Source organism: Saccopteryx leptura, chromosome 4, assembly GCF_036850995.1.
Source record: "Saccopteryx leptura isolate mSacLep1 chromosome 4, mSacLep1_pri_phased_curated, whole genome shotgun sequence".
NCBI classification, from domain to species: domain Eukaryota; kingdom Metazoa; phylum Chordata; class Mammalia; order Chiroptera; family Emballonuridae; genus Saccopteryx; species Saccopteryx leptura.
The window spans coordinates 187,285,261-187,357,349 of record NC_089506.1 but is presented as its reverse complement, the minus strand read 5'-3'; the positions used below and the strand labels follow the sequence as shown (position 1 = coordinate 187,357,349).

At 42.6% G+C, this 72,089-nt stretch overlaps 2 protein-coding genes and 2 long non-coding RNA genes across 8 annotated transcripts in view; 2 read left to right on the top strand and 2 right to left on the bottom strand.

The window, feature by feature from the left end:
• LOC136403459 (uncharacterized) overlaps positions 1 to 1,916 on the top strand; it is a 16,389-nt gene extending 14,473 nt beyond the window's left edge. The window contains exon 3 of the long non-coding RNA XR_010751140.1: positions 571 to 1,916. This is a non-coding gene — a long non-coding RNA (uncharacterized lncRNA). The remainder of the gene's footprint in view (positions 1 to 570) is intronic.
• The window catches only part of TMEM225B (transmembrane protein 225B), a 14,968-nt gene extending 13,023 nt beyond the window's left edge, over positions 1 to 1,945 (bottom strand). Inside the window, 1 exon segment of the mRNA XM_066382199.1 lies at positions 1,886 to 1,945. Coding sequence (XP_066238296.1) covers positions 1,886 to 1,897 — 12 coding nt within the window. The 5' untranslated portion in view covers positions 1,898 to 1,945.
• A 23,831-nt stretch (positions 1,946 to 25,776) lies between these two features.
• Positions 25,777 to 44,710, bottom strand: ZNF655 (zinc finger protein 655). Of its 5 annotated transcripts, none has more exons than XM_066382166.1 (6): positions 44,601 to 44,710; positions 43,554 to 43,716; positions 42,404 to 42,489; positions 41,888 to 42,014; positions 31,220 to 31,324; positions 25,777 to 30,720 (listed from the first exon to the last, which is right to left on the bottom strand). In XM_066382166.1, the coding sequence occupies exons 2-6, from the start codon at positions 43,687 to 43,689 to the stop codon at positions 29,327 to 29,329; spliced, it is 1,848 nt and encodes a 615-aa protein (XP_066238263.1). In that variant the 5' UTR covers positions 43,690 to 43,716; positions 44,601 to 44,710; the 3' UTR covers positions 25,777 to 29,326. The 5 variants fall into 5 exon arrangements, with proteins under 5 accessions (XP_066238263.1, XP_066238264.1, XP_066238265.1 ...); XM_066382167.1 differs by lacking the exon at positions 44,601 to 44,710 and adding an exon at positions 44,498 to 44,600; XM_066382169.1 differs by lacking the exons at positions 25,777 to 30,720; positions 31,220 to 31,324 and adding an exon at positions 39,870 to 40,705.
• Positions 44,711 to 49,412: 4,702 nt separating this feature from the next.
• LOC136403460 (uncharacterized) lies at positions 49,413 to 54,502 on the top strand. The gene is made up of 3 exons (XR_010751141.1): positions 49,413 to 49,542; positions 52,666 to 53,049; positions 54,092 to 54,502. It is a non-coding gene; the product is annotated as an uncharacterized lncRNA (long non-coding RNA).
• The last annotated feature ends 17,587 nt before the right edge of the window (positions 54,503 to 72,089 follow it).

Genomic DNA, 72,089 nt, shown 5'->3' with positions numbered 1-72,089 from the left:
TTAGATGGGGAGGGTCCACCTGGCCAAGAAGAACCGTCTACTGAAAACATAGGCACAGAGGAAGTGTCACCAATAGTTTTAGAGTTTCATAGACCTTCCTGCAGCCCTAGGTACCCTCTAGGGCTGGAGGTCAAGGCCCTCATTTCAGGATCCCTCGTATCTTCCCCTTCACCACCATCTGTCATTAAAGACGCCTTCTTTCAACTAAGCACCTGAGACGTAAAACAGAACTGGCTGGACTTGGCTTTAGCAGCCCTCAGCTGTTATCTCAGTTTCATTATTTACAAGCTGTAACCATGGGAAGCTGGCTCAGGAGTTTGGGTCCCCGTTTGGAAAAGGGAAGCTATAACACTTGCCCAGTGAGGTCTTCGGGAGGGCTGAGTAAAATACTGCACACTGAAGGGTCAAGCACAGTGCTGAGACTCTCTTGGTTCAAGTTGGTGGGGGTGAGGAAATGAACTTCTAAAATTCAAATATTCCTGTGGAAAAAGGGGCCAGCAGCCATTTACAACCTAAGGGCAAATGTATTCACTGGTCTGTTTTCCTCTCTGCCTTTGCCAACCCCGGCAGCCCTGAGAATGAGGTTCCCAAGGTGGAGAGGAACAAGAGGAAGAAGGAGAGGAGCTGAGTGGGAGCCTGGGGTGCTGCAGGGAGGGCAGGCCGGGTCGGAGCCCATTCCGATGGCACCGCAATGACCCTGGCCACCTGGCGGAGCAGAAGGGAGGCATCAGGAGGTGAGACACGTGACAAGGGAGGTGAGAGGCACCCGAAGACAACAGCCCTCTTTCCGAGTCACACCCAAAGCCAGGCCTGGAGACTCCTGCACAAGCAGGGTTGTGCTTGGCAGCACCAAGGATTCAAGCTGTGCACGGTGACTGCGGAGGACAGGGTCCTTGGAGTGAAGGCGCTACTCCTACCTCTCTGGACCCTGTGCAGACACCCTTGCTCATGCCCAGGCATGAGGGCCTCTCCACTGTTCCAGATCCAGACCCCCTCACTGCAGCTGGGGACAGGAAGTGTCTTTGAGGCCTCGAGAGCTGTTGATCACTATAGCAGAACAGCCCAAAGGCAGGACAGAGGTGTGGGTACCCTTCCAGCCCCCCACCCAACTATGCTGTTTATAAATGGTTAAACCACTGCCCCTCTTTGAATGCTGTCAGTACTTTGAAAATGTTCTAATGTGCTTTTTCCTCCTTTCTGTCACTCACCAGTTTTTCTTCTGTGCACCTGAAAAATGGAATCTTTTCCTCTCTCCAAAGCTCCCTTTCGGTCTCCCCTCCACCCTCCAGGCCTATTGACGGGTCAACTGAACTTCAGGGCCTCAGTTTCCCTCACTCAAAAGTGATGAGGTCAGTGAGCCCAGGGAGTGTTGAGTCCCAGCTCTAAACCTCTCCAGGCAGGAGTCCAGGCTACATGGTGACCCCATGCTCTGGAGGGAGTACCCTTGACATTTTCATATGATGGTCCGTACCCCTTCTTGTCTACCCCCTGCTACCTCAACTTGTCTAAAACTGACCCGAGTGTCACTCCTAGTTCAGGCATTCTCTCTCTCACCCGCACTCCAGCCAGTTCATGCTGGCTTCTCCCTTTCTCCCACACTTCCAGCTCATCAGCCTTCCTCATCGTCTCAGTTTTCACGAAGTTTCCCAACCACACCTGCGCCCACACCCACCGTGTCTCCTCCAGTCCTGGAACACAACTTACAACCCCAGCACCAGCAACTTGCATGCCTGGGGTCCTTCCCTGGGGGTGCCCTCTCTGCTCCTCCAGACCTTTTAAATCCCACCTTTCCTGCAAAGCTCAGCTTGGTCCTGTCCACTCCATGTAGATCTCCCAGCCACCAACCATTATCCATTCCCTCCACAAAAATTAACTGTTCACTTACTGGATGCCCCATGCCCAGTTTAGACCAAGAGGGGCAATTCAGGGACAAAAAAGGACAGGAATTTGCAGGCTCTTGGTAACTACTGCAGAGAGAGAAGAACAAATAAACACATCACACGACACAGTGTTTTCCCTTCCCTAGCCTGAGGTTACCACGGGATATCCAGTGTACTGCCTCCTTTCTGCGCCCACCCTCCACTCCCAACCCTACTCTCCAGAGTGGTGGACCTTGTTGGCCTTTCTTTGAGGATAGGCCAGGGTCCTGCTTGGAACAGCCCTTAGTGCTGGGACTAGACTAATACACAATTTTGAGAATGCATTGATGCAGGCCAGATTCAAAGGACCACTTACATTTTAACATAAATGGGGATTTGTAGGTCCCTTTGTACTAATGAAGAAACAGAGGGTAGGAGAGAAGGCTCCCCTGGTTCAGGATGCCACCCTCAGTCAGAGGGGACCAGGACCGGTAGGCACCTGTGTGCCCCTCCCATCTCACCAGGTGCTACTGGCCAGCAGTTCAGTTTGGTGGTTTCCAAATGTGAAATTTAGTGCAACCCACGAATTTTTTCTAATAGGCATGTTCATGTGCAGGGTGAGAAAGAGAGAGAGAAAGGAGGCAGGTAGGATTGCCGACATTTTATTTTGCTAAGGGCATTCAAAACAAACCAAAAACCTGTCATCTACTATCATTGACTGTTATTATTTAAAAAAGACCTCAGTCACTAGAAAGTGGAAGAGTTGTATACTCCTCCATGGGGCCCGGATCAGCAGCTGAGACAGCACCGGCTTGTGTGGAGGGTCCTCTATCCAGGTTCTCAATGAGCCACCGTGCGACAGCCTGAGTGCAGCCCTGTCACATCTCAGGCCCTGTACAGCCCCGGGGACACTTGGAAACTGTGCTGGGGGATAAAGAGGTGGGCGACATGAAGTACGCCTGGGTTAGAAAGGGAAGAGAACAGGAGGGAACCTTCCCACTGGCAACCTTCCTCTGCCCAAACCTTCCATGGCCCCAAAGTCACAATGACATTTTCCAGACCCAAAGATGGACCCCAACCTCGCCATCCGCCCCCAGACACCACCCTGTGGGTTACAACAGCTCAACTGGTTATGTTAGCCCAGGGTGGGAGGAGTCTCCTCCAGGCCCTCCCCCTCCAGACCGTTGAAGCCACCTATACACACCCTCCACTGTTCTCCCCTCCCTCTTACAGAGGACCATCGGGTCTTCGGGTCTCCAGGGCAGGGCTTCCCTCCAGCGGGCCCCTTCGCAGTGGGGTGAGCCCCCAGCCCACCCCCCACGTCTGCCCCTTTGGCCCACGGTCCAGGCTTCCGTTGGCCCCAGAGACCCGATTCTGGTATGCTTGGTCTCCGGGAAGAGTCCCCGAGCCCTGGTGCCCAGCGGAGGAAGGCAGGGGTTCACCTCTGGGGATGGCGGTCCCACCGCTCACCTGGCCCTCAGCTAAGGGAACCTGGCCTCAGGGCTGTTTACAGTACCGACATTGCTGCCAATGCGCGCAGAACGGGGTGGGGGTTGGAGTAAGCTGGAGTGCGTAGGATTTGAATTCGAATTCCAATTCTGCCATTACCAGCAGGGTGACCTTGGGTAAGTTACTTCTCCTTCCTGGGTATCAGTTTTCTCATCTGTGAAAGGGGATTAATAATACACAGTAACTCCTCCTGTAGGATGGCAAAAAGGATCCAATGAAAAGTGGTTGGAAAAGACGTCACGACTGACGCCCTATACAGAAATAGCACTACACAAGTAGTAGCCTCTACCAGACATCTGGAAGAAGCCCTGAGTTTCCTGATTCCCAGGACCCTGAAAATTCACTCCCTTCCCCCAAGACCCTTGTTCCCAGGCCTTGGTCCTGCACATGCACTCTGATCTACCTACCTCCTTAGGAGGGTTAAGGCCTCCCTAACCCTTAAGTTCAATGCTCTTCTCTGCCCTCCCAGAATAAGGTTGTCTACACCTCTCATCACCCTGGTTGGTTTTAAACTTTCCAAAGAGAGAACACTCAGTGGAGACAGGTTGGCTTCCAGCCCTAGGGATGGGAGGGGCGGGGGTGGACGTGGCTGGTTCTGGTGGCAAAAGCAGCCATGCTTGGAGCAGGATAAATCACCAGATCCCCCCTAGCTCAGAGTCTGTGCTCACCAAGAAAATGCATTTACAATATATAAGATTTTAAAAATCAAGGACCAGGACCATGTCTAGCACCCCTTCACACCTCTCCACTAGCCAGTACTTATTCAGAGACAACAGGAAGGGAGGAAGGGGCATGGACCACACTAATTTGAGCGATCTATCATGTGAGGGACACATGACAGACCTTGTACTATTCAGATTCCGTCATAAGGTTTAGAACCCAAATTGTAAGTGTTCAGGCAAGAGGCTTTTATTGGCTTAGCTAGGTCAGAGCAGAGGTACAGCTGGCAAGGACTGGACCCAGGCCAGGGACACCCTTGGACAACTCTCTGCCCTGGCCTCAGAAAGGCAGCTTTGATCTCCACCTGATAGGCTTTCATTCTCCAGGCAGCAGGGGCAATAGTCAACTTCCAGACTCACATCCTCATTTTAGCCACCCTAGGGAAAAAGAATGTTTTCCTCATCCTATTCCAACCCTTTCTTGGTTCAAAATTTCCCAAGAAAGCATTCAGAGTGGCTTGGCATGGGTCACATGCTCATTCCCCTCCGGCCAAAGATGAATCAGCTGTGCCCCACAGTGTTCAGGCCCATACGTCATCTAAGAAGACAGCAATTTGACCACATTCAAAGCAGAGTAGGAAGAACTTTCTCTTTTTTTTTTTTTTCAAAAATTTTTTTTATTTAGAAAATTAAATTTAATGAGGTGAAGGGACAACTTTCTTAAAGGAAAGGGGACAGTGTTGTCAGAGAAAGGGAGAAATGATGGCAGACCATGACAGCATTTTCATATGCACTTTTATACATTACTTTTAAATGCCATTACACATCAAATCCAAAAATGACAGGCATTATTATCCCCATATTGCAGATAAGAAACTGAGTTTAAGGTTAGAACTTGTCCAAATGATCACAGATGGTTGCTAAAAGGTCATGGATGATTGCTAAAAACATTAGGCTGCAGAGGAATAGATTTTTGGCAAGGTGCTGGGGTTTATCATCCTCACAAATTACTTACTAATGGCAAAAAGCAAACATACCTTTATGTATGCTAGATCTTAAACAAATGAACAAACAGCACTACTTAGGGTAGAATAATCTGATATCATGTGCCTCTGGATGTGATACAAAATGAAGAGCTATTCTTGCCAAAAATGTTTAATCAATTCTCTAAAATTTGTTCCAGTTTAGAGCAAATATGGGAGGTTAAGGAGTTAAACACCACCACAGAAAAACAAATAATTTTGTGAAAAATTCTAAACACCTGTTCTTAATTCCTCCAAAAGTCAATCATTTAAAAAAAAAAGTGGAGGAATTGTTCTAGATGAAAAGAAATTAAAGAGACACAAAACCAAATGTAATATGTTATCTTTGATTTTATTCTGATTTGAAGTAAAATAGCTTTAAAAACATTCTTGGGGAAGCTGGGAAAAATCTGAATGTAGACTACACTTTAGATGGTACTGTGGAATTATATTCTTCTTCTTAGGTATGCTAATATATAGTATTGTGATTATTAGAATAACCATATTCTTAGGAGAAGCATGCCGCAGCATCTAAGGGTGAAGGCAATATCCAAACTTACTTTCAAATGACTCCGAAAAAATAGCATATAGATAGATAAAAAGAAAATATGGAAGAATGTTAATAGTTGTTCATCTACGTGGAGGATATATAGGGTGTCTATTATACTATTCTTTCAACTTTTCTGTATATTGAAATCTTTCATATAAAATGTTGGAAAAAATAAAAAGAGAACTTGTCTAAGAACACACACACAGCTGGAACCTAAACTCAGGTTTATCATTCAGTCACTCAGTATAAGTACTTTCTCTAATGACAGATACAATGTTAGGTACATACAGTCCCTGCCCTCATGGAAGACAGGCAACTGAATAAGTCATTTTTTCAAAAGTGTGATCAATGCACAAAGGAAGTGTTGCATGTTACAGGAATTGCAGAGCAACTGTTCAGTCCAAGAACTTCCAAGAAGGCACCATTTAGACAGACTCTTACTCCAAAAGGGATTCTATTGTGCAGAAGTTTTCACTTGCTCTGCAAGAAATACTGTGCATCGCGTGCATGTGCGCCCACACACAGGACAAAAATCTCCCTTTCCTCTGCTATGTGCAATGCACATGGATGTTTCGTATTCCGTTCTACGCCTCCTTTTTTTTTCTTTTACCCTGAGTGCTAGTTACAACTCACTATAATAAATTAATTTTATAACCCACTATTGGCTTTTGACCTACAGTTGAAAAATAGTTTTCAAGGATCCAACGAATTTCAAAATGTCTAAGAATGGCCACAAGAAGGCTGGAGAAGTCAGTGGACAGAACTGGATGTGACCAAACATCATGGTTTGTACAGGATTGAACATTCTCAGGATGTGGGACTTTCAGTGACTGAGAAAGTTCTGGCAAATGGAATGAGTTGGCTGCCTTCTTGTTCACCTGACTGAGTTCTAAGACCTGGGTGGGCTAGTCTGTTCTCTAATGATATTTGTGCCCGAAGAACTGAGGCTCTCTGCTAGACAAAATCTCTCCTCCCTTTTGCTGGCCTCCACTGGCACCTCTGCCCTTGGAACCTGATACGTGACCTTGCACATTGACCTTGTCCTAGGTGTCATTCCCTGCTATCCTGCTCTGCCCATTAGAATCACACCCAACTCTTTATGCCCTGTCCCATCTCTGAGGCTTCTCAGACCCCACAGAAGGAAAGGTCTCTTTCTGTGGCATAAGGGGGCAGGGAGGGACTTAAGCCAAGTGAAGTATGTGGACACAGTAGCATAGAGCTCAGATCTGGCCTCACAGAGGCCATACTCAGGACATCCAGATAGCAAGGGGGTCCTTAGTCAGGTGACCCTTATTTAATGTCAATAATCAACTAAAGGAATGGCAAAGGAGCAAAGGCGGAGTGTAGAGAAGAGAGTTGAGGCAAACAAGAAGACCTTGGTTTCCAGCAAATGTATTCATTTCCCAGCCATCTGCTGAACACCTACTGGGTGCACAGCACCAGATCAGGCATGGATGCTACAGGAGTCAACTTTCCATTTCAAGAGTCCATGGTGTAGCCTGACCTGTGGTGGCGCAGTGGATAAAGCTTTGACCTGGAAATGCTGAGGTCGCCAGTTCGAAACCCTGGGCTTGCCTGGTCAAGGCACATATGAGAGTTGATGCTTCCAGCTCCTTCCCCCCTTCTCTCTCTCTCTCTCTCTCTCTCTCTCTCTCTCTCTCTCTCTCTCTCCCTCTCCTCTCTAAAATGAATAAAAATAAATAAAATAAAAAAAGAGTCCATGGTGTAACTATTAATTTCCACTGATTTTTTTTTTTTTTTTTAGATAACCACTAATCCAGACTGACTGGAGGAAAAGTAATCTAATGATTTTTAATTAAAAATAAGCATTTAAAACAAAACAGTTCTTTCTTTCAGATACCTAAAATAAATCTAACATTGTACTACCTAAGTAGAGATACTTTAATGATTAAAATGCTCCTGGTAAACAGGCAATCAAAAGTGTGTTTTTTTTTTATTTTATCAGTATATTAGGTATCACAGTATTCAACTGCTTTGTAAACTTTTTTTTTAACAATTATGTGACAGTGAAGCTTCACCTCAGATTATAATAGAAATTTTGTTATAAAGGAGTTTGAACGGTAGCTTTTTCTGATAGCGTATCTTGAAAATTATAATTCTTTTTAAACAACAGCCAGAAGTTCACTATTTTTTTCCACCTAAATACGAAGTATGTATTTCTCATAAGGATAGTAAGCATGTGTGTCACTGGGATCTGATTGAAGAAGCAGAGCCAGGAGGAGACACACACACACACACAACCCTGATCCAGCTGCTGCTTCAGGCCAATGAGGTGAATCAGCAGACCAGTAACAAATGTGAGCTACGAAATAACTGTGCTTTTCTCCTGCCTTCTAAATCTCCCAACAATCTCCGATAGCCCACACGAACTGAAATGTACAAGAAAAGGAAGTCTGGCAAATGCAGTTCAGGCTACGCAAACGAACACATAAAGCCATGGCATGTCATACTGAAAAGTTATTAGGCTTAGCAGAGCTGCACATTTATTTATTAAGTGCACTTAAGTCACATTAAACAAAGAGATTCAGTAGCTGCAGGATACTGAGGAATGAAATACTGTACCAAGAAGACCCAAAAGCCATTTCTAGCTACAGTTACAACAAACAGGACAGAGAAGGTTGAAGAAAAGCTATGTGTTCAAAGATCACCTGTCAATTTCCCGATCTGAGTCGAAAATTCCCTGATTCTTTCTTCCCTGGAAAACACTAACTCATTCCATTTTCAGACGATGATTATGGATATTTGAAAAGCAAACCATAGACCAGGGGTCCCCAAACTATGGCCCGTGGGCCACATGTGGCCTCCTGAAGCCATTTATCTGGCCCCCCGCCGCACTTCCAGAAGGGGCACCTCTTTCATTGATGGTCAGTGAGAGGAGCACATTGACCATCTCATTAGCCAAAAGCAGGCCCATAGTTCCCATTGAAATACTGGTCAGTTTGTTGATTTAAATTTACTTGTTCTTTATTTTAAATATTGTATTTGTTCCCGTTTTGTTTTTTAACTTTAAAATAAGATATGTGCAGTGTGCATAAGGATTTGTTCATAGTTTTTTTTATAGTCCGGCCCTCCAACGGTCTGAGAGACAGTGAACTGGCCCCCTGTGTAAGAAGTTTGGGGACCCCTGCCATAGACTCTCCCTCTGATGGAGATGCTCAATATCAAATGAAAGTGGTACTAAGGTTCCACATTAGTCATCAGCTCTGGAGTGCTGCATTATGCCCCTTTCGTGCCCTTCTCTGATACACAGACAGCTAGGTTCTCCCTATATCCATCACGCCTCCAAAGTGAACCTGCTGATGCTGAATAAGGCTGAAAGAACTTGACCAAAAGGTCTTCAAACACTGAGCACATCTATGAGGTCTGTCCACTATGTGGATTTTGAGCTGAACTAGGACTGAAGGCCATTCACACTCACCACGCCCAAAGCATTTCTCCCCGGTTTGAGTTCTCTGATGTTCATTAGCTGAACTCCAACCAAAGGTAGTACCACCTTCATACAGTTTCTCCCTTGTATGAATTCCCAGATGATCAATAAGGTATGACTTATACTTGAAGGTTTTCCCACATTCTTTACATGTAGAGGGTTTGACTCCACTGTGAGTTTTCTGATGCTGAATTTACTACATTGATAGGGTCTCTCTCTAGTGTGAATTCTGTGATATTTAATAAGGAGTGAACTCCTACTAAAAGATTTCCCACACTCATTACAATAAGGAGCCCCCCATGTATGGAATCTCTGATGTTCAATAAGATGTGAGTTACGACTGTAAGTTTTCCCACAGTTATTGCATTCATATAGTCTCTCTTTGGTGTGAACTCACTGATGTTCTATTAGATTTGAGCTCTGACTAAAGGCCTTCCCACATTCAGTACATTCATAGGGTTTCTACCTAGTGTGGATTCTCTAATGTCTAATAAGACTTGAACTCCAACCAAAAGCTTTTTCACATTCATTACACATGTAAGGCATCTCTCCTGTATGAATTATCTGGTGCTGGATAAGGTGTGAGCTGCACCAGAAGGTTTTCCCACACTCGCTACATTCATAGGCTTTCTCTTCAGTATGTATTCTTTGATGCTGAATAAAGTTTGAACTATGGCCAAAGGCTTTTCCACATTCCTGACACTCATAAGGTTTCTCTTGTGTGTCAGCTTTTGCACGCAGTATAAAGTATGAGCTCCGCCTGAATAACTTTCCACATATATTACTGTAAGGTATTTTTCCCTGCCGAGAAGGAAGGAAGAGGCCAGAGCCACAAACTGTGGAATAGCAAACGGCTTTATTGGATACAGAGCACGCATTCCGAAGTTTTGTCTATATTCAAAGGCTCCCTCATGAATGTTTTGTTCACATTAATCTCCTTCATGTAGTTGTATCTCTACTGCAAGAGTTTTCTACTTTATAAGTAATTCATCCTCAGTCCAGGTCTCACCATCTGACAGAAAATATTTTTTAAAAAAGGTAAATGTAACAAGAAAAACTCCTGCTGGGAAACAGGATGATCAAAGTATCCCAGAAGATGAGATATCACTTCACACCAGTCAGAATGGCACTCATCAACAAAACAACACAGAATAAGTGCTGGCAAGGATGTGGAGAAGATTCCTACTGCTGGTAGGAATGCAGACTGGTGCAGCCACTGTGGAAAATAGTATAGAGATTCCTCAAAAAATTAAAAATCGAACTGCCCTTTGACCCAGCTATCCCACTTTTAGGAATATACCCCAAGAACACCATAGCACTGTTTGAAAAGAAGAAATGCACCCCCATGTTTATGGCAGCATCGTTCACAATAGTGGAGATCTGGAAACAGCCCAAGTGTCCGTCAGTGGACGAGTGGATTAAAAAGCTTTGGTACATATATACTATGGAATACTACTCAGCCATAAGAAATGATGACATTGGATCATTTACAACAACATGGGTGGACCTTGATAACATTATACTGAGCGAAATAAGTAAATCAGAAAAAACTAAGGACTATATGATTCCATACATAGGTGGGACATAAAAATAAGATTCAGAGACATAGACAAGAGTGTGGGGGTTATGGGGTGGGGGGGAAGGTGACGGAAGACAATTGGACTTTGGGTGATGGGAATGCAGCATAATCAAATGTCAAAATAACCTAGAGATGTTTTCTCTGAACATATGTACCCTGATTTATCAATGTCACCCCATTAAAATTAATTTTAAAAAAAAGAACTTGGAAAAAAAAAAGTATCCCAGAAGTATCTAACTTTAAAAAGTAGGAAAAATGGCCTTGCAATATAAGGAAAAGATTGATACAAGCTGAGCAGACTTGTAGAAAATGGTGGGGAAACTATTATATGAAGTAGCTGACCAGACAGATACACTGGAATTAACAGAAGAGAAAAGCAGAGTTTGAGGGAACTGTGATAGGTCAGATCATAGGAAGGGTGATGTTGGGGAATATGTGTGAGGAGAGGCAGGGACCGAACAGATAAAGAAAAGAGGAGAGCCTCACCTCAGAGGTTCTGTCTGCATGGTACCCAGCCACCCAGACTGTCTCTGCTATAACAGAGAAGACTCCCTTCAGATAATCAGACAGCAACAGCTTCCTCACTCCTGCTGAGAGTCCTTCCTCTCCACACAGACACTCATGTGCTCACTCGTGAACACAGACCACCTCAGACCTTCCGCGTACCTTTTAGAAACAGTGCAGATTGGGAGCATTTGATAAAGGCAGGTGGGAGGAAGAATAGAAGGAAAAGTTGATTAAAATATGAAGCACAGTATTCACAAATATTTTCAAACCTATTTCAACTCTAAGAGAATACACAAAAATAAATTCTGCACCCTCGCTGCATCTAAGAAATATGATAGAAAAACAACACGTTTAATACAAATAAGTTTTACTTATTAAATAGGGCTTACTGAAGCTAGAGGAATTGTTTTGCAGTGATACAAGAGAAGGTAGGTCCTCTGCTCAGAGGGATCTTTCTGGAGGAAGGTGATGCTGAGGAATTTCCAATGTGCATTTCCTTCAGCAATGAAATCCTAAACCATATGCAGCGCTGACTTTATTAGGTAATGGCCGCTGCCTTTAAGAAATTTAATAATTATGATATCATCACAGAACTATATTTACATTTATTCTCCACCTCCAGATATGCCACCTTCCGTGAGTTCAATTTGAAAACTGGGGGATTTTTTACAAATTTTTTTTCTTGTGAGAACTTTTAAGATCTATTCTCTTAGCAACTTTCAAATATGCAATATGGTATTATTAACTATAAACACAATGTTGCAGGTTTCATCCCACGACTTATTTACCTTAGAACTGGAAGTTTGTACCTTTTGATCACCATCATCGAATTGGCAGTAGGACTGCCACCCCTCACCTCTGGCAACCCCCAATCTGTTCTCAAATCTATGAATTTGTGTCTTTTACTTTCCATAAGTGAGATTATACAGTATTCATCTTTCTCTGACTTACTTCACTTAACATAATGCCCTCAAGGTCCAGACATGTTGTCACATATAGCAGGATTTCTTTCTTTTTTATGATTGATATTCCATTGTATATGTATACCATATTTCTTTATCTTAGGTCATTTCCATCTTTTCTACTGTTAATAATGCTGCAGTGAACATGGGGGTGCAGATATCTTTTTAAGATAATGATTTTGCTTTCTTCAGATAAATCACCAAAAGTGGAATTGCTGGATCATATAGTAGTTGCATTTTTAATTTTCTGAGGGAACTTCATACATTTTCCATAATGACTATACCAATTTACCACCAATAGTACACAGGGTTCCCTTTTCTCCACATCCTTGCCAACAATTGTTCTCTCTTGTCTTTTGGATTATGGTGAGTGGTTCAGTGTTTTTATGTCCCCTTTTATGTGTTTACTTTGTGTGTCAGATTGCTAGCTCCTGGAGAGCTGGGACTAGGTCTAGCAAGTTGAGTACTTCAAGATTGATAAAGACATCAATCAGGTCTAAATACTAGCTAGGCAGGCCAAATCTTTAGCAAGGTATTGTAATGAACTCAAGTCACTCACTGAGGCGCCCAGATTAGCACAATCCAACAGAATTTGCTGTGATTATGGAAATTTTCCACATCTGCGCTGTCCAATACCGCATCCAACAGTACCTAATGAGCACTTGAAACGAGGCTAGTGCAACTGAGGAGCTGAACTTTTCATTGTTTTTAATTGTAACTAATTTAAGCTTAGTCAGCCATTTGTGGCAGTGGCTACCACTCTAGAGTTGTTTTTCTTTAACATGACTATTTTATTTATGTATTTATTTATTTATTATTTACAGTGTGTCTGTAAAGTCATGGTGTACTTTTGATCATCACAGGAAAGCAACAAAAGACAATAGAAATGTGAAATCTGCACCAAGTAAAAGGAAAATTCTCCCAGTTTCATACCTATTCAGTGCAGTTCGATGTGGGCTCACGCACAGACTTTTTAGGGCTCCTTAGGTAGCTATCCCATATAGCCTCTACAGACTCGTCACTGACTGATGGCCTACCAGAACGGGGTTTCTCCACCAAACTGCTGGTTTCCTTTAACAGATTATCCCACCGAGTAATGTTATTCCTATGTGGTGGCGCTTCGTTATAAACGCGCCGATATTCACGTTGCACTTTGGTCACAGATTCGAATTTAGCGAGCCACAGAACACACTGAACTTTCCTCTGTACCGTCCACATCTCAACTGGCATGCCCGTGGGCTGCTCCTCTGTACACACGGTGTTACGTCATCATCTGTGCATGCGCACATGCTGCCACATCATCCTACAGAAACCAAATAAAGTGCAGATTTCACATTTCTAACATCTTTTGTTGCTTTCCTGTGACCAGTCAAAAGTGCACCATAACTTTATGGACACACTGTATTTACTTACCATATTTTTCGCTCCATAAGATGCACCTTTTCCTCCCCAAAAGTGGAAGGGAAAATGCCTATGCATCTTATGGAGCAAAAAATATGGTATTTTATTAAATATTTTAACACACCATTTGGTTCAGAATATTATTTTTTCTTATTTTCCTCCCTAAAACCCTAGGTGTGTCTTATGGTCAGGTGTGTCTTGTGGAGCAAAAAATATGGTATTTATTTTAGATTTTATTTACTCATTTTTAGAGAGAAAGAGGGGAGAGAGAAAGAGAGAGAGAGAAGGGGGAAGAGCAGCAGGAAGCATCAACTCCCATATGTGCCTTGACCAGGCAAGCCCAGGGTTTCCAACCGGCAACCTCAGTGTTTCAGGTCAACGCTTTATCCACTGCACCACCACAGGTCAGACTTCTAGAGTGTTTAAAAAAAATTTTTTTTAATTAATTTTAGAGAGAGGGTAAGGGAGAGACAGAAACACTGATTTGTTGTTCCGCTTATTTCTGCATTCATTGGTTGATTCTTGAATGTGTCCTGACCCAGCATCGAACCTGCAAGCAACCCTGGGACATCAGGACAACACTCTAACTAACTAGTTATCCAGCCCGAGCCACTCTAGAGCTTTCTAAATCTTCCAGACCTGTCCCACAGGGTTTGGGGCACCTTAGAAGCTCTTCAAAACTGGAGTCATTAATTAGGATGAAATATAGGAGAAGGTAACAAATAGAACCTTCCATCAGCTCATCAGCAAGTTAAAGGGCAATAACCTGGGCATGCCTCCATTTAGACCTGGAACACTTCACAATAATGGTCTTCTGTATTTGCTCAGTTTAAACATTAAAATGAAAGCTTCTGCGATATCTCTCTGACCTGGCCCCTACCTGTCCTTCCAGTCTCATTCTACTTCTCCCCTACTGACCTTCTACTGTCTATTGAACCACTCTATTCATTGTCGACCACAGCATGCAAAGGCTTAGACATTGTAGAGAATGTGCCTTTAATTTAGCCCACTGCCAGAAATTTGACAGCCTGCTGGACATATCCAAGACCATAACTGCTTGTGCTTTCAGACCCTGTTCAATATCACCTTCTCTATGAAGCTAAAGGTAACCCTTCTCCTAAACTCCTGAACTACTTCTCATCTTTCCAAGTCCTACGGCACTACACTCATTCACATTCATGCAATATATGCGCACCAACAGCACGCCTCATACAGTTCCAGGCTCTGAGATACATCAGTGAGCAAAACAGACAAAAATGTAAGGGAGACTGGTAATAAGCAAGGTCAATTATATACTATTAGAAGGTGATAAAAGGGCTATAGGGGAAAAAAGCAAGGAACAAGGATTAGAGTGCCAGGGGAAGTGAGTGAACAGAAGAATTAATTGCAACTTTAAATACCATTGTCAAAGAACGACTAAGAAAATGACATTTAAGCCAAGACTTTGAAGTAGATAAGGGTATCTGGGAAGAAGTATTACACACAGAAGAAACAGCAAGTGCAAAGGCCCTGGATGTTCAAGGAGCCAAGTGTGACTGGAGCAGAATGAGCAAGGGGGAATGAGTACTAAGAAATGAGGTCAAAAGGCCCTGGCCGGTTGGCTCAGCGGTAGAGCGTCGGCCTAGCGTGCGGAGGACCCGGGTTCGATTCCCAGCCAGGGCACACAGGAGAAGCGCCCATTTGCTTCTCCACCCCTCCGCCGCGCTTTCCTCTCTGTCTCTCTCTTCCCCTCCCGCAGCCAAGGCTCCATTGGAGCAAAGATGGCCCCGGCGCTGGGGATGGCTCTGTGGCCTCTGCCTCAGGCGCTAGAGTGGCTCTGGTCGCAACATGGCGACGCCCAGGATGGGCAGAGCATCGCCCCCTGGTGGGCAGAGCGTTGCCCCTAGGTGGGCGTGCCAGGTGGATCCCGGTCGGGCGCATGCGGGAGTCTGTCTGACTGTCTCTCCTTGTTTCCAGCTTCAGAAAAATGCAAAAAAAAAAAAAAAAAAAAAAAAAAAGAAATGAGGTCAAAGGTGCAAAAAGGGAATCAGTGAGCATAGAACCCTCTAGGCCACTATAAGGTTTGTTTACACTGAATGAGACTGGAAGACACTGGAGGGTTCTGACCAGAGGAAAAGAAGATCTGACATTTCAACAGGATCACACTGGCTGCTATGTTGGGCACAGGCTGTAGGGAGGCAACAGCAGAGGCAGGACAACCAGCCAGGAGGCTATTGCAATAATCCATGTGAGAAAGATCATGGTGAACTGGACCGACATGGTAGCAGAGAAGCGAGTAAGTACTTGGATTCTGGAAAAATGTTAAGGGTCTCATTAATAGGATTACTGGCTAATGGATATGGCTATGAGAGGAACAAAGGTTTCCCTCTAGTTGAGGAGCTAGAGGGGTGATATTCCCATCTACTGAGATGGAGTATATGTAAACCAGCTACAGCATCTCCAGTAATATAAAACATCTCCATGTGACTCTTGCACCAGTCTCAAACCTGTTCCCCTCCTGGTATATAAGTATTTTAGTATCACATTCTTGCAACTCTCCTGTAGCTTTAATATTTTTCAAAATAGGGGAAGGGCAACAATGATCAGGGACTCCCTTCTCCGCTCTACATCCACTCAGTAAATAGTGCTATTGCTTCTACCTACAATACACGTCTTTTGTCCCTGCTTTCCTGTTCTCGCTGTTCATGTAAAGTCAGATCCTAAGCATTCCTCACCTCCCTAAACAAATTAGATTCTCTATCTTGATAGACAACAGTCAGTTGTTAAAAAATAACATACCTCAGTATCTCCGCCAAACAAAATCTGAACTCATGGCCCTGGCATTCATTTCCCACAGTCTTACTCCACTTTACCTTTACCGTTTCATCCCCTAACAGGCATCCCCAAACTACGGCCTGCGGGCCGCATGTGGCCACCTGAAACCATTTATACAGCTCCCGCAGCACTTCCGGAAAGGGGCACCTCTTTCACTGGTGGTGAGAGGAGCACTGTATGTGGCGGCCCCCCAACAGTCTGAGCTCCAGTGAATCTGAGCAATGTCTCCTGAACACTTATCCCCAGGCATTTCCTTCTCCTCTCAACCTTCTCGCTCCACCCTGGAAAAGCCTCCCTTTCAACTCAACCTACCAAAATCCTATTCATCCTTCAAGACCCCGCTCAAAAGCGGCCTACTTTGTGAAACTTACTTACCCTGCTCCAGCCCCCAGCTGAAAGTGGTTTCTTCCCTTTGAATCTCTAAGGCATAAAGTTCTTGAGTCCTTCATGGCATTTAATTAACCGCATTGTCTTTGGGCCTTAAAAATATCTTTAATTTTGTGTGGTCCCCTCAATTTATACTGAAAGAATCTCTAGGCCCCTGAGTGGCTCAGTGGATAAAATTGTCCTGGCACACTGAGGTCACAATGCAATCAGTGAGTGCACAACTAAATGGAATAACTCAGTGAAACAAGGAGTTGATGCTTCTCTCTTTTCCTCTCACCCTTCCCCTCTCTCTGTTAAATCAGTGGAATTTTAAAAATAAATAAATAAAAAGGGATCTCTAGAATAAAATGTCTTGCGATTCTTTCTCTCCAACCCCAGGACAATGTAAAGAACTCTGCACACATTAAGTGCTTTAAAAGTGCTCCTGGTTATTTCCCAGCAATCCATTCAAAATAAGTTCTACTCCATCAGACAAGCATCTATAAATCAATGACGGTCCCAAGTAGACCACTTATAAAAACTCTTAAGGACTAAAACTCACATAGAATTCAGAGAGGTATGTCCCCTCATGGCAGGACCCCCTGGATTGCCTCATCAGACAGGGGCCAGTCTGAGACAGAGGTAAAACACAGACACACACACATGTTAATCCAAATTCGGAGGGACCCGAAATATGGAAGACAGGAACAAGGTCCATTGTTTACACATTAAAGCTTTATTGTCTAGCTTGGCCAAGCCGCGGGAATTCCGACAGAAATCTGACGAAGAGCGTGCCGGCCCTGTTCTACTTAGTTTTTATAGTTTTGTAAGTGGGAAGTACAGAAGCAAAAATTGCAATTAGGAGCCCCTTACCACTATTGGTTATAGTCATATGTCCTTTGACATGATAGGACCATGTTCAATTTGCAAACATACATCATTTTGGAGAAAACAAGATTTACAAGCCAACACAATGGTAGAAAGATATCTCTTTACATATTAAAAGACCTTCATATATTTCTAGTGTTCATCCTGCCATCTCTCTGTCCAGAGTCAGACGTATTAACCACAAGCATTTACATAAGAGAGGTAGTTTCCATGGGGACAAATGCCCGCAAATGGCTCATAGTTATAAGAAAAGGTTTATTTTGGCTTTTCTCTTCCTGCACCTGGCTAGCCATTCACCCCTTTCCCCACAGGTGTGGTGGAATGTCTGGGAATCCATGTTTTCCTCCCCTTGCATTTACAATACAATGCCAAGGGCCATCCTGGTTATGCCAATCACACAGTACAGAGACTATTCTCACAATTTCTCTGCACACCTTAACCCAAATTAATAAAATGTTCTCCAAGCCTCCTAAAATATTAATATTAATTCTGTAACCTTTGGTACTTTACAACACCTGTGGGTGAAATAGCTCAGTGGCTCCTCAACACACACACACAGAGCAGAGCAGCTGCTTCAGCCTGACCTGTGGTGGTGCAGTGGAGAAAGCATCAGACCTGGAACACTGAGGTCACTGGTTTGAAACCCTGGGCTTGCCTGGTCAAGGCATTTATGGGAGTTGATGCTTCCTGATCCTCCTCTCTTCTCTCTCTCTAAAAAAGAATAAATAAAATCTAAAAAAAAAAATGTTTTCTTTTTAAAAAGAGCAGCTGCTTCCTGAAATAACAGGCAAATAAAGGGAGGAGCAAATCTATAGAGCTCTTTAAGTAGTTTAACTACAAAACCGTGTGATCCCAGATACATTTACTTCTAAGAACAGAAGAAATGAGCAATGCTTCCTGTTAAATAGTGCCCCCCTCAAGAAAAATTTATGTCCACCAGGAACCTCAGAATATGTCTTTATTTGGAAATAGGGTCCTTGCAGAGGTAACTGGTTAACACAAGGACATAATGGATATGGGTGGGTCCTAAATTCTATGATTGTTATCTTTAAAAATACAGGAGAGGCAGATTCAGACACAGAAATGCACAGGGAAGAAGGCCTGGAAATAAAGATTGAAATGATGCAACTGCAAGTGACAGAGCACCAGGGATTGCTGGGAGCCACCAGAAGCTAACAGTCATGGAAGGATTCTTCCAAACAGCCTTCAGAGGTAGCTTAGCCCTTATGGATTCTAGCCCCCGTGACTGTGACAGAATACAGTTCAATTGCTTTAAGTCATGCAGTTATGGTAATTTGTTACAGCAACCCTAGGAAACTCATACTTCCTGTTTGATTTTCACCAATTAACAAACATATGTACCACCTACTATGTGCCAAATACTGGTATAGATATTAAAAAGTATTATATAAATATATATATATATGACCAAAGGGCTTCAAAACACAAAATTAGGAAATGACAACTCCTACCTAGGTGAGTTGGATATGGTATCCTCAAAGAAGGACATTAAGCCAGGTCTGAAATTATGACCAGAATCAACAAGATTAAGAGAATCCCAGTCAAAAATAACAATATATGCTAAGGCTCAGAAACCTAAAAAGGAATACTAAATTTAAGGTGTAGTAAAAACAACAAAAAAAAGAAGTCAATGTGACTGAAATGTAAGCAGAAGATATGGCAGAAAAATAAGGAAAGCCAGATAATAAAAAGACATATAATCCACACTCAGGATTTTGGACTTTATCCTATAGGCAGAGAATAATATGATCAGACTTGTTGTCAGGGAAATTTATTCTGGCAGCCATATGGAGGAAGCTGAGAGTGGGGAAAATGACCAATAGCATAAGGGATGTTTTAACAAACAACCCAGAAAAAAATATAATGGGCCTAAAATGAGGAAGTGGGAATGACAGGGAACAGAATCAGGTCTTTCTGAAGAAAAACCCGTAGGATTTGGTGACTGAATATGGAAGGGAGGAAAATAGAGGATGACTACAAGTTTTCTGTCCTGAGAAAAATTAGTTACTAAAATTTGGTTACTAAAATTAATAAGGTGACCAATTTTTTTACAATGAAAAAGAGGACAAAAATAAATTGAAGAAAACAATATTGTAAATAAAGAAACATTTTATTTATTGCAACAATAATACTCTATAATATGATAAATGCATAATAAAAACATTTATAATATTTTATATTGTAATTATGCTTACATGCCTATTAATTTTTAATAATTATTATAAGAAAAAAGTACTCATTCACATACAAATACATCACATCACATGCAATGGATAGACCCTGCCTCGATCAAATACAAACATTTACAGATTAGTCTTCCAATATCAAAAAGGAGGACATGTAGGAAGACACTTTTCAACTTTTCGAGGGAGGACAGAACTTACAAAAGGACTGTCCTCCCTAAAGGAGGACGATTGGTCACCTTAAAATTAACCAAGGTAGTCACTGGACGGTAGGGAGGTGGGGTACAGCAGAAAGGGATGAGCTCAGAAGTAAACCTGTGAACATCTAGTATTCAGGCACCAGCTGGAAGCAAGATCAGCATACAGTGGTAACTAGTTTTAACTAAAGTCATGAAAAGAAATAGGATCACCCACCTAAGTCAAAAGAGAGAGCTGAGAACAGTCTTGTGGAAAATCGATGTTTAAGGAACCAGTAGAGAAACAGGAGTGGTAAAGGCCCTGAGAAGGCAAGAGACAGACCAGGAGAAAATGGTGCTTCCAAAACCAAAGAACAAGAGTTACAAGGGAGAGTGATCACAACAAAAAATAATAAGGGGTCAAAAAAAACAATTAGGGCTAAAAAAATATGTCCAGTGATTTCACTAGTTAAGCCACTAGCAATATGGATAAACCAGTTTCCATAGAGCAGAAACTGAGCTCTGTGTCAAGAACTGAATGGCAATTGCAAAGTTAATAGCAACTGGTAAAAATTTGTTTAAAAGGTTAATAGTGAAGGGAACAAAGGCAATTGTAGCCAACTTTCCTCTACTGTTCAATCAGCCACCGAATCTTGGAGGGTTCCATGTAAATGTCTCTTGCATCTGACTGTTTCCTTCTTCTCAGCCCTGTTTTAGCAGCTTCATGAAAGAGGTTGTCCTGCACTGAGTCTTTGCATGTGGGATCCTGAGATGTGTGGGGTTTGGACAGGCAGAGAACGTAGGAAACAGTAAAAGGACACAGTGCACAATTGGTAGCACACAGTGTCTTCCGTGTTACCTGAGGAGCCACTGAGCCATTTCACCCACAGGTGTTGTAAAGTACCAAAGGTTACAGAATTAATATTAATATTTTAGGAGGCTTGGTGAACATTTTATTAATTTGGGTTAAGAGAAATTGTGAGAATAGTCTCTGTGCTGTGTGATTAGCATAACTAGGATGGCTCTTGCCATTGTATTGTAAATGAAAAGGGAAGGAAGCATAGATTCTCTGACATTCCACCACACCTGTGGGAAAAGGAGTGAATGGCTAGCCAGGTGCAGGAAGGGAAAAGCCAAAATAAACGTTTTCTTATAGCAATGAGCCATTTGCGGGCATTTGTCCCCACGGAAACTACCTCTCTTATGTAAATGCATGTGGTTAATACATCTGACTCTGGACAGAGAGATGGCGGATGAACATTAGAAAATATAGGAAGGCCTTTCTTTTAATATGTAAAGAGATATCTTTCTACCATTGTGTTGACTTGTAAATTTTGTTCTCTCCAAAATGATGTATGGTTTGCAAATTGAACGTGGTCCTATCATGTTAAAGGACATATGACTATAACCAATAGCGGTAAGGGGTTCCTAATTGCAATTTTTGCTTCTGTACTTCCCACTTACAAAACTATAAAAACTAAGTAGAACAAAGGGCCGGCGCGCTCTCCGTCAGATTTCTGTCGGAGTTCCCGCCGCTTGGCCAAGCTAGACAATAAAACTTTAATGTGTAAACGACGGACTTTGCTCCTGTCTTCCATATTTCGGGTCCCTCCAAATTTGGATTAACATTACCTTGTGCAGACACACCACTCTTGCTGGGTTTGTCTTGGGAAACATTGAGGTAAGACTTTGAAGGTGGGCTGAGGTCACTACAGAGGACTCAATGCCAATTCATGAAGTATGAACTCAAAATATAAATAAATGAGTATTTTTAGGAAGGCAAATATGGGCACTTGGCTTCTTATAAAGACCAGCAGCGCCAGACCAGGCGGTGGCGCAGTGGATAGAGCGTCAGACTAGGATGCGGAGGCTCCAGGTTCGAGATCCTGAGGTTGCCAGTTTGAGTGAGGGCTTATCTGGTTTGAGCAAAAAAGCTCACCAGCTTGAACCCAAGGTCGCTAGCTCAAGCAAGGAGTTACTCGGTCTGCTGAAGGCCCGCGGTCAAGGCACATATGAGAAAGCAATCAATGAGCAACTAAGGTGTTGCAATGCGCAACGAAAAACTAATGACTGATGCTTCTCATCTCTCCGTTCCTGTCTGTCTGTCCCTGTCTATCCCTCTCTCTGACTCTCTCTCTCTCTGTAAAGAAAAAAAAAAAAAAGACCAGCAGCAAAGAACCTGAGGTAAGAGCCTATTCTATCTCTCATCTAAAACCTGACTCCTTTCTAGCTCTAAATTCTTCCAAGACCAAACTCATGACTTTCTAAGGTTTCCTGGGCTAATAATATCCAGTTCACAGGGATCTCCTCTTGTGAACTTCCACATTGTTTATTGTCCTATGGCCTCTCATAGTTAACTATTCCAACTCAACTCTAAGTTCATGGGTGGGGAGGGGTTAGGTTTTCTTTCAACTTTGTGTCAACGGCTCACAATAATAACTCAATATATACTTGTTTGAGGAGCCACTGAGCCATTTCACCCACAGATGTTGTAAAGTACCAAAGGCTACAGAATTAATATTAATATTTTAGGAGGCTTGGAGAACATTTTATTAATTTGGGTTAAGGTGTGCAGAGAAATTGTGAGAAATAGTCTCTGTGCTGTGTGATTGGCATAACCAGGATGGCCCTTGGCATTGTATTGTAAATGCAAGGGGAGGAAAACATGGATTCCCAGACATTCCACCAATGCCTGTGGGGAAAAGGGTGAATGGCTAGCCAGGTACAGGGAGAAAAAAGCCAAAATAAACCTTTTCTTATAGCAATGAGCCATTTGCGGGCATTTGTCCCCACGGAAACTACCTCTCCTATGTAAATGCCTGTGTGACTCTGGACAGAGAGATAGCAGATAAACATTAAATATAGGAAAGCCTTTAATATGTAAAGAGACATCTTTCTACCATTGTGTTGACTTGTAAATTTTGTTTTCTCCAAAATGATGTATGGTTTGCAAATTGAATGTGGTCCTATCATGTTAAAGGACATATGACTATAACCAATAGCGGTAAGGGGCTCCTAATTGCAATTTTTGCTTCTGTATTTCCCACTTACAAAACTATAAAAACTAAGTAGAACAAAGGGCCGGCGCGCTCTCCGTCAGATTTCTGTCTGAGTTCCCGCTGCTTGGCCAAGCTAGACAATAAAGCTCTGATGTGTAAACGACGGACCTTGCTCCTGTCTTCCATATTTCGGGTCCCTCCGAATTTGGATTAACAGTTTACTGAAATATTCACCTGAAAACATCATTAGTAGGCTACATGTGTGAATAAAATCTCCCAAACATAAGTCATCTCAAAGTCCATTAGGTGTATTATCTAAGTCTTTGCCCCCTAATTAAATAATCAAGTTCACTTTTCTTTTAATGGCCAGACATTATTAGCAGATAACGGTGAGATGAAAGATTAAAATTAAAATGTGGATATTTATAGTTTAACCTCATTTTCCATCAGCAGGTGGCTGGCTTATCTACTGTACTCCATAGGTACCCTCTTGCAATTTATACATTGAGTAGAAAATGTTACTTCCCTAATGGTGAAGAAGAGCTTGGGTAGAATGAGGGGAAGAGTCCACTCTTTTTCTGGTATTTAGGATATAGGACATACTTTGCTGGGTTCATTCACTTATTTATCCACACAACATTCACTGAGCTTCTCCAAAGATCAAGTAAGTTAGCAGGTGTTGGTATGACAGCTCCTAAGCTTAGTGCTATGACAGTGCTCCTGCAGGTTTGCTCAACACAGAAAGACAACAGTTATAGCCTTTATTTACATGCAGTAGATCTTTAGGTGATAAAATATAATAATAATAATCAGTCTTGCACCATAACAATTCTAAATGTAAGGTTAATCGTGTCTATCTGATCTGAGGCCGCTATTAGGACAAAAATTTAGATGAAGAAAGCTAGTTAGGTCAGCTCCTCACCCTTGCTCTTTTGAGGCTCCAGTTCAGGGGATGCAAACAAGGACATCTGCTCAGAAACTTCTCCATGGACTGGGTCCAATCCACGATGCTGTTCCAAGGCCAAGATCTTCTCTAAAAATTCTTCAAAACATGACACATGGGTCTGGCAGTCACTTCAGGAAAGGGTGGAAAAAGGGATCTGATAGATATAGGGAAACGGTGGGTGAGGCTTTTCCAGGAGAGACTCCCAGCCCAGGTGGTCTAAGAAGGTTCATTCCCTCTCCAGGCCAGCTAGGTGCTGCCGCGAGAAGGCCGCCAGGCAGGCAGCACCGGGAGGCAGCCTGTGGCCCCAGGCGCTGCGCCTGGGCAGGGACCCAACCAGTTCCTGCGGACCCACCTCAATCCCACCAGAGTCCCCACCCGCCCAAGCCCAAATCCGCTGCCGCTGCCGCTGCCGCAGTCCGGGGTTGCCACTGCGATGGTACCGGCCACCCCCCTCTCCTCCCCAAGCCCGGGGTCGCTGATCCCCTACACTCACTGGCCCAGCCCAATCCGAGTTCTCCGCAGTATTGGCGACTTCGGCCTCCAGGGCAGCCCTGCAAATTAGGGTACCTGTGCACGCACTTCCGGGTCCATCTAGGCAACTCGGAGGTCTAATCTCGATTGTGGCTGCTGAGGGTACAGAATGGCAATGGGGTGGGGACCTCCTTCAATGTTTGTCCTTACTCCAGGAAGGATTGTAGGGAGGATGAACCAGACTTCTCTGTTTGCCCTTTATCTCTAAGTGGACCGAGGATCTAAATTGGTTGTTCCTTCTTCCTCATCCCCTCTGTCCCTATGTGCACCCCATTTGGCTCCTCCGCTTGACTTCTGCCGGTTTACCGTCCCACTTCCCTTTTTCAAAATCACAGCAACCACTGGGGTCAAATTCAGGTTTTCTAGGCCCTCAGTCCACCCTGTCCATCTCTACCTTTGTCGCTTCAACCCAGCCCCTCCCAGTTTTGCCTGAGGTATATTAGCAGGAGAAATATATTGGTACCAATACTAATATGAAGAAGAAAAGCCTTAGACACAGTGGTGGGATTCAAATAATTTAACAACCAGTTCTCTGCCCAAGTGACCGTTTTAAGTAAAAAAAAAAAAAAAAAAAAGATATACCAAAGGTAGTTTATTGCATGTATTAAGTATAAGAGGTATACAAAACTAGATTGAGTTTTAAAATATTAATGAAAAAATATTAAATAATACCTGACAAAAAAACAATAAAACTGTTATTTCCATATTGCTTCGATTGGCATCCTCACTTGTAATATTTTCACCTATGGACAGAATGAACAGCTTAGAATATGCTGTTGCACAGATGAACGTTAAAAGGGTAAGGAATGTAAATCTGTGATTTCCATATTGGGCAGCTACCCAGACACCCACCTTAGAGAGAACCCTGATTACAAATGCCATTTTAACAACCGGTTTGCCAAACTCAACAAAAAATTAGTTATTGGCTCTGCCAAACCTGTGCGAATCTGCTGAATCCCACCACTGCTTAGAGAGGTCAAGTTCCAAAGACCCCATTGAGCCTCAGTACAGATTTGACAGAGGCACTTTTGATATGTTGAAGCAGGAAAAAAGATTAAGAATCTCAGTTGTTTCTGAGAAAGGTAGATTCCTGCGAACTCAGAACAGCTACCAATTGTGGAGCATTTAAACTGACATTATCTCATTAATCCTCACAATCCCACGCCAGTTGGTACCTTTTACTATCCTACATGCCAAAAGCTGCCATTAGTTAGCAACCAGAAGCAGCATTTGAGGCCTGGTCTGTTCAAATCAGAGCCTGGTGTCTAAGAACACCTAGGAGGGACAATGAAGAAAGACTGGGTGAGACTTGTAACATAAGCAACCACATTAAAAAAAAAAGACAGACACTTGTAATTATGCCCAAGCTGTAAATTTATAAACATGAATGAAATACAAATACAAGAAGTTAACCATTTTTCTAAAAGTGAAGAGAGTAAATAGGATGCATCAGCAAAATAAAACATTCCAGCATTATTTTCTTGTTGATTTGTACAGGGCACCATCTGATTTGTGATTAAAATCACTCTTAGTCTTAGGATTAACAATGGTTCCTTCCTACACTTGTATTTTAAGCTTGTAATGTCACACAATACAAATTTTTAAAGACACAGATGTCATTTTGCTGAATCAAATAGGGAGTACCTGTCAGGAGGCAGTTTCCACCACAGACCAGGCTGCCTGATGATTTCTCCAGTCATACCAAGTTCTCCAAACCCAGGGCATCTCACCAGAACAATGCTAGTCCTGCACTGTTAAATGCTTGCTCATTAAGGCCCTCTTTACATTTTATTTCTCTTCTATTTAAACATGTCTTCTATTTTTACTAGTTTTTATAATAGTATATATATATATTAACTTTTGGCACTTAACTATATGACCAGTACCTTTTACATTATCTCTTTAATTTTCATGCTATTAACCACATTGTATAGACAAGAAAACTAGAGAGTCTAAGTAAAATTCCAAAGTCACACAGCTAGTAAATAGCAAAGTTCAAACATAGATATGTCTAATTCCAAAGCTATTACTTTGACAACTCTGATTGTCTTCACTCGATGGATGGTTTCATTCATTTAGTAGGTTAACTGTATACTCTGGCTAGCACTGACTATCATAGAGCCTGGCAATTATATTACTGAACAAATGAAGGGATGGATGAGGTTACATTTCCAGATGTAGGGATCCCATTATGCTTTGCTGAGATGACACCCCAGGAGTCTCTTTTAAACTTTGTCTTAATCAATTACCCTCATACTATTTCCTAGGGTGAGTCATTTCTCTAGAGAACTCATTTATTACCCTGAAAATGTGAAATTTGGCTTCTAATTTTTAAAATGTGTTTTATTTAAACACACACATACACATTCTGCCTTGTTCTACTGAAATCTCAAATGATTTAGGTACTAAGAGCAAACAGCAGCCCAATTAAATAACCCTTTAAATCCTAAACATTCAGACTTTATTTCTCAAGAGTTCTGTGGACAAGCAAGTATCAGTACACAGGAGAGTGATCTGTTGTTGTGAAGCAGGTTTCTGGAAGGAACCAAGTTGCAGCCAGGAAGGTGATTCCAAGATTTCCAAATGCTTCTGGCTAAGGCCTTCAGATTTTATTTGAAACAGATCCTCAGAGTATCAAACACACTTTTATTCAAGTGGAGGTACAAAAGCACATTCCTAAACCAAATGCATACATGTGATTTTTATATATTCTGCTATTCAGGGGTTACAATCCTCTGTCCCATAATCAACGGAGTTGACTATTAGTCTCTATACATAAGAGTATTATGTCACACTGACAGAAAAAAAACATGCATTTTCATTTGATTTTACAATTAAGTCAATTCATTTAGATCCCTACCTTGCCCTGATTAGATCCTATGCTTGCTGATGGCTAAAAGGTAAAATATAATAGTAGAACTATCCTAGAAGTTAGCCAGTAAATGCTTATAAAAGTGAGCAATAAATTTTTACATATTTCTTGAGGATACCTTGTGAATATTATAACATCTGAACTATGAAGGCCTCAGTTGCTGGAATGACAACTAGAATTTTAAATAACACTTGTATTATTCACAAAATATTAACGAAGCTTAAGATGAAAACGCAGTAAAATGCTCTGACATCACCTAAAGAATCAAGAACTGCTGCTAGATGTTATGATGGTGACCCTGAACTCTGGAGCCAACAACTGTGATCACTTTTATCAAATAATAAAATCATGTGCTTTCATATGGCCTGTAGGCTCTAGTAAAATACAAAAAAAAATGTGATAATGAATAAATAATTATACACAAAGCCCCCACACTACTGTCACAGGTTGATGAGGAAAAGTTGGGGGTGGAAATCCAAATAGATAAAGAAGCAATCTTAATGGTTAAAATTTTACCAGGAATAGAACTGCCACTCTCTTAAAACACTCAGTCTAGAGGCAATACATAAGAACAGCAACAGCTTTGTTGAAAGGCGGAGCACTCTGCCTTATGAAGCTCTCTGATCTTTTAGTATATGTTCTTTATGTTTCCTCATATCAAAAGCAGACCCAAGCATTGTGCTGGCCTTCAATGGAAGTGTATAAAGTAATTCTAAACTTAGACGTGCAGAGAAGCTGAATGAGTGTAGCTACGCCACTAGTAGTCTTGTTGGCTCCCTCATGTCCTTACTGTCTCTTAGTGGGCTATGGATGCAGACAAGGCAGCTAAGAACTTGGGCATCTCTTAAAAATATTTAGCTGCCTGCCATAAACTCAGGGGAGATAGCATCCTTCACACTCATGGGTTAACAGGATGTGAAGATCTAATTCTTTTAAAGGAATATGCTTCACTTTGGGAAAGACACCAAAAATACAGTAACATCAAGTAGGGATGGCATACCTGCTGGTGAAAAGCTTAAAACGAGGAAACCATCATTTGAAGGTGCTTAAGAAAATGGAATGCCAGTGTTGTGGCTGGAAACAAATAGGAAGTTGGGTCCCCAGAAAAGAGCAGGCCTAAAAGTCTGTTTTGGAGAGAACTTGAGCTGAGAATAGCAGGAAAAGCTAAATGAGCTACTTTTCAGACACTAATACATTTTTAACATTGGTTATTGACAATATCTTATGGAAGCTGTGAACAATATGTACCAATTTCAGGAAAAATAAAAATGTTTATAGGCCATATTAAAATAAAAATAGCTTAAATGAATTCCATAAATAAAGTATACATAGTTACTTATAACACCTATTATATTAAAGAATGTCATAAAAAAACAGCACTGCATTCACCATGTAACTCCTCAGACTAGCTTCTTCTGCAATGAAAAAGATTGGGACTATATAGTAATGATTCCATATACAAATAACCCACAATTTTCTCTCCAATATTTTGATGTTGAGTAAAGCCTGAAATATGGCAGCAAATTTTTCCACTTAAATGGTATCAGATTCTGGTCTGGTGTGGATATACTGATGATGAAAATGACCTGAACTCCTATAATACTCAATGGCTTCACTTGGGTATGTATTCTTTGATGTTGAATGAGGACTGAAATATGACTGGATCTTCACACATACATATTTATTACAGTCACAGGCTTTCTGCATGGAATGAATTTCTTGCTCAGCAAAGTTATTTCTTTGACTGAAGAAGGCTTTTTCACATTCATTACAGTGAAGGAATTTTATTCCTGTTTGAATTCTCCAATGACTAAGGTATGAACATAGCATGAAGCATTTACCACATTCAATATATTTGTAGGTTTTCTCCTTGGTATGGGTTGACAGGCATCAATTAGGAGTTTAATACTAACTAATACTTTCCTATATTCACCACCTTCTTTCTAGTATGGATTCTCTGATGCTGAATAAAGGTTGAGCTGTGACTGAAGGCTTTACAACATTCAGTACACATTTCTCCCTGGTGTGAAATCCTCAGATGTTGAATGAGGCCTGAACTTGACTAAACGTCTCCCCATGTTCATTACATTCATAAGGTTTCTCTTTGGTATGAATTCTTTGATGCTGAACAAGTTGCGCTCTCTGACTGAAGTTCTTTTCCCATGCATCACAATCAAAGGCTCTTTCTCTGGTGAGGACTTCTTGTTGCAGGACAAGATCTGAGCTATGATTAAAACTTTCCTCATAATCATTACACTCAGAAGATTTTTCTTTCCTATGAACTTTATGATGCTGAATAAGGCATGAGGTTTGACTGAAAGTTTTTCCACATTCACTGCATTCATGTGGTTTCTCTCCTGTGTGAATTCTTTGATGCTGAATAAGATGGGAATTCAATCTGAAGTCTTTTCCACATTCATTACATGTATAGGGCTTTTCTCTGAGACGAATTCCTTGATGTTTAATAGGGGTCATCCCACATTCATTGTATTCATAGGCTTTCTCTTCACAGTGAACCTTCTGATGTTCAACTAGGTATGAGGTATTATAGAAGTCACTACCACATACAGTACACTTACAGGGCATCTCTTTGTGAATTCTCTGATGCTGAGTAAGATGTACACTACGACTGAAGACTCTTTCACAGCTGTTACATTTGTAAGATTTTGCTCTAGTGTGAATCCTCTTATGGTGAATTATGCCTGAGCTCTGACTAGAGGATTTATCAGATGATTCACAGGACTTTTCAGATGCTTCACATTTATAGGATTTTTCTCTAGTATGTATTCTTTTATGTCGACTAAGGCTTGAGCTCTGACTGAAAGATTTTTCACATTCTTTACATTTGTAGGGTTTCTCTCTAGTATGAATTCTCTGATGTCTAGAAAGGGCTGAGCTCTGATGGAAGATTTTCTCACATGCATCACATTTATAGAATTTCTCAATGGTGGGAAAACTCTCACATTTACTAAGATGAGAGAGATCCATTAAGCTTTCCTTATATTCAGTACTCTGAAAAGCCTGTGTTAGATTTACTTGTTCATGTTTCTCAGCAGCTGAATTCTGGTTGAGGTTCATGTCATACTTATCAAAGTCATCAATGTTCTGTATTCTAAGATCTCTCTGGTCTGTATCAAGGGTAGATTCCAAACTGAAGCTTTTTTCAGGTTCATTACACTCATTGTTCTTCGCACTGGTGAAAGTTTTCTTGCTGATTGTTATTTGCCTAAACTCTCTCTCCAGGAATAGAAATTTCCTTAGAATTTCCTGAAGTCTTTCTAATCTGTCCTCAGGTTTATACACTTCTCTAGTCTCAGGAACTTGGGCGATATCCTTTTTGAGTCTTCCTACTCTCACTCTGCATGAATGTACTTCTGAAATTTTCTGCTTAGGAATCAACAGCTTGTTCTCTTCTCTGGTTTCTCCATCTGATTTAATATATAAATAGAAAATGCAAATGTAATATGTACCCTATGCTTAGAAAACAAAAACTCAGAAAGGAGAAAACTAAATAATCTAGTATCCATCAAGGTAAGAGAATTTATTTACTCTGAAACACAGGCACACGATCTCAACAGCAGATATTAGGGCATGAATAGGAACAGTGAGGTAAGATACAAATGGTTCAGTATATGGTAGGAATAGAAGGTGTTTTCAGCAATGTAAGAAGATAACCAATTAAGGTGTTTCAAAGGAGAAAATAGGGAACTAGTTCAAAAGAATTATAGATAAGCAACTTGAATAGGAGTAAGTACAACTGGTGGATGGTAAGGGACAAAATAAATGCAAAAAGTTAATCAAAACTGAAAGGAAAAGGAAAGAGTTCTCTATTCTGGGATACAGAGCTCTTCATTCTGATTGCCAAAGTAGCTACAACTTGGCTCAACAACTGGACTAATACCATCTGATTGATTCTGCCTTACTCACCTGAGTAGTCATCTCTTAAGACTTCTCTATTCTTAGTTTCCAGATCAAAGACCTGTAGATCTTGTTGCAGCTGAGAGATCCCATCAGGCTTGGAAATTGGAAATCCTGCTCATAGAGAAGGAAATGGGATATAGCAATTTATCCCCAGATATCATACCAGCCACATTTTCTCTTAACTAATGGTTAATGGAGAAAGTAAATTCTTAGAAGACATTAGAAAGGGCTGGAGAGTGAGAGTGACAAGCATCCACTACTACAGTGGTCCCCAACCTTTTCTGGGCCATAGACCGGTTTAATGTCAGAAAATATTTTCACGGACCAACCTTTAGGGTAGGACGGATAAATGTATCACGGGACCGAGACAAGTGTCAATTGTGAGTCTTAGATGGATGTAACAGAGGGAATCTGGTCATTTTTTAAAAATAAAACATCGTTCAGACTTAAATATAAATAAAACGGAAATAATGTAAGTTATTATTCTTTCTCTGTGGACAGATACCAAATGGCCCACGGACTGGTACCAGTCTGCGGCCCGGGGGTTGGGGACCACTGCACTACTAGGAGCTCATATATGTGCTCAATAAAGAGGTGTGTTAAGAGGCAAGTTTATGACTTTTGGGAGCAATAGTATTCATTTAAACATTACTCAGACAAGGGAATTTGTACATAGGATAATTTCACAGAAATTATATCACTCCTCACATATTGCCTCTAGAACAATCTTGTATAAGACCCGTTCTACAGTACTAGACCTGGTCAAAATTGAGGTCATCCAAGTGTAACTTTGCTGGACTGGAGAAAGGTAAATATTCAAGCATCTGTTGTATGGTGAGATGAACCACAGCAACAGAATCAGTGAAGACTGAATAAATATTCCTAGGATCTCAAGAAACAACTCACTTCGATTCACATGAGGAAACAAAGACTAATATGACACATCCTTACCCATTAGAGGCTTAGACTCTTGTTTATCCAACAAACCTTTGAGGGGTGCCCCCTATATGCAAAGTATATAAGGGATAAAGGTCCCAAGCAGATAAGGTCCATTCCCTCAAGGATTTTACACTCTTAAATGCTGACAGATATAAACAACTAACTATGATATGGTGAGAAAAGTGCAATAAAAGTGCATCTTCACATAAAATAGTCTTTCTCTGGCTTGCATAATGTACTGTTAGTATGTAATCTCTTTTAAAGTGAAAGTAAGAGGCAGTCTGCTTCTGAAGTAGCAGAAATATTAAAGTACCAAAGGAGCGTTTTTTATATTAATACTTCAGCCCAGAAAGCTTCTAGTAGCACACATACAAGGTCTAGCTCAAGCCTCTTGTCTCCAAAAGCCTTTCTATTCAGTTATTGAATGTCTATTTGTTCCTCTCATCCTGATATGTCACTATATAATGGAATTCATAGATTTTTAAATGGTTCCAGGCATCATCAACCCTACCTAATTCATACTCTTTGATAGCACAGACATATATCTTGCATCTTTTGATTCATTTACTTGAAAGCTACTTGCCAAGTGCCAATTTTGTGCCCAAGGGTGAACATACAGCAAATAAAAGTTTTAAAAAGGGCATTGGGCCTAGAAAATATGATAAACCAACAACTGCCCTCTTGGGATCCACATGAGAGCCTATGAGCAGAGAGATCAGAGCAGATATAAAAAAGACATTTATTTACTGTGTTTCTGAATTCCTACCAGACACTAATAGAGTCCTTTTGGACACATATTTAGTTAAGGTCCTCCATGTCAAATGGAATAGCCTTGCAAGTTTTTTTTTTTTTTTTTTTTTTTTTTTTTTTTTTTTTTTTTTTTTTTTTTTTTCTGAAGCTGGAAACAGGGAGAGACAGTCAGACAGACTCCCGCATGCGCCCGACTGGGATCCACCCGGCACGCCCACCAGGGGCGACGCTCTGCCCACCAGGGGGCGATGCTCTGCCCATCCTGGGCGCCGCCATGTTGCGACCAGAGCCACTCTAGCGCCTGGGGCAGAGGCCAAGGAGCCATTCCCAGCGCCCGGGCCATCTTTTGCTCCAATGGAGCCTTGGCTGCGGGAGGGGAAGAGAGAGACAGAGAGGGAAAGCGCGGCGGAGGGGTGGAGAAGCAAATGGGCGCTTCTCCTGTGTGCCCTGGCCGGGAATCGAACCCGGGTCCTCCGCACGCTAGGCCTACGCTCTACCGCTGAGCCAACCGGCCAGGGCGCCTTGCAAGTTTAAAAACAGTTAATGTGGCATGAAGCAGCTACTACTAGGCTCAGAATTCTGATAACTTAATTTACAACTTTTAATTTTGAAATATTAAAGTGTTTCTAAGTATTTGATAACTGAAACAAATTTTGGTTATTCACTCTGTATCTACACTTAAGTCACATAAGTGCAACAGAAAAGATCTTTTTGGTGTGGAATGAGGGGTTTGACTCTAGACTTATGTTTAAGATAATGTAGAAAGGTGTAAGAGAAAATGCTTAGCAGACAGGTAGAAATAGAAGACTGCAGAAAAGAACAGAATTCAAGATATAAACTTAAAGTCATTTGTATCATCAAAATATTATGCTTTGGTTTACTAAGCAGCTGATAGGTAAAGTACCACACCAAGAACTATACAAGCATTCACTCACTTAATACTCACCATACCTTCATAAGGTAGTTAGTATTATTGTACCCATTTTACAAATGGGAAAACTAAAATTCACAGAGGTTAATTAACTTGCCCAAGATCATAAGTGGTCATGCTAGTCTTATTTCAGAATCCAGCTTTTTAAATAATCTAGTAAAAAAAATGATGACTGTGAACTAAATCCATACCTTCCTCCAAAATATGTATAAAAAGAAAACAGAAAACGAATATAATTTTGATAATGAAATAAATGGTGAACATAATAAAAATAACAGAGGCCCTGGCTGGGTAGCTCAGTGGGTTGGAGCGTCATCTTACTATGCCAAAGATGCGGGTTCAATCCTCAGCCAGGGCACATACAAGAATCAACCAATGAATGCATAAATAAGTGGAACAAATCAATGTTTCTCTCTTTCCTCTCACTGTCTAAAATAAAAAAATAATAATAAATAAATAAATAAATAAAAACAGTGATTGGACAGCCAGGATACAACAGATCTGGAGTCAAAGATATTATAATTAAAAGGGTTCTAAGAGCCCTGGCCAGTTGGCTCAGCAATAGAATATTGGTCCGACATGTGAAGTCCCAGGTTCAATTCCCAGCCAGGGAACACAGGAGAAGTGCCCATCTGCTTCTCCCCTTAACCCTCTCCTTTCTGTCTCTCTCTTGCCCTCCTGTAGCCAAGGCTCCATTGGAGCAAAGTTGGCCTGGGCACTGAGGATGGCTCCATGGCCTCCGCCTCAGGCGCTAGAATGGCTCCAGTCGCATCAGAGCAACAGCCAAGATGAGCAGAGCATCGCCCCTAGTGGGCATGCGGTGGATCCCACTCAGGCACATGCAGGAGTCTGTCTGTCTGCCTCCCCACTTCTCACTTCAGAAAAATACCAAAAAGGGGGGGGGGAGGGTTCTAAGAAATCATTTGTGTCAAAGAAATGAAAATTACTTTATAATAAAAATCCAAACTCCTAGGCATAGTCAGGGCAATATTAAATTTGAGGAGATTCTACTATAAAGAAAGAATTAGACTATTCTCCTAAAATTTCTATTTGTATTAAAAAAAATTCTGGTCTAGCCTGACCAGGAGGTGGTGCAGTAGATACAGCATCAGACTGGGAAGCAGAGGACCCAGGTTCAAAACCCCAAGGTCGCCTGCTTCAGCACAGGCTCACAAACTGAGGATGGCTCCATGGCCTCTGCCTCAGGCGCTAGAACGGCTCCAGTCGCATCAGAGCAACAGCCAAGATGAGCAGAGCATCGCCCCTAGTGGGCATGCGGTGGATCCCACTCAGGCACAGCAGGAGTCTGTCTGTCTGCCTCCCCACTTCTCACTTCAGAAAAATACCAAAAAAGGGGGGGGGGTCGCTGGCTTGAGCATGGTATCATAGACATGACCCCATGTTTGCTGGCTTGAGCCCAAAGGTCACAGGCATGAAGCCCAAGGTCACTGGCTTGAGCAAGGGGTCATTTGTTCTGCTGTAGCCCTGGGGTCAAAGCACATGAGAAAACAATCAATGAACAACTAAGGTGCTACAACAAAGACTTGATGCTTCTCATATCTCTCCCTTCCTGTCTGTCTGTCCCTATCTGTCCCTCTCTCTGTCTCAAAAAAAAAAAAAATCTGGTATATTGCTCATATCATCTGCTGTCCTTTCCAAACAAACATCTTAGTACTATGACCCAGGTACTCACAAACATAATCTAATGAAATCTTTAGCACAAACCAGAAAGATAGACATTATTTTTCATGTTTTATAGATGAAGAAAATGAGTGTCAATTTAAATATTTGCTCAATGTACCACAGCTGGTAACTGGAACCCAAGTCTAATTCCAGTTTAGTCTTTATTATCTACCACACTAAATGCCACAGAAAGCATTAAGACAGGTTTTCTTACCACTGGTCTAAATGCCTTTTTCTAAATTTAAGTCAACTCTGTGTTTCATGATAACATAACCTGGACATGTTTTCTTTGAATATATGTACCCTGATTTATTGATGTCACCCCATTAAAATTAATAAAATTTTATTTATAAAAAAAACTGTGTTTTCAAAATAAATGCTTGCTTTAATTTTCCTAGCTCAAGCCTCTCATCCAAAAATACTTGATTTTTTATTAAAAATATTTGATTTTCTAATTTAAATATCAACTATTTTCTGATTGGTTATATTTTTACTTAATCTGGTATTTAACCCTTTGAGTAGTACGAACATTCATGTACATCCTTGTGCCTACTGACCATTCAGAGTATGATCATAACAAAAATTTTTATTTTAAAAATGTGTAAGGCACCCTGGCCAGCTGGTTCAGTGGTAGAGCATTGGCTCGGCACATGGAAGTCCCAAGTTCAATTCCCGGCCAGGGCACATAGGAAAGCACCCATCTGCTTCTTCACCCTTCTCCCTCTTCTTTCTCTCTATTGCTCTCTTCCCCTCCCACAGCCAAGGCTCCACTGGAGCAAAGTGGGCCTGGGCGCAGAGGATGGCTCTATGGCCTCTGCCTCAGGCACTAGAATGGCTCCAGTTGTGACAGAGCAATGCCCCAGGTGGGCAAAGCATTGTCCCCTGGTGGGCTTGCTGGGTGGATCCCAGTCGGGCGCATGCAGGAGCCTATCTCTCTTGTCTCCCCACTTCTCACTTCAGAAAAATACAAAATGTATAAGGCAACATTTAAAAAAGGCAAATTAGGCCCTGGCCAGTTGGCTCAGCGGTAGAGCGTCGGCCTGGCGTGCTGGGCACCCGGGTTCGATTCCCGGCCAGGGCACATAGGAGAAGCGCCCATTTGCTTCTCCAACCCCCCCCCCTTCCTCTCTGTCTCTCTCTTCCCCTCCCGCAGCCAAGGCTCCATTGGAGCAAAGATGGCCCGGGCGCTGGGGATGGCTCCTTGGCCTCTGCCCCAGGAGCTAGAGTGGCTCTGGTCGCAGCAGAGCGACGCCCCGGAGGGGCAGAGCATCGCCCCCTGGTGGGCAGAGCGTCATCCCTCGTGGGCGTGCCAGGTGGATCCCGGTCGGCGCATGCGGGAGTCTGTCTGACTGTTTCTCCCCATTTCCAGCTTCAGAGAAAAATATAAAAAAGGCAAATTATATTCTTCTAGTTTCCATAACGTGGTTATCAAACAAACATGAATTTTTTTTTTTTGTATTTTTCCGAAGCTGGAAACAGGGAGGCAGTCAGACTCCAGCATGCGCCCGACCGGGATCCACCTGGCATGCCCACCAGGGGGCGACGCTCCGCCCATCTGGGCGTTGCTCCGTTGCAACCAGAGCCACTCTAGTGCCTGAGGCAGAGGCCATAGAGCCGTCCTCAGCACCCGGGCCAACTTTGCTCCAATGGAGCCTTGGCTGCAGGAGGGGAAGAGAGACAGAGAGGAAGGAGAGGGGGAGGGTGGAGAAGCAGATGGGCGCTTCTCCTGTGTGCCCTGGCCGGGAATCGAACCTGGGACTCCTGCACACCAGGCCGACGCTCCACCACTGAGCCAACCAGCCAGGGCCTCCCGGCCAGGGCACACAGGAGAGGCACCTATCTGCTTCTCAACCCCTCCCCCTCTCCTTCCTCTGTCTCTCTCTTCCCCTCCTGCAGCCAGGGCTCTACTGGAGCAAAGTTGGCCCGGGCGCTGAGGACAGCTCTATGGCCTCTGCCTCAGGAGCTAGAGTGGCTCTGGTTGCAACCAAGCAATGCCCAGATAGGCGGAGCATCGCCCTCTGGTGGGCATGCCGGGTGTATCCCGGTCAGGCGCATGCAGGAGTCTTTCTGACTGCCTCCCCGTTTCCAGCTTCGGAAAAATACAGGAAAAAAATAAAATAAAATAAAATTTTTAAAAAAACTGTAACTAGAACTAATTTCATTTTTGGAAAAAATATTGACTCCTGGGGGTCAGCAAGCATGAAATAAACTCACTACTAAAAAGGTAAAAAATAACTTTTAAAATGTAAATGGATTAAGCAAAAATAAATTAAAAAAAATAAAAAATATATACCTCATTATTAGGTTTGGTGCATGTACCAGAGCTGTGCTAAGACTCAGCCATTTGAGGGCTTCCTGCTTTTCTCCCTGATGCTTAACAAATATAGAAATAAAATCTCTCCTTAGCAATATTGTTCTTATGTACATACTTATTATAATAGAATATATCACTAGACAATTTTACTTCTTGAATGTATGTACTTTCTGCTCCCAAAATGTACAACCTTATGCTTGTCTGTTCGACTTATCATAGCCATTTTTTTTTTCTGAAGTTGGAAACAGGGAGGCAGTCAGACAGACTCCTGCATGCACCCCACCAGGATCCACCCGGCATGCCCACCAGGGGGCGAAGCTCTGCCCATCTTGGGGCATCGCTCTGCCGCAATCAGAGCCATTCTAGTGCCTGAGGCAGAGGCCACAGAGCCATCCTCAGCGCCCGGGCAAACTTTGCTCCAATGGAGCCTTGGCTGAGGGAGGGAAAGAGAGAGACAGAGAGGAAGGAGAGGGGGAGGGGTGGAGAAGCAGATGGGCGCTTCTCCTGTGTGCCCTGGCCGGGAATCGAACCCGGGACTCCCACACGCCAGGCCGACGCTCTACCACTGGCCAACCGGTCAGGGCCTATCATAGCCATTTTTTTTTTTCCTTTTTCTTTCTTTCTTAAGCTGGAAACGGGGAGAGACAGTCAGACAGACTCCCGCATGCGCCCGACCGGGATCCATCCGGCACGCCCACCAAGGGCGACGCTCTGCCCACCAGGGGGCGATGCTCTGCCCATCCAGGGCGTCGCTCTGCTGCGACCAGAACCACTCCAGCGCCTGGGGCAGAGGCCAAGGAGCCATCCCCAGCGCCCGGGCCATCCTTGCTCCAATGGAGCCCTGGCTGCGGGAGGGGAAGAGAGAGACAGAGAGGAAGGAGGGGGGGTGGGGGTGGAGAAGCAAATGGGCGCCTCTCCTATGTGCCCCGGCCGGGAATCGAATCCAGGTCCCCCGCATGCCAGGCCGACGCTCTACCACTGAGCCAACTGGCCAGGGCCTCATAGCCATTTTTAACTGTCATCAGAGTACAGAGCTATTAAAATATAAAACCCACCATATATGGTTTAACTTTCCAAGGACTATAAAAAATAATTACGCCTGACCGGGCGGTGGTGCAGTGGATGGAGCGTTGGACTGGGATGCAGGGAACCCGGGTTCAAGATCCTGAGGTCACCAGCTTGAGCGCAGGCTCATCTGGTTTGAGCAAGAGCCCACCAGCTTGAACCCAGGGTCGCTGGCTCCAGCAAGGGGTTACTCGGTCTGCTGAAGGCCCACAGTCAAGGCACGTATGAGAAAGCAATCAATGAACAACTAAGATGTTGCAACGCGCAATGAAAAACTAATGATTGATGCTTCTCATCTCTCTCCATTCCTGTCTGTCTGTCCCTGTCTATTCCTCTCTGACTCACTCTCTGTCTCTGTAAAAAATAAATAAAATTAAAAATAATAATAATAATAATAATAATAATTACTAAGGTGATGCAGCTAGCTGACTTGGTCACAAAAGCAAACGGAGCCCTGGCTGCTTGGCTCAGTAGTAGAGCATCAGCCCAGGTGTGGATGTCTTGGTTTTGATTCCTAGTCAGGGCACACAGAAGAGACCATCTGCTTCTCACCTCTACCCCTCTCCTTTCTCTCTCTCTCTCTTCCTCTCCCACAGCCATGGCTCGGCTGGAGCAAGTTGGGCCCAGGCGCTAAGGATGGCTCCATGGCCTCACCTCAGATGCTAAAATAGCTCACTTGCCAAGCAATGGAACAACAGCCCCCAATGGGCAGAGCATCATCTCATAGGGGGCTTGCCGGGTGGATCCCAGTCGGGGCACATATGGAAATACATAAATAATTTTTAAAAAATAAAAAAGCAAATTGGGTAGGAGGATTCTTGTATGCATTTGTGCCCAGTATATGTAAGTGTGCGTGCATATCCTGTGTGTGTGAAGAGATGAGAGGAAATGGATGAAATTCAGGAGAGTAGCATGCTGTGCTATTAGGCTGATTAAGCTGCTAAGAAGTTTCTTTACTCCAAAAAGAAGACAGGTTAACTGTTGGAAATTATATAATTATTAGATTAAATTTACAGTATCTTACAATTACATATCACTTTATAGTATACAAAGTTGTTAAATATACATTCAATTTAATACCCTGAAATAAATTGAAATCTCTTGCCCTCCTCATTCCCTTCCATCAAGGACAAAGCTAAGGAACACCTGATCAAAAAAGGTAATATAAATGCATCCATCTGTTTTTCAACAAAGAATGAAGGGGACAATGGCAGTACTTTGGAGGTGGCCACAGGACTTAAGAAGACTAGAATGTTAAATATGAGGAAAGCCTAAGGGATCATGGGAGAGTTAGGTTAGGCATCAGAAGGGGCAGGTCCTGTTCACGACAGAAGAGGAGGGACACAGAGCATACGTTCTACATTCTAAAATAACATGAAAAGATTGTAACTTGAAGAGCTGGAGTTGAACTTTGTGGTTTCTCAGCACACAAGTAGATGACCACCAACCGTGGCTTCTGAATGAACTCAAAATTCAGGATACAAAATGCATATGGTTTCAAAACAGGGCTTTCTTGGCCCTTTAGAAATTTAACAAAGATCATTTGAGTAGCTGCAATTATACATAGTGGTGGCATCCTGGGAGCATCTATTCCATCAATCAAGTGTAATATCTTATAATCGTGGAAAAGGAGTTTCCGAGCGGGGACGAGCAATATCGATGGGAAGCCGATACTTGGGCCATCTCTTGGAGATTCCTGCTGAAAGGACTGCAAGTGTTTCTCCAGAGAAAGCACTTGCCTGGGTATGACTCAGGGCCGGGCAGGAATTCACACTATGAATCCGGGTGGTGGGAAGACGGAGAAGTATGCCTACAAAGATCAAAGAGCCAGAATGGAAAACATGCTAAAACCTTCCCAGTGGGCAGGCTGCCTCCCCACAGACAAGAAGACATCTTCAATCCTGAGTGTAATCAAGGAGACAAAGCAATACCCTGGATGCCACCAGCATAGGCAAAGCAGAGAGAGAGAGAGTCAAACAGAAATGAAAAACTGTGATTAAATACATCCATAAAGAAAAAGAAAAGAAGAAAAGGCAAGACAGGCAAAAAAAGGAAGGAAAAGGAGCAATGCTCATATCAAGGGGGCTGCCAACAACCCCCCAGTGATGCTTCTCCACAGCACTGCAGGTTGCCTAGTCTGGGCTACCTACTGTGCCACCCCAATGACAGACAGACTAAGGACTGAGACTTCTGCTGCTCGGAACGAGGTTATTTAGGATTACCATCTGGGTGACTCACTGCAATGTACTCGCAGTGAGTCATGCCTTTAACTGAAGTCTCTCAAATTCTGCCTGCTTAAATATGAATTTAGTGATCTTAAGAGGTAAGGGGTGCCTGACCTGTGGTGGCGCAGTGGATAAAGTGTCAACCTGGAGCAATAAGGTCACTGGTTCAAAACCCCAGGCTTGCCCAGTCAAGGCACGTACAAGAAGCAACTACAAGCTGATGCTTCCTTCTCCTCTCTCTTCCTCTCCCCCTCTGCTCGTGCTCTCTCTCTCCCCCCTCTCTCTAAAAATCAATAATATCTAAAAGGAAAAAAAGAGGGAGAGTAAGGGATTACTCAATAAAAAGGATTAAAGCCCCTCTTTTAAAAAGGCATTTCTTCTTCCAAAGAAAATAGGAAACTCAGACACAGGGACACAGAATTACCAGGAAGAAAAGTGTCTGGTTGTGAACTGGAAGGTCCTAGAGTCTCTTGTTAAAAAAAAAAAAGATAGGGAAGGTGAGAACTTAGGCAAAGCACAGCAAGTTTCTGTTTTCTAAGAGGGAACAGATACCCCACAAGGGCAGGAACCATTAACTTGGATAAGGGAATAGAACGTCTCGTCTTGAAACCCCCTAAGGAAAACCACTCCCAGAGGAGATGACCTTAAAGATAGAGGATACAGAGGTTCTAAGACCTGGAATCTGAGCCAAACTCTTTCTCAGAGACCTCACACCTACTCAGTAAAGAAATCCCAATAGGTCAACTGAATAAAAAGGCAGTCCTTACCCAGTGAGACCACGTTCCCATAATTCTCTAACATCACTTCTCTGTAGAGATTCCTCTGAACAGGGTCCAGGCATCCCCATTCCTCTCGAGTAAGGTGCACAGCCACATCCTCGAATGTCACAAACTCCTGAAATAACATAGCCTGGCTGCTCTCAGGAATGAAGCCAATACAGCATCATGGCCAGAGAATGAGGGAGATGATACAGACTCTCCAGTGTGTACGTATGTCAGGGAGGAGTAAGAACAGATTGAAATCTATGGAATAAGTTCCATAACCCTTTAACATCTAATAAGCACCATCACAACACTAGGGATAAAGAAGAAACAGTGTTTGCTGGTGGTGTTGGGAAGACAGGAAGGTAGTTTGTGTGAAGTCCAGGTCTCTGAAGAGGATCAATTCCAAAACAGGGTTCTGCTACTGAAAATTCCAGGCAAGGTTTACAGATGGGGTTAGGGAAGAACCACATTCAGTCAGCAGCAAGTCCCTGAGGAAAAGCAGAAGGTTCCTCAGCTCACCTGGTACCTGGCTGTCAGGAGCGCAGCTGCCTGGTCTCCTGGGCTTCCCTCGTGGGGAAGAGCAGGCACCTGGGGAACAGGTGGAGCTAAGGGAGGAGAAAGGAGCCAAGAGTGAGAGCAGCCCTTCCCCAGGGCTCCCTTACAGGACAGAGTCAGTAGGACCCTTCTTCACATCAACATTCTAGTAAAACCAATGAACATTTATCAAGTATTGAGTGTGTCTACTCTGCTCCCTCTCAGCACTTGTATGTCCTGCTGACCCATGATACAGGAATTTAAGCACTACCCCTGTTTTGCAGACCAGCAAAGCAAAGCAAAAGGACCTGCAATGACTTGTCCAGAGCCATGGTTATCTAGTAGACCTCTGACCATTTCCCAACCACTGTTCTGTAAACATCACTAAGCCTCACTCCTGTGAATGAGTACTGTCTCTACAGCCTGTGTGTAAGACCCCTAAGAATCAGGAACGGCCACCTGTTGCCTCACAATCCTTACCACACTCCCACACGCCCCACAGCACCCTACATACCGTAGCACTCAATCAGTGTTGCTGACACACAAGTTAATTCACTGCAGTTGGCCACAAGTAATCTAAGATTCTTACGAAACAAAGGAAGTACAAGACAAATCAACACATCTATACCATACATAAACATGTGACATGTATACATTCATACAGGCATTGTGCTTAACCAAGGAATTAAATGTGTGCTTTCTTGATCCAAATTAACTTCGTCACAAACACTGCAGTTGCAACAGAATGGCAGGTGGCGAAGCACAAGAGATCATCAAGGAGGGAAGATACTAAGTGAAGGGAAGGGAGGGAAGGACAGGCCCTAAACCTAAGAAAGCCAGGCAAGGATTGTGAGATGCAGCAAAAACAGGACATCTTGGAAATTACTGTGGATGTTGTCAGTGGGATGAAGCAAAGGTCGCATAAACGAAAAACAGCTGGAGCAGAGTGAGTGCCTACCCCTCTGCCGATTCCGGAGAGAAGGGCTGCCCTTAATAGAGGGGCTCAGACCACACCCTCCCTTTCAGACCCTCCCTTTAGGGGCCATCTTAGTGAAGTTTCTAGCTTCTTTCATACCAAGCCCAGAAGCCCCTCTACACTCCCATCCCCCTGATCTAAGTGCTCTCTCTGCCTTACCCCCAGTGAGTCCCTGTTCCATGTCGGTGTCCTGCATGAACTGAGGCTCTGAGGACAGACCCTCAGAGTGAGTCTCCAAAGACTGCAATTGGACCCTTGGTGATTCTGCTGCTTCCTGGACCGGCATTTCCTCCATCCTTGTTCTGGAGGACAATGACCATCACTGTGGGGTGAGATTAGGAGAAATTATTGTAATCAATTCCAAACAGACCTTAGTTTCATATCCTCGGGACTGAGCAAAGTACCTTATACACTGTAGATACTCAATACACCTAATAATGATTAACCACCTAAATTAAGAAATGAAATTTGTGGTATGTATTTCAAAAAAAGTCAAGACACTATTTAATATTGTAAAGATTTCTGTGGGAAAGTTTAAAATCCAAAATTTATAAACTTCTTTCAAGGCTCAAATTTGTACCCAGAAAATATGCTACTTATGATTTACTCATTATTTTTTTAAGACTAGGCCCCTTAGGAATTACTTGGTATACACTCTTGTCAGCCTACTTTCATTACTAAATGGTCTTGACTAATAATAAAATTCCGTCTTGGGGATCAGACCCTTGGCTAACTCAGAGCAGGTAGGCAGGCCTTTCCTCACAATCCTGACAGTAACCCAGGGAAGTGCTGCTATTCAAACAGGTTTGACTGGTGTCCTTCAAACCCAAGGACGCGACGGGGTTCTGTCTCCATTCCGCAACCCTCAGAAAGGGCCCTCGGCCGGCTCCGCTGAAGGCCTCTCCCAGCACCGTCCTCCTCCCACTTCCCTGTTAGATGAAAACAGGGTCCCAAAAGGGCGAGGCAGGCCAGATACCCAGCTCCCACCACAGCACGGTCACCGGGTCCTGACAGCGGGGTCCTCAGTCCGCGGGGCAAACCCTGACTGAGGAAAAACAGGCCCCCGTACCACCCGCCAGCGCGCCCCCGGGGACGGAAACCACCGTAAGCGGGACCGGGCGCCTCCTCCAGCTCCTCTTTCTCCCCGGGAGGCGAAAACAAGGGGCCGTCCCCACAGCGAACCCAGAATGGCTTCCAGGGACTCACCCGAGCGGAGCAGCGAGCCAGCCTGCCGTACCGTCGCAGACACCCTTGCTTGTGGCGCCACCCCAGCCTTTCGGGGGTCGCTCTATACCGCTTGGAGGACGGCGCTTCTCGGTGGCACTTCCGGAGGCGGAGTCGGACCGCGGTGCAAAGGGCGGAGCCCGGGATAAGGTCCTAGGTGGAAGGCCTGGGTGAGGTGTGGGCAGTAGTGAGGCGAGCTGGCGTGGCTTTTCCCCGCTTTCTCAGCCACCCCTGCTGGCCGACTTTGTAGCCAGTATACCAGTAATGACTGTGACAGCCCCGGACTTGGGAAAGCGCCTCCGGTAGCCCTTCCCTGCTTCCGCCAACCCTCCAGACTCTGGAGTTGATGAAGAATGGCAGACCTAATAGACTTCCCTGAGTCAGCGGGTTGGGAACTAGCACAAGGGTACAGAATACACTCATTAAAGAGAGGATCGAAGGCTCTTTGGTTATAGGAACTACACAGAAAATCGAGGGTCGAAATCTACTGAGGTTCTTGGGGGAAAGGAGGGGGTCTTGAGCAAACGAGTGGAAGAGAGAAACAGAACAGAAGAGAGCCATGTTCCTGGGGGAAACAGGACTATGCAGAAACAAGAATAGGTAAAGCACGGAGAACTTGGACAGGCAGCCAGAGTACTGGAATAGAAGCCCCTAGGGCATTATGATCTCATGGATACTTAGAGAATGTGGCATGTTGTGGAACTACAGAGATCTGCTGGGGCCTGGCAAGTGTCAAAGAATCAAAAAAAGTGATTTGGAAGGGACTTATACATTACGTCTTTGTTTAAGCTCACAAACCAAATGTTATCCTTTAATGCTAATTGACATCAAGCTAAATATAAGAAAAACCAAAAACGTGTCATTCTGTATGTTTTTTCAGACTATATCGCCTCAGATTCTGATATATCTTTCTTTGCTCCTTGAGTCTCATTGGCATCCATAGCAAATAGTGGTAAGAAACAGTAGCTATTACTTGGCCTCTAAGCAAAATTTTCTCTCAATGGTTCTTCAGATGATGCAGGTGATTTTTAGTTTATATAGCTTTAAAGAAAATATATGTGCAACTGAGCACTTCACTAATTTTTCCTTTATGTCCACCATTGTACTAGGCATGAATCGATACAGAATACGTAAAATATCACACCAGAATTGGCACATGTTCTAAATACAGGTTTGTCTTTCCTGACTGGTTTGCCTCCGCCAGGATTATCATCAGGATGCCTTATCCATTGAACATACCTTAAACTAAGGAAACAATTTTATAGTCAAGGAGGTGGGATAATGAGCTTGTAACCACAGGATTCATGGTGCTTATTCATCATTCAGAAGCAGTTAGCATGGTAGAACTGTGGAAAGGCATACATTGAAGACAGCTAAATTGCTGTTATAAAATACAGCACTGTATAGTTGGGGATACAGTATATACATTGATATGCACTGAACCAATTTTATATATATACATATTTATATGCTATTTTATTTATATATATACAATATATATATGCTATTTTTTCTCCAATAGAAAGATTACATAGGTACAGGAACCAAGGTATTAAAACAGTGATGACCCCTATTATTATCACCTACTAATCCATTTGTGTAATTCGTGCTTCCTATCTCCAAACCTAGAGTCTTGTGTTATGGTGCAGATTATCAATAGAACATTTCTTTTAGTAGATAAACTGTATCCCACTGAATTAGGCACTGAGAATATCACAAGGCCACTTTGGGTTGCTTGTGCCAGTAGATCGGTAAGCAAAGAATTACTATGCCCCCGGAGTCCCTGCCATTTACACTATGTAAATGGAAAAACATACCCAGCCAGCTGCATTCCATAACCTACCTTCAATCACTTTAATGTAAAAATAGGGGTGGAGGTAGAGGGAAGAAGGCAGGTTTAGACAAAGAAGAAAAACAACACAAAAACCCTGGTCAGGTAGCTCAGCTGGTTAGAGCATCATCCCAATACACTGAGGTGGAGGGTTCGAGCCACTGTCAGGGCACATACAAGAATCAACCAATGAATACATAAATAAGTGGAACAACAAATCGTTTCTCTCTTCCTCTCTCTCTAAAATCAATAAATAAAACAATTTTTAAACCACAATGCATAATAATCTAATGGCATTTAGAGATACTTAGAACTCTAGATTGAAATATGAGAAAGTATCTGGAGGAAAAAGTCCTGGGAATATGATGTCTTCAAGGAGATCATAGGCTAATAAGCCAGGCAGTGGTAAGAAGCAAAGACCTACTCAAGTGGATTATTAAAGAGTTATAGGGAAGTAGATAAAACAATGGCAACCACAGTAGGGTCAAAACCAGAGGCGGATTTAATGGCAGGCGCACCAGGTATGTGCCCTGGGCCCCAACTTCTGAAGAGCCCTGCAAAACTCCAACTTTACATTTTTTTCTAATGACACCAAGTTTGGTTTCATATATGCAATTTTAACATTAATAGTACATAATATTTTTATTTATTTAAAAATATTTATTTATTTAAAAATATGGTTAACATGTATTTTTACTTTCCTTCTCTCTTTTTTTTAAGGGGCCCAATATTTTCTTCTGCACCCAGGGCCTCAGCCAACCTTAATCTACCTCTAGTCAAACCTCATAAGGAATGGAACGTTTTTCAGGGCTTGAAAGGTTATTCAGAGTATCACCTACCAGGCGTCCCCAAACTACGGCCCATGGGCTACATGTGGCCCCCTGAGGCCATTTATCCGGCCCTCCACTGCACTTCCGGAAGGGGCACCTCTTTCATTGGTGGTCAGTGAGAGGAGCACTGTATGTGGCGGCCCTCCAACAGTCTGAGGGACAGTGAACTGGCCCCCTGTGTAAAAAGTTTGGGGACCCCTGATAGTCATTGGTAGCCTCTGCAGCCCATGACTGTTCCTTTATTGGGCTTTCCATTATTATGTGCAAACTTGTCTTGGAACTTAGTGTGGTGTCACAGCCATTCAAGATCTCAGTTACTGTTTTATAAAATATGAAGTTTATTGATCTACTTATAAAGTAATGGTTAAAGTCATAATTGTTGTGATGGCATTTTGACAGCAAAAATGCTTGAAATTTGACTTACTATAGTAAATCCATTATTGATATTCTGAAAACTTCCTGGAAACATTAGACAAGCTTAGAATCTTATACTTTCTAGTATTGGAAATATCTGTTGCCCATAGATCAAGTATTTGAAAATACTGCCCATTCAAGTGGCAATGCCTAATCAGGGCTCCAAGAGAAGCAACCAGTTTAGTTTTGCGAAACTATTTACTCTCTCTCTCTCTCCCCCTCTCTAAATGAGTGGAAGGGAGATGGTAAGACAGACTCTCACATGCTCCCCGACAGGAGAAACCCATCTTGGGCCGATTTTTAATCAATCAAGCTTGTTTTAGCACCTGAGGGTGATGCTGGGACTAACCCAGCTATCCTCAGTGCCCCAGGTGGTGCTCGCACCAATCAAGCCACTGACTGAGAGAGGGAGAGAAAAGAAAGAGGAAGGGGAAGAGAAGCAGATGGTCGCTTCTCTGGTGTGCCCTGACCAGGAATCAAACCCAGGATGTCTATACACCAGGCCAGTGCTCTATTCACTGAGTCAGCTGGTCAGGGCCTCATTCTTTTTCTAAATAATTATTTCATTAAAAACATTTTTAGATATAATTTTAATACCATACCGTTCACACAAAGTATAGAAGTCAAAGGTATTTAGTATGCTTACAAATGGTGTGACCATCATCACGATCAGTTGTATAACATTTTTGTCACCCTCAAAAATAGCCATACCTAATAGCAGTCTCTTTCTATTCCTCCCCCAGCCCTGATCAATCACTAATTTACTACCTGTCTATGAATTTGTCTATTCTGGACATTTCATATAAATGAAATCACACAATATATGACCTTTTGTGACTTTTTTTCACTTAGCATATTTTCAGGGTTCATGCATATTGTTGCATGTATTGATACTTCATTCCTTTGTATGGCCCAATAATACTTCATTCTGTTGACATACCACATTTTGTTTATCTATTCATCACTTGGATATATTTGAGTTGTTTCTACTTTTTTATTATTATGAATTACACAGCTATAAATATTCATGTGTAAGTTTTCATTTCTCTTGTGTATATATCTAAGAATGGAATTATTGGGACATATGGTAAATCTATGTTTAACAATTTGAGGAAATGCCAGACTTTTCCAAAGTGGCTACATGTTTACCACTGCAGTGTATTGAGGTTTCCAACTTCACCACTTTTTGGGCAACACCTATTGCTGACTTTTTTGATTATAGGCACCCTAGTGGGTATGAAGTGTTACGTCATGGAAACAATTAATTCTTGACTTTACCTAGAGCTTCCTCTGTGTACATTTTTGATTCGGTTCCTCCGCCACAGACACACAATCACTAGTAGGATTGTTTGATAATAGCTAGAATTATTACGATTACTACCATCAATAAGAAAAAGTAGGAGAAACGTATCTACGTATCTGAACAGGACAGAATCAAGGGAAACTTAAGCCCCCCACCCCACCCCTCTCCCGGAGAGTTAAAGCCGAGCTGAGGAGAGACATTTCCCTCCCAGAGCCGGTCCCAGCGAATGGGAAACAAGGACGCAAAGTCTTCTCGCGTTCCTAGAGAGGACCACGAAGAGCAGTCCAGTCCCCAAAGGCGGAGGTTGACGCGCTTCCGGCTCCTGTGACGGACACACACGGGCGGAGATTGACACGCTTCCGGCTCCTGTGACGGACACACACGGGCGGAGGTTGACGCGCTTCCGGCTTCTGTGACGGACACACACGCCCCCGGTTTCTCTGGGGTTGGGCGAGTGTAGTGCTTGGTACCAAGTCCGCTGCCCTTCGGTCCCCAGAGTCACCTCCCTTTTGTATCTCAGCACCCCTAGACTTCTCCCGGGTCACGGTGAGACGTGGGTCCGGCCGGGGAGGGCGGGCGGGGCAGAGATGGATGTGTACGGCTGTGTTGCGCGACCGCCGCGCCACCGAACGTGCATCCCAGCCTGGGGCGTGGAAGCGCCGTCTGCCTGCAGAGACAACCCTGGATCCTAGAGGGAGAGGAACGACGATGTTTTCGTTTCCGGTCTAAGATGAGCTTTCTCTGGGACGAGGAAGAGGCAGTTTTGTCCTCGATGTTCACCCAAGGGGTCGGGGACAAAAATGACCCTAGTTTAATTTTCGTGCTCCCTGCGGAAGCATTCCATATGTTGTCCTTATGATGAGAGCTTTTTTCCTAGGTTTCTTGGGGACCCTGGGTGTAAAATGAGAAAGACCCTTGAGGCTCGAGTCACTCGGGCTTTTTGTTTCGTTTCGTTTTGTTTTATTTTTTAGTAGCGGCGAAGTTTAAGCCTCATAAATGTTTGTAGATCATCATCTCACGCTGAAATCCATTACCATTAATGGTGGCGATTAAAGTATTTGAAGCCTAGTGAAAAACGTGGTTTGGATGCAGCTGGATAAGACATATATAAAATCCTTTTAAGTTTCCTAACTTTCTCAATGTTTTTTTTAAATGTTTCGCTTCAGACATTATTTTGACTTTTCAGTTGTGATAGCTGAGCTTGACTTGAAGCAGCGAGCAGTGGAGTTTGTGGCAGTGTAGTGGGAAGTTGGGCCATTAGGAGACTAATTATCAGTGTACTCTCTGCCACTCATTACGAGATGATCTTGGACAAAACATCACCAAGTCGCAATTTGGTACTGATTGCACTTGATGGTATATCCATCAAGTGATGAATAGATAAACAAAATGTGGTATGTCAACAGAATGAAATATTATTGGGCCATGAGTAAAATAAGTTAAATGATGAAAAGGACCCTTCCAATTTGGAAATTCATTGATAGTGATTTAATTGTGAAAAATTCAACTTGGCCAAATCTAAAGCCCCATCTCTGTTTTCTGCAGTTTCACCAAGATAAAGAGAGATACTTTCATTAAGAGAGAAAGTTAGAGGGCAGAGAACCAAATACATGTGCGCGCGCACACACACACACACACGCACACGCAAAACCAAACCACACTTATCCAGGTCAGTGATAAAGAGGTCATATGAAATTAATAACTGAATTGAGGAGAATACACTAAAAACAGGTCATTGAAACCTTACTGTTTGCTGGAGAAATAAGTTGGTTACAGAGTATATAATAGGATATATATAAGTAACTTACCCACTGACACATTTATGTAGTTTAAACCTGCTATAATATGTCTCCCATTCTTATTCAGGTGTTTCATAAATAACCTGATAGTTGCAGTGTAGAAAAATCTGTTATTTTATAAATGACATGCCCTTCTAAGTGCTGAAAGGAAGAGGCATATAATGAATTTGCTGAACATTCTACAAATAGGCAGAAAATGTTGACATCATATTCATTCAAACAAATGTTTTTTAAATGTCTATGGGTTGCAAGGAACAATGATAAATGACTTAAGAGCAACAATGAAAGTAAAAGATAGTCTTTATTCTTGAGAAATAATCTAATTGAAATAAGACATGAAAGCATTAAAAATTAAGTTTCAGGGTAAACACCATCAAAATATTACATTCCAAACTAGTGATAGAAACAGTCTAAAGTCAAAAGATGACTGGGTGCTGGGATAACCCAAGAAATGTAAAATAAACACAGCCTTTCTACTGCTACTTGCCCAGAATAGGAGCAGGAAAACATCCAGGGGGGGCCTTTTTAATTCGGAGAGTAGTGACTACCTTCCTGACCTCAGCCCTGCATCTTTGAGTCTCCTGTCCTTGAAGTCCCTTCATGTTGATTCATACTACCACTGTGGGGGAAGACCTGTAGGAATGTGTTAGACTGTAACTCCCTCCCGCACCTTTAAAACTTTAACCCAGATGTCAAAAACCAAGATTTCTTTTCTTCAATATTCTTAAAATACCTAAGACTGAATGAAAATCACAGAATATATATTACTAAAACTGAAGGGAAATAGGCAAAGAAAATATAATAGTTGGAAGACAAACATAAGATGGATAACAAATGATGACAGAGAATATAAATGCTGTAAGATGGGGGCAAAACTAAAGAGCTTTATCAGGAAAGATTAAGTGGGTTTCAGTATTTTAAAAATAGAGATACAAGTTCTTTTCCCTCTGTGCCAGTGTATCATCTTATATACCCTGCTTTGGTGACCACTTTTTAATAAGAGTGACCAGATCACTTTTTTCTTTTTTACTAGTCTGAAGGTGACTGGAGGCAATAGCTAAGTTAGTAATGCTGCTAATATACCTCCACAGGTTTGCTTAGCACATCAGAAATATCTTTTCTCTGACGTGAAGAAAAATAGATCACTTTTTTATATAGTGACCAAATGACAGTGTAACAGTATTGTTGGGGCTCTGGGCTTCATTCTTGGGTTTGAGTACTGCACTACCTATATGTTACTTAATCTTTCTCAACTTCTCTTCTTCATCTATAAACTAGCAAAAATAATCAGGTATAGCCTGACACAGTGGATAGAGCATCGGCCTAGGACACTGAAGACCCACCCAGGTTCAAAACCCTGAGGTCGCCAGCTTGAGCACGCATTCATCCAGCTTGAACATGGGCTCACTAGCTTGAGTGCAGAGTCATCGGCTTGAGTGTAGGATGATAGACATGACCCCATGGTTTCTGGCTTGAAGCCCAAGGTCACTGGCTTGAGCCCAAGGTCACTGGCTTGGCTGGAGCTGTCTGGTCAAGGCACACATGAGAAAGCCATCAATGAACAACTAAGGTGCCACAACTATGAGTTGATGCCTCTCATCTCTCTCCCTTCCTATCTGTCTCTCTCACTAAGATAATAATGCATACTTTATTAGGTTTCCATGGGTGTTAAATGAGCTAAGTATGTAATGGACCAAATATATTGAATACTTGGCACGCTGCTAACATAAATGGCTGTTGTTCAGCATTGGTAACTGTCACACCATTGGATTTAGTGAATTGTCTTCATGAGTACTTGTATAAAGTGTTAGCAGCATAGCAATTCAATATTACTTTTTAATACTTCTTACTAAATTTTTCCATCTTGCAGGATTACAAAACCAGCCTTATACAACATCTAGGACAGAAAGGACAGTCCTGCAAACAGACCCTATTTGGATCAAGTGAGCCAGTTCCTTGAACCTGAATAATGACTGCTGAATTAAGAGATACTACAGATCTGTCTACCCAGGCTACCCAGGAGATGGAAGGCATAGTGATAGTGAAAGTGGAAAAGGAAGATGAAGAGGATGGAAAGGACAATTTTCAAAGGGAAAGGAATAAGCTTGAGTTATCCCCACAATTTCTTAGTCGTTCCACAACTATGAATGAGAGAGCCTTATTATCATCGTATTTAGTTGCCTATCGAGTGGCAAAAGAGAAAATGGCTCACACAGCCGCTGAAAAAATTATTCTTCCGGCATGTATGGATATGGTACGTACAGTTTTTGATGATAAATCAGCTGATAAATTAAGAACTATACCTCTTAGTGATAATACAATATCTCGTCGAATCTGTACTATTGCAAAACATTTAGAAGCAATGCTTATTACACGGCTACAGTCTGGTATAGATTTTGCTATCCAACTTGATGAGAGCACTGATATTGCCAGTTGTCTAACACTCTTGGTTTATGTGAGATATGTGTGGCAAGATGATTTTATAGAGGATCTGTTGTGCTGTTTAAATTTAAATTCAGATATAAGTGGGTTAGATTTATTTACTGAATTAGAAAAGTGTATTGTTGGTCAATATAAATTAAACTGGAAAAACTGTAAGGGAATTTCCAGTGATGGAGCAGCAAATAGGACTGGAAAACAAAGCAGAGTTATTGAAAAATTATTAGAAGCAACCCATAACAGTGCTCTTTGGAATCACTGTTTTATTCAGCTAGAAGCTTTGGTATCCAAAGAAATTCCACCAAGTCTCATGGATGTATTGAAAAATGCAGTGAAAATTGTTAATTTTATTAAAGGAAACTCATTGAATAGCCGACTTCTTGAAATATTTTGTTCAGAGATTGGAGTTAACCATACCCACTTACTGTTTCACACAGAAGTTCGTTGGTTGTCTCAAGGAAGAGTACTGAGCAGAGTGTATGAACTCAGAAATGAGATTCACATTTTTCTCATTGAAAAGCAATCTCATTTAGCACCTGTTTTTGAAGATGACATTTGGGTAACCAAACTGGCATATTTAAGTGATATTTTTGCAATTCTTAATGAATTGAATTTGAAACTACAGGGGAAAAGCAATGATAGATTTCAATATCTTGAACATATCCTAGGATTCCAAAAGACATTATTGTTGTGGCAAGCAAGACTTAAAAGTAATTACCCCAGCTACTATATGTTCTCAACATTGTTACAACACATTGAAGAGAACATTATTAATGAAGAATGCTTAAAAGAAATAAAATTAGAGATATTGTTGCATCTCACTTCTTTATCTCAAATCTTTAATCATTACTTTCCAGAAGAGAAATTTAAATTGTTACAAGAAAATATGTGGATGAAAGATCCATTTGCTTTTCAAACCCCAGAATCAATAATTGAGTTAAACTTGGTCCCTGAAGAAGAGAATGAATTGTTGCTGCTCAATTCATCATTCACACTGAGGAATTATTATAAGACATTAAGTTTATCAGCATTTTGGATTAAGCTTAAAGATGAATTCCCATTGCTAAGTAGAAAGTGTATGTTGCTATTATTACCATTCACAACTACCCATTTGTGTGAACTAGGATTTTCAATCTTGACACGATTGAAAACAAAGAAAAGAAATAGGCTCAATAGTGCACCTGACATGCGTGTAGCCTTATCTTCATGTGTCCCTGACTGGAATGAACTAATGAACAGGCAAGCTCACCCATCACATTAAATGCAATCTTTACAAAAATTTGGTTTTGTACATTTTTAGGCATTTTTTGTATACTGTATTTAAATATTAATAAAATTATTTTTGGAATTTACTAGCTTTCTTTTTCTATATAATAACAGTAAGTATTGTTTTATGAAACATGTCAGTTCATGTATATGGGTGTATACAGGATAATCACTGTAAAATGTATTTTTGTGAATGACTGTCAATTTTGAAAATTAGTGCTCTTGGCAATTTTATACTCAGATCTGTTCCCCTGTCCAATATTGCTGCCTTGCTCCTTCCTTTGAGGCAGAGCCCCATTCAGACTCAGTTATTGTGTATGTATATACACATATATACTCTGTGCTCTTCCCTTTTTGTGCTAATTCCAGGTGTGACTCTTGATGCTGATCATGGTTTCACACCATCTTCCTTATCACTGGGTTTCTGTAAGCGGGGACATGAGTTCCTTTCTAGCTAATGAGGTGTGTAGGGCATCCATCAGGATATTTCTATGAAGGTTTCCCTTGCTCTCAGAAAGAGACACAACAGAAAAGATAGTGGTACTTGTGGCAAAGTTTATGAATCTCCCATAATCCCTCCTTAAAAATACAACAACTAGGACAGCAAAACTGAAACCCATGGACAGCATCTACAACAAAACCAAGTGACAAGGTACTGCCTACAGTTACAAAACTAATGTAAATCTCAAGCCATTGCGTGAAAGGAAGCAAAGGAGCAATAAGCATCTGAAAAATCTGAGAAATGCAAAATAATCAACAGGTACTCATGCAAACTTTCAGTGAGCTATACTAAGAAAAGTAACTGAAACCAAGACGAGTATGCACACTTCAGGAGAGGGGAAGTCTTAGGGGTTTGTGGTAAAGTCGGAGAGTGGTTTGGGATCTGTGAAATATACTGCTCACAAAAATTAGGGGGTATGTCAAAATGAATATGAAGCAATAAAAAAAAAATCATTTGATTTTTTTTTTTCTGAAGTTGGAAATGGGGAGGCAGTCAGACAGCCTCCCGCATGTGCCCGACTGGGATCCACCCGGCATGCCCACCAGGGGGCGATGCTCTGCCCATCTGGGGTGTTGCTCTGTTGCAACCAGAGCCGTTCTAGTGCCTGAGGCAGAGGCCACGGAGCCATCCTCAGCGCCCGGGCCAACTTTGCTCCAATGGAGCCTTGGCTGCAGGAGGGGAAGAGAGCGAGAGAGAGGAAGGAGAGGGGGAGGGGTGGAGAAGCAGATGGGCGCTTCTCCTGTGTGCCCTGGCCGGGAATCGAACCCAGGATTCCTGCACACCAGGCTGACACTCTACCACTGAGCCAACTGGCCAGGGCCATTTGATTTTTTTTATTAAACAAGAACATCAGAAAAGCAAATGACAAGTCAAAGAAAGTTATTCAATTATGCAAATGAGATGCAAAAACAACTTTTATTTCATTGGTGAAAATGCACTGTACAAAAAGGCTGAAAGTACTGAAGTATCTGCATGTTCCCTGATCCCCTAAGTTTTGTGAGCAGTGTAGAATCCAAATTGACCAAGACAGAGACAAGATCTCAACTTTGTGTTCTTACCCGGGTTCGATTCCCGGCCAGGGCACACAGGAGAAGCGCCCATTTGCTTCTCCACCCCTCCGCCGCGCTTTCCTCTCTGTCTCTCTCTTCCCCTCCTGCAGCCAAGGCTCCATTGGAGCAAAAGATGGCCCGGGCGCTGGGGATGGCTCTGTGGCCTCTGCCCCAGGCGCTAGAGTGGCTCTGGTCGCAACATGGCGACGCCCAGGATGGGCAGAGCATCGCCCCCTGGTGGGCAGAGCGTCGCCCCCTGGTGGGCGTGCCGGGTGGATCCCGGTCGGGCGCATGCGGGAGTCTGTCTGACTGTCTCTCCCTGTTTCCAGCTTCAGAAAAATGAAAAAAAAAAAAAAAAAAAAAAAAAAAGAACTAGAAAAAGAACAACAAACAAAACCCAGAGGAAGTAGAAGGAAGGAAATAATAAAGTTCAGAGTAGAAATAAATGACATAAAGGCTAAAAACAATACAGAAGATCAATGAAACAAAGAGTTGGTTCTTTGTAAAGGTAAACAAGATTGATGAACCTTTAACCAGACTCACCAAGAAAAAAAGAAAGAGAACTCAAATAAAAACAAAATTAGAAATGAGAATGGAGAAGTAACAACTGACATAGCAGAAATACAAAGGATTGTAATAAAATACTATGAAGACTGTATGCCAAAAAATTAGACAAACTAGGCAAAATGGACAAATTCCTCGAAACATATAATCTTTCAAAAATCAATCTGGAAGAATCAGAACACATAAATAGACCCATTACTTCAAATGAGATTGAAACAGTTATCAAAAAACTCCCAACAAGCAAAAGTCCTGGGCCAGAAGGCTTCACAGGTGAATTTTACCAAATATTCAAAGAAGAACTAACTCCTATCCTTCTCAAGGTATTTCAAAAAATACAAGAAAAGGGAAGCCTGACCTGTGGTGGCGCAGTGGATAAAAGTGTCGACCTGAAATACTGAGGTCGCCGGTTCAAAACCCTGGGCTTGCCCGGTCAAGGCATATATGGGAGTTGAAGCTTCCTGCTCCTCCCCCCTTTTCTCTCTCTCTCTTCCCTCTAAAATGAATAAATAAATAAAAATAATTTTAAAAAAAAGAAAAGGGAAGACTTCCAAGATTTTTTTATGAGGTAAGCATAATTCTGATTCCAAAACCAGGCAAAGACACTACAAAGAAAGAAAACTATAGGCCAATATCCCTGATGAAATTAGATGCTAAAATATTCAACAAAATATTAGCAAATCAGATCCAGCAATATATGAAAAAAATCATACACCATGATCAAGTGGGATTTATTCTGGGGAGGCAAGGCTGGTACAATATTTGCAAATCAATCAATGTGATTCATTACATAAACAAAAGGAAGGAGAAAAACCAAATGATAATTTCAATAGATGCAGAAAAAGCATTTGATAAAAGCCAGCACCCATTCATGATCGAAGCTCTCAGCAAAGTGGGAATACAGGGAACATACCTCAACATGATAAAGGCCATCTATGACAAACCCACAGCCAACATCATACTCAATGGGCAAAAATTAAAAGCTATCCCCTTAAGATCAGGAACAAGGCAGGGGTGCCCCCTTTCACCACTCTTATTCAACATAATCCTGGAAGTCCTAGCCACAACAATCAGACAAGAAAAAGAAATAAAAGGCATCCAAATTGGAAAAGAAGAAGTAAAACTAACACTATTTGCAGATGATATAATATTGAATATAGAAAACCCTAAAGTCTCAGTCAAAAACTACTGGACTTGATAAATGAATTCAGCAAGGTGGCAGGATATAAAATTAATACTCAGAAATCAGAGGCATTTTTATACACCAACAATGAACTGTCAGAAAGAGAAATTAAGGAAACAATCCCCTTCACTATTGCAACCAAAAAAATAAAGTACCTAGGAGTAAATTTAACCAAGAAGATTAAAGACTTGTACTCAGAAAATTATAAAACATTGATAAAAGAAATCAAGGAAGATACAAACAAGTGGAAGCATATATCTTGTTCATGAATAGGAATAATAAACATCATTTAAATGTCTATATTACCCAAAGCAATCTATAAGTTTAATGCAATTCCTATTAAAATACAAATGGCATACTTCAAAGATATAGAACAAATATTCCAAAAATTTATATGGAACCAAAAAGAACACAAATAGCCTCAGCAATCTCTCTCTCTCTCTCTCTCTCTCTCTCTCTCTCTCTCTTTTTTTTTTTTTTTTTTTTTACAGAGACAAAGAGAGAGAGTCAGAGAGAGGGACAGACAGACAGGAACGGAGAGAGATGAGAGGCATCAATCATCAGTTTTTCTTTGTGACACCTTAGCTGTTCATTGATTGCTTTCTCATATGTGCCTTGACCATGGGGCTACAGCAGACCAAGTGACCCTTTGCTCAAGCCAGCGACCTTGGGTCCAAGCTGGTGAGCTTTTTGCTCAAACCAGATGAGCCCGCGCTCAAGCTGGCGACCTCGGGGTCTCGAACCTAGGTCCTCCACATCCTAGTTTGACGCTCTATCCACTGCACCACCGCCTGGTCAGGCGCCTCAGCAATCTTAAAAAAGAAGAATAAAGTGGGTGGTATCACACTTCCTGATATCAAGTTATACTACAAGGCCATTGTACTCAAAACAGCTTGGTACTGGCATAAGAACAGGCATACAGATCAATGGGACAGAACAGAGAACCCAGAAATAAACCCACACCTATATGGACAATTATATTTGACAAAGGAGGTGAGAGCATACAATGGAGTAAAGAGAGTCTCTTTAACAAATGGTGTTGGGAAAATTGGACAGGTACTTGCAAGAAAATGAAACTAGGCCACCAACTTACACCATACATAAAAATAAATTCAAAATGGATAAAAGATTTAAATGTAAGTCATGAAACCATAACCACCTTGGAAGAAAACATAGGCAGTAAGCTCTCCGACACCTCTCACAGCAATATATTTGCTGATTTATCTCCATGGGCAAGTGAAATAAAGGACAGGATGGACAAATGGGACTATATCAAGCTAAAAAGCTTTTGCACAGCTAAAGACAATATGAACAAAATAAAAAGACAAACCACACAGTGGGAGAACATATTCGGACAATAAGTCTGATAAGGGGTTAGTAACCAAAATTTATAAAGAACTTCTAAAACTCAACACCAGGAAAGTAAACAACACAATAAAAAAATGGGCAAAAGAACTGAATAGACACTTCTCCAAAGAGGACATACAGATAGTCAATAGGCATATGAAAAAATTTCACTAATCATTAGAGAAATGCAAATTAAAACCACAATGAGATATCACCTCACACCAGTAAGAACGGCACTCATAAACAAACAACACATAATAAGTGCTGGCGAGGGTGTGGAGGAAAGGAAACCCTCCTGCACTGCTGGTGGGAATGCAGACTGGTGCAGCCACTGTGAAAAACAGTATGGAGATTCCTCAAAAAATTAAAAATGGAAATGCTTTTTGACCCAGCTATCCCAGCTTTAGGAATATATCCTAAGAATACCATATCACTGCCTGACCAGGCGGTGGCGCAGTGGATAGAGCGTCAAACTGGGATGCGGAGGACCCAGGTTCGAGACTCCGAGGTTGTCAGCTTGAGTGCGAGCTCATCTGGTTTGAGCAAGAGCTCACCAGCTTGGACCCAAGGTTGCTGGCTCAAGCAAGGGGTTACTCGGTCTGCTGAAGGCCCGCGGTCAAGGCACATACGAGAAAGCAATCAATGAACAACTAAGTTGTTGCAACGAAAAACTGATAACTGATGCTTCTCATCTCTCTCCATTCCTTTCTGTCTGTCCCAATCTATCCCTCTCTCTGACTCTCTGTGTCTCTGTAAAAAAAAAAAAAAGATCCAAATCAAACTTAAAAAAAAAAAGAATACCATATCACTGATACAAAAGAAGAAATGCACCTCCATGTTTATTGCAGCACTGTTTACAATAGCCAAGATCTGGAAAAAGCCCAAGTGTTTATCAGTGGATGAGTGGATTAAAAAGCTGTCATACATATACACAATGGAATACTACACAGCCATGAAAAATAAAGAAATCTTACCTTTTGTGACAACATGGATGGACCTGGAGAGTATTATGCTAAGTGAAATAAACCAGGCAGAGAAAGAAAAATATCATATAACCTCACTCATATGAGGAATTTAATGAATAATGTGAACTGAGGAACAGAATAGAGGTGGAGGCAAGATCAAAGGGACCAGAGGGAAAGCGGTCAGAGGGAAAGGGGAGGAGAGGATGGGATTAGAGAAGGGAAAGAGATTAGTGAAATTATATATACATAACAGTGTTATAGAGAGCAGGACAGCAAATCCTAAAGGGAAATGGGGAAGGCGTTGGGGGGAGGGAAAAAGGGAGTATCAAGGGAAACATGGGGGCGGGGGAAGGAGATATATTCGGTGGGACACTTGAATCTATGTAAGCACAATAAATTAAAATCAATTTAAAAAAAATTTCTTTAAAGTTCATCTAAATACTAAGCCTAGAAAACTAGGGGAGCGGGTGGAAGGGCATTCCATCCAAAGAGAACATTGCCAAAGTCAGAAAGCTTGCAGCGTGCTGTGGGAATGACATAGAGTTCTCAAAGGGAGAAGATTGGAAAATGATGGTAAAAGGCTTTGACTGCTAGGAGTCAGGTGTGTGCTATTCAGGTCACTGGTTACACTTTAAACTGAGGCCTGGGACAGGAAGACTACTACAAATATTTAGAAGTTTGCCTGGAAACGAGAAGAGAAATGAGATGTAATTTTGAGGGGGGAATGTCTACAGGAAAGTATTTTTTGTTTTTAAGTATAGGGAAAATATGACTAAAGAAAATGAATCAATAGAAAGAGGCATTCATATCCATCACTGCCTCTCTCACTCTCCCTTCTGCAAAGACAGCAGGAGAATGTCAGAGGAGACTGTCCTTAATTTATACCTCCTCTACTTCAGTAGTTTCACCTCTTGTCCTTACATTTTCTGTATCTAAGGAACTAGTGTTCCTAGTATCCTCAAAGATGAACTTCACAGCCTACATTCTCCATGCCATTCCCTCTGTCTCTGGGATATGATCCTACAAAATTATCTTCTAGTTTAAATATCCTTTCCAGCCTGACCAGGCAGTGGTGCAGTGAATAGAGCATCAGACTGGGAAGCAGAGAATAGAGGTTCGAAACACCAAGGTCGTCACGACTTGAGCATGGGCTCATCCAGCTTAAGCATGGGCTTACCAGATTTAGCAGAGTCACTGGCTTGAGCGTGGGGTCGTAGACATGACCCCATGGTCGCTGGTTTGAGCCCAAAGGTTACTGGCTTGAAGCCCAAGGTCGCTGGCTTGAGCAAGGGGTCATTCACTCTGCTGTAGATGCCCCACACACACACATCAAGGCACATATGAGAAAGCAGTCAATGAACAACTTAGGTGCCACAAAGAAGAACTGATGCTTCTCATCTCTCTTCCTTGCTGTCTGTCCCTATCTGTCTCTTTCTCTATGTCACACACAAAAGAATATCCTCCTTTCCATTGATTCTCTCTCTTTGTAAATGTACTCATGTATGTAGAGGAGAAGAGGAGGAGCCTTGTTACCGCTGGGTGAGGGTGGAAGTGCAGGTTACCCACATGGTCTCCACTGATACCAGCCTCTGCTGATGGGGAAAGGAATGAGACCATAGCTTTTTAGTGTATGAATTGGAATAGAGCGGCTGTTGTCTAAAAGTTATCTGTCTTGCTCAGTTGCCCCTTTCCTGAAGGATTTTGTTGTGGCTTTTTAAAGTCTGTACTCATTGGTCTTTCTAGATTGCCATCTTTTCTAGCACCTAGTCTGGCACATATGAGATAGGAAGAGAAACCAGCAAACTCACTGCTGTGTCACCCTAGGATTCCAAAACCTAAAAACAGTTTCCTTTCCACATTTCAGTCTTCTTATGTTTGTTCTACATATAATGTCCAGGGGAGTTAGGTGTACTTAGTGGAAGGAGTAGGGAAGGTATTCCACTTCCAAGAAGTAGAAGCATCCATAATCTCACTTAAGTTTTATGGCCATGAGTTTAGAACAAGAAGAGTTGGCTAGAATACATATATTTTCTTAGTCTCTTTCAATGACTGGAGTGCAAGTACTGAGTAGGCAGAGGTGGAATTCAGTAATGACTGTGATTTTGTCAAGTGAGTATGCTAGCGCAAAGAGAGACAGGAGAGTGGAATGATTATAATGATATCATGGACTTTTTGCTGGGTAAGGAGGATAGAAGAACTTCAATGGGTGAAAGACAGCAAACATGGCAACATCGATGGATTGGAGGTACTGACAATATTGAAAGGTCGCTGGAGTCTGAATACTAGAGAAAGGAAGCTGGAAAGAAAGTGGTGACAGGATGAAATGCATGAAGCTGAGTTTCAGGTAATGACAAGGTCTGAAGTATGACTACAGGAGCATGTAACTGTGTAGGATGGAGGACAAGATCATTGGAAGAGAGGATTCAGAGAACTGAGACACCAGGATGTTAGAAGAACCATTTCTTTGTATATAGAAATTACCAAGAATTAAGACAGTAGTAGTTTTAAATAATGATGGTGATCCAGGAGCTAAAATCAAGGAGAAATAAAGGAAAATGATATAGGGGCCAGTAGACTATAACAATAAGAGAGAGGAAGTTAGGGTGACAAAATCTGATGAAGATGTTGGCAACCTTTTTCCCTATACCACTATGGCTCCCATTTCCTTTTAGGTTTCTTGTTACTTTTGGGAAACCAGATTCTTATAATTCTTTAAGCCATTTGCTATGGAATTCTTCTCCAGTTTTTCTAGGTTTTCAGGGCAGGACCTTTGGCTTTATTCCTTACAAGGACTTTATCAGGATCACCATGCACAATGAGCACCAAAAATATTTTCTGACGAGGTAAGATTTCTGGCTTTCCTAGACCATTGCCTGGAGGTTTCTGTACTCCCTGGTTTGACATGACCCTCTGGGCCTGAGAGGGAAAGCTGGGTCACCATTGTGGGTTGAGGAAAGAATCAACTAGAGGACATTTCTCAAACATCTTTTCTTCTGGGACACGTAGGCTCTACCCCTAGACTAACACTCTCAGTATTGATTCCCCACTGCTCAGGTTTCACTCCCTAATCAGTCAAGGATGATGGCAGACACAAAGGAACAACTGGGCACCCCTGTTTCCATATGAGAACAAAAGCAGAAGCTGAATGGGGACAACCATGGGAGAGAGGTAGGAGAGAATGAAGAAAAGTTACATCTATAGAGCACCTACTATGTTCCTGGCACTACATTAGGTGCTTTCACTTTTTTTTTTTTTTTTTTTTTTCCTGAAGCTGGAAACAGGGAGAGACAGTCAGACAGACTCCCGCATGCGCCCAACCGGGATCCACCCGGCACGCCCACCATGGGGCAACGCTCTGCCCACCAGGGGGCGATGCTCTGCCCATCCTGGGCGTCGCCATGTTGCGACCAGAGCCACTCTAGCGCCTGAGGCAGAGGCCACAGAGCCATCTCCAGCGCCCGGGCCATCTTTTGCTCCAATGGAGCCTTGGCTGCAGGAGGGGAGGAGAGAGACAGAGAGGAAAGCGCGGTGGAGGGGTGGAGAAGCAAATGGGCGCTTCTCCTGTGTGCCCTGGCCGGGAATCGAACCCAGGTCCTCCGCACGCTAGGCCGACGCTCTACCGCTGAGCCAACCGGCCAGGGCCGGTGCTTTCACTTTTTAAAGTAATATTTAAAATTTTTTAAAGTAATATTATAGGACGCTATTTTTCTATTTTTACAAATGGGGAAATGCTCAGAAAACTAAGTAACCGACCCATTGTCACATTTACCAAATGACAGAAATAGGATTCAGACCACAGTCTGCCTGATGCAAAAGCCTATGTTGCATGGCAAGAAAACAGCTGGAAATTACAATATAACAATGACCAGGGAATACAGAGTGATATATATCCAATCACTTATTGCTACTCTTAGTTTTATCATTAATAAAAAATAAATAGCTAAAGATCTGACATATACAACTATACTTATTCATAAGTCCAGTCTTTTCCTAGCCACTCTTTCCTGCATGGAAGAAAAACACCTCTTGATAAATAAATCAATATGGTTACAGTCATATTTTATGTCCATGCTTCCAGGTATGCAAGTATCTCCCTCAGACAGATGTGCATTATAAAGATGTACAGAGAAGCTGGCATAAGTAAGCACACACACATAAAAATTATTAGGAAGGTAAAAGAACAGGTACGGGTCTTTGCGGAGTGGGAAAATGGGTGGAAAAGTAGATTGAAAGCAGTTAGAAAAGGGAGGGAGGGTTTGGAGATCTCAGGTGCGTAGCAGAACAGAGGACACCGGCCAGGTCTTCCAGCAGATGTACAGCTTTATGATAATTCTCAGTATAATAGAGGGCCTGTGAGCATCTCCTGAGGGGGAAAAAGGATAAGCAGGAGTCCCTGGCTGGGTTGCCAAAGCCAAATTTGTTCCATTGAAATTGAATTTTTCAATTTTATCCAACCGGGGAACATTTCAGTGATGGGGGAAAAAGTAGGTTTCAGTTGTAAGTACAGGAAACACAGAGTTTATTCTTACATTATTATTTATTAATGACTGTATTATTTTCCATATGGACAACTGTAAGCCTACTTTTGCCCACCCCTGTATATTCTTCAACCAACTTGATGGATTCTGCACCCTTCCTGTTAGGCATATAAGACACCTTTTCTCTGGGGTTTTGAAAATATATATTTGGATTCTACAATGCGCTCAAAAGAATCAGAGGCAGAATACTTAATCTTCAAATGTTGCTTTCTAAACTTGAGAGATTACGTATACTCACATAGGAAGCTTGAAGAGTGTAGACACTGAAGCCGTTCTGCCAGGGAGGGAATCCTAGCTCTAGCACACATTATCCTGCTCTTAGGCAAGATACCCTCTGTGTGGCTCACTTTCCCTCTCTATAAGATGGGACATATATATAATGCACCTGGGAGAGTGCCCAACCTATAGAAGGACTGACTATACACATGTCTGAGAAAAAGAGAGAGAGAGAAAAGGGAGGGAGAGGGGGGAGGAGAAAAGGGTAGAAGGAGGGACAGAGGGAGGGAGGGAGGGAGGGAGGAGGGAAGAAGAGTTACAAATGAGTAATTTCAATTAAATGAGGGACTATAGAGTAGAGGGAGGTGGAATTAATTAAGTCTTCGTAGAAGAAGTGAATACAAAACACTGAAAAATGAACATTCAGAACCATCGCTATGAATATGACCTTGCTCAGGGGTTGTTTGGACAGTCACCCAAGCCTCCCTTCTTCTCTTTTTTACTTTAACTCTGAATTACCTTTTTCAGAAGAACCTGTACTTTAATTTAGTCTAATGTAATGGTTCCAATTATTTTCCCTTCTGATCCAAATCCTATTTCAAGACTAACACCTTCTCTTCTTATGTTTTCCTTTGGATAGTAAAGTGAAGAAAAAGAATAAGATGGCCAAAAACGGTGAGAAAACTGAAACTTCCAGGACATTAATAAGAAAACCAAACAATAGGCTCACCATCATGGTGGGCAAGGCTGTGAAAGTTTGGGCAGGAGAGTAAGCAATGTGGAGATGCTTACAGAACACCTGGCAAAATAGCCCCAGAAGCAAGTGTTTGGTGAAAGTGCCATTTGGCTGTCTTCCTGAACCACACAGGGGAAAATGGGTAAAACTTTGGCAGAGCTCTAACATAATATGCCATCAGAAGACACACCAGAGTGAAGCCCTACCATGTAAGGCGTGTGGGAAAAGTTCAGCCAGAGAAGAGTTTGGAGCCCACACTCAGGAGAGGTCCTGAGGGTGCAGTGAGTGCAACAAAAGCCTTAGCTCTGGCCATGCCCCATTCCAGGCCATATCATTGACTTGACTATGAGAAAACTTTACATGTACCATTCAGCTGGTGTGTCAGAGAATCCAGACTGAACAAAATTTCAAAATGTAGTCAGTGGCAAAAGCTTCAGACAAAGCTCAGCATCTCGTCATCAGATCACCAAACTGAGGATAAAGCCCCATCTTTGTGGTGAGTGTGGGAAAAGCTTCAGGTAAAGCTCAAGTCTCATGGTATATACCCCAGAGAATCAAGCTGGGGAGAGAACCTACAGTGCAGTGGGTGTGAGAAGTCTTCTAGCCTCAGCATAACCTTTTATTAAAATTTATTGATTGATTTGAGAGAGAGAGAGAGAGAGAGAGAGAGAGACAGAAACATTTATCTGCTTCTGTATGTGCCCTGGCCAGCAATCTCTGTGTATCGGTATGATGCTCTAAACAACTGAGCTGTCTGGCTAGGGCTCAACATAACCTTTGTGATGCACAGGAGAGAAGCCCTTCAAATCCTCCATGTGGGAAAGTTTTGGTCATGGCACCAGCTTAATTTTACATCATAGAATCTACCTGGGAGAGAAAAGTTAGCAGTGTCATGCACAGAAGAGATTGGATGGCAGCTCTCATCTTTTAAGATATCAGACAACCCACAGGTCAGGAATGGTTGACAGAAAAGTTCTATAGCATTATATTTCCTTGGTCATAAGCAACTACATGAGGCAAAGGAGAGAATCTACTACCCCAAAGCTGACTTGTCTCATGAATAAAATACCATAGGAGCGAAACTATTGATTTCCTTTTCCCCCAGGATTAACTGCACAGTATTGAAGAGACAGTCCAGGCATTCTCATGTGAGAGTGTGTCTTTTTGCTTCCCATTTTACAATGAAAAAAATATTGAGCAATGGTCAGAGATGTTGAAACCAAGACAAGATTTCTCTGCCATGAAGGAACACAACCCTTGGAATTTGTAATAGGACTATTTCACCATGAACTCTGGTTTTTAGGGTAAATCTCAGAGTTTCTTCCTTCTTCTCCACCTGTCATTTTTGGCTTTATTTGCTGCCTTTGGTAAAGCATGTTGGCTCTTCCAAATAAATATTATTCAGGTTAACAACCACTTTCAGGTTTTTAAAAAATACAAATATTTTGTGGAATATTATTGAAAGATTAGTATGTATAGAATATATGGCATCAGCCTGACCTGTGGTGGCACAGTGGATAAAGCATTGACTTGGAATGCTGAAGTCGTTGGTTCAAAACCCTGGGCTTGCCTGGTCAAGGCACATATGGGAGTTGATGCTTCCTGCTCCTCCCCTTTTCTCTCTTTCTCTCTCTCTCTCCTCTATCTCTAAAAATGAAAGAATAAATAAATAAATAAATAAATAAATAAGAATATATGCTATCAAAGCAAAAAAAAGATAAACTAATATTCTCCTGTTTGAGTTTTTTTATTCTCTGGGCTGCAAAAGTACAGTATTTCTCTGCTTTCTCAGTCATAATGCAGTATCCACAAACTGCCTTTCCCTCAATCTCTGTCATCTGAGGAGCAACCAGCTTGTGCCAGGCACTCCAGTGTTCTATTACTTCAGATATTGTTGGGCCTCCATTCCAACTTGCCCCTGCTGTGATTCCTGCTGGTGCGATTCTTGTGCCCTTCTTTTGGAATTTTAGCAGGTCCACAGACACTCTAACGTTGTGCATAAAACTCAGTATAAATACACACTTTTCAGGGAGAGACTGGAAGATTTCAGCAGATTGTAAAAGGATTACCTGCCCTGGCCGGTTGGCTCAGCGGTAGAGCGTCGGCCTAGCGTGCGGAGGACCCGGGTTCGATTTCCAGCCAGGGTACACGGGAGAAGCACCCATTTGCTTCTCCACCCCTCTGCCGCGCCTTCCTCTCTGTCTCTCTCTTCCCCTCCCGCAGCCAAGGCTCCATTGGAGCAAAGATGGCCCGGGCGCTGGGGATGGCTCTGTGGCCTCTGCCTCAGGCGCTAGAGTGGCTCTGGTCGCAACATGGCGACGCCCAGGAGGGGCAGAGCATCGCCCCCTGGTGGGCAGAGCGTTGCCCCCTGGTGGGCGTGCCGGGTGGATCCCGGTCGGGCGCATGTGGGAGTCTGCCTGACTGTCTCTCCCTGTTTCCAGCTTCAGAAAAATGAAAAAAAAAAAAGAAAAAAAAGAAAGGATTACCTGACCCCCAAATGTTAATAATCAATTGCTCTAATGTTAAAATGGATTTTTCTTCTTAAAGAGAGCACAGTTTAATTTTTATGCCTTTTGCACTGTTAACAAGCAGGAAAACTCATTGCCTGACTGGTGGTGGTACAGTAGATAGAATGTTGACTTGGAATGCTGAGGTTACTGGTTTGAAACCCAAAGTTACTGGCTCAAGCCTGGGGTCACCAACTCGATCCGAAGGTCCCTGGCTTGAGCTCAGGTTTGCCAGCTTGAGCACGAGGTCACCAGCTCAACCCTTGGTTGCCAGCTCTATCCCAAGGTCTCCTGCTCGAGCCCAAGGTCACCGGTTTAATCCTCAGTAAAGGCACATATGAGAAGCCTTTCATCAATGCACAACTAAGTGGAGTAACAAGTTGATGCCTCTCTCTCTCTACCTTCCTCTCTCTCTTTTAAAAAATAAATAATAACTTTCATATTCTAATTGGTTTGCCTTAGAGTCACACAGTTCCATTGTCAAACTAACAATCTTAAAAACGTGTTTTATTTCAAGTGTGCCTTCTCAAACTCTATTGTGGGAGCACTAACAGCCTCCATGGGCTGTGAGGGGAGGTATGAGTGGGGGTGAAGTGTATGGGCCAAAAGGGGAAAAGTCTGTGTTCATACAGAAGGATGAGATGACTCCGTGACTGAAGGTGTACAGCTGCTTATAGCCTACAGCCATCAGGTGATATATGGGCTATTTGTACCTCCCACACCCCCTCTGAGGGCTAGCTGCTGTCTCTGACTCACTAGAACAAAAACTTGAGATCAAACACCAAAGAAAAAGGAACATACGGTATAATTCCAGGGGAAGAGTAGAATGCTGAATAGAAATAGTAATGTTAGGCCTGACCAGGTGGTAGCGCAGTGGATAGAGCGTCAGACTGGGAGGCCGAGGACCCAGGTTCAAAACCTCGAGGTCACCAGCTTGAGTGTGGGCTCATCTGGTTTGAGCAAGACTCACCAGCTTGAGCCCAAGGTCACTGGCTTGAGCAAGGGGTCACTCAGTCTATTGTAGCCCCCAGGTCAAGGCACATGTGAGAAAGCAATCACTGAACAACTAAGGTGCCACAACGAAGAGGATGCTTCTTATCTCTCTCCCTTCCAGTCTGTCTGTCCCTATCTGTCCCTCTCTCTGTCTCTTTCTGTCTCTCACAAAAAAAAAAAAAGAAGAAAAAAAGAAAGAAAGAAATAGCAACGTTAGGAAAGAAGGGTGTAGCAGTGTCATTTTACTGTCAGTTGTCAGCTACTCCCATGACAGACCTGCGCTAGGCTCTGAAGAGAAGGAAAAAGAGGCAGAAGACACTATTGGTCAGCTTTCCACCTCCGGGCAGAACACCATAAGCGTGTTCACATCTCACAGGGAAAAAGAGATTCACCAAAGACAATATATGTAAAGTAAGTGCTAGTGCCATAACACAAATTATGGACACGTGTGGGGAGACAATTCAGGGTAGTGGAAGAATACTAAGTTATAAGAGGCACTTTATTAACATCCCGTTATCAGTTCCCATCTATACCCTGATCATTTGCAGAGCCCTCTGCCCCAGTGTTGCTGGAGAAACTGGTTAGGCCGGTGGCTTGGAACAACCTCTGCAATTTGAGAAAGCAGAACTGAAGCAAAAACAGGGAGATAAATTGGCAGAAACGGGTGGAGATTGGCGGGGGTAGAATAGAGCCTCCTGTGACCTCAGAGAGGCTTTCTCCCATGGATCAGACCCCCCTACATGGCAGAGGGACAGGCACCTCCAATTACACTTCTGGTGCACAGTCAGCAGCAGCAAAACCCACCACCACTGTTACCGTGTTTCCAGCTATTATAATTTGCCCCCACACCACTATGGGGATGAGAGGCATCTTCTCTGCGAAAAGCTGAAGCAGTTTAGATTTGGCCCAATTCCCTCAGGTCTGTTGAGTTTCTGGCAGTAGAGTCATTCAGGAAATAGAGGTACAGAGTCAAATTTGGACCCTCTGACAGATTATGATTAGAAAGTTGTTACCTTACCCTGGGAATGGCCAGGAAAGAAGGGACAGAGGGATCTTTAGGAGATTTTGCATGGAAAGCAGAACTGCACATTAACATACCATGGCATTCCAAGTCATGTCTGCCCTGCAAGGCCACCTTCTCCATAATGCCTTCCTGAGCTAGCTCAGCTTCACAGACTCACTGGTAGACAGGCACATGGTTTGAACGGTCACTTGGTCCATTCTTCATCCAGTACAGGGCCATTCTTTTTTTTTTTTTTTTTTTTTTTTCTGAAGCTGGAAACGGGGAGAGACAGTCAAACAGACTCCCGCATGCGCCCGACCGGGATCCACCCGGCACGCCCACCAGGGGCGACGCTCTGCCCACCAGGGGCGATGCTCTGCCCACCAGGGGGCGACGCTCTGCCCCTCCGGGGCGTCACTCTGCCGCAACCAGAGCCACTCTAGCGCCTGGGGCAGAGGCCAAGGAGCCATCCCCAGCGCCCGGGCCATCCTTGCTCCAATGGAGCCCCGGCTGCGGGAGGGGAAGAGAGAGACAGAGAGGACGGAGGGGGGGGGGGAGTGGAGAAGCAAATGGGCGCTTCTCCTATGTGCCCTGGCCGGGAATCGAACCCGGGTCCCCCGCACGCCAGGCCGACGCTCTACCGCTGAGCCAACCGGCCAGGGCAGTACAGGGCCATTCTTGCAAGATCTTTGGATTGGTCATCAGCCCACCACTTCCAGGGAAAGGCAGCTCAGTACTCGGACCTCACCACCTCCATACATGGACTTCTCAGAACTTTCTAACTTACAGTTAATATCACATTTTTAAAGGCAGATTCCTTATCAAGTTTTAAGAATAGCTGTTCCAGATAAGATGTGGTACACATACACAATGGAATATTACTCAGCGATAAAAAGAATGAGATCTTACCATTTGTGACAACATAGGTGAACTTAGAGGGTATTATGCTGAGTTAAATAAGTCAGACAGAAGAAAGACAAATACCATATGATTTCACTTACACGTAGAATCTAAAGAACAAAATAAATGAACAAACAAAACAGTAACTGACTCACAGATACAGAGAACAAACTGAGGGTTGCCAGAAGGGAGGGAGTTGGGGGCTGGGTAAAAAAGTTAAAGGAATTAAGAAGTACAATTGGTAGTTACAAAATAGTCATGGGGGAATAAAATGGAGCATAGGAAATATAATAATACTGTAATAACTAGGTATGGTGCCAGGTGGGTACTAGACTAACTGGGGGGTATCACTTTATAAACTATATAATTGTCTAACTACTATGCTGTATACCTGAAACTATATCATATAAAATAATAAAATGTCAACTGTAATTGAAAAATAAAAGAATATGCTATTAGATAAATAAAAACACTTCTATGTAGACCATCGGAATTTTCCGATGGCTTTACACGACCCCTGTGTTTTGGTCGTTCGACCCCTGCCGGGGTCACGACCCACAGGTTGAGAACCGCTGATGTAGACAGTGAACATTTACTTGAAGGACTTGGCTAGACAGAGAATTATTCAATGGTGTGTTTCAGTTGCTATTTTGACAGGTGCCCAGATATGTAAAAAGACAAGTATAGTCATAAGAGCCATTTTATCTAGACAAGTTCTTAATACCTCCAAACCTCTCCTATTTCCACCCTCTGCCACCTTTCAGTAGATGATCTTGTCTTGTATTTCATTTCTTACTTAAGAAACATAATTGTAAATTTGATCTTCCTACCACCAAATCTATAGCCTTTCTGTCTCCAACCATTTTTTTCTTTTTTTCCTCCTATATAATGAAGATGGTGGTTTTATTAAAGGCAAATACCTACACTTGTGCTCCTAGTGCCATGCTCTCCTTCTCAAGAACTTCAATTCTCTTATTCTCCTTTCTAGCTTCTGATCTCACTCTCTCCTGGTGTATTCCTATGAGTGTACAAACCTGTCCTGGTACCTCCCATCTTACAGGACCTCCTCACTGTCCCAGGCATCCTTTC

Bases quoted from the DNA above. Each gene is read 5' to 3' on its own strand.
- ZNF655 (XM_066382166.1), bottom strand. From the start codon at position 43,689: ATGGAGGAAATGCCGGTCCAGGAAGCAGCAGAATCACCAAGGGTCCAA. The intron at 42,015-42,403 runs GTGAGCTGAGGA...ATGTTATTTCAG, and splicing joins TCCTGACAGCCAGGTACCAG to GAGTTTGTGACATTCGAGGA. The intron at 30,721-31,219 runs GTGAGTAAGGCA...ATATTAAATCAG, and splicing joins CTTAAGAGATGACTACTCAG to ATGGAGAAACCAGAGAAGAG.